This window comes from Canis lupus, chromosome 1 (genome assembly GCF_003254725.2).
Source record: "Canis lupus dingo isolate Sandy chromosome 1, ASM325472v2, whole genome shotgun sequence".
Lineage (NCBI taxonomy): Eukaryota > Metazoa > Chordata > Mammalia > Carnivora > Canidae > Canis > Canis lupus.
The window spans coordinates 55228036-55300124 of NC_064243.1; the positions used below are offsets into that span (position 1 = coordinate 55228036).

The following is a 72089-nucleotide window of genomic DNA, read 5'->3' on the forward strand; positions in this document are numbered from 1 at the left end:
AGAATGAGAAAACAAGCCACAGACTGGGGGAAAATATTTGTAAAAGACACATCTGACAAAGGACTGCTATCCAAAATATATGAAGAACTCTTAAAATTCAACAATAAGAAAACAACCCAATTGAAAAATGGACCCAAGGCATTTCACTAAAGGTAATACAGATAGAAAATACACATATGAGCAGATGCTCCATATCATGCGCCATTAGGGAAATGTAAGTTAAAAACAAAAGTGAGGAACACCTGGGTGGCTCACTGGTTGAGCGTCTGTCTTCAGCTCAGGGCGTGATCCTGGAGTCCCGGGGTCGAGTCCTGCATCAGGCTCCCTGCGGGAAGCCTGCTTCTCTCTCTGCCTGTGTCTCTGCCTCTCTCTGTGTGTCTCTCATGAATAAATAAATAAAATCTTTAAGAAATATAAATCAATCAATGAATCTATCAATAAATCAAAAGTGACATACCACTACACACCTATTAAAATAGCCAAAATCTAGAATACTCACAACACCAAGTGCTGATGAGGATACACAGCAGCAGGAAGTCTCACTCATTGTTGGTGGGAATGCAAAAAGGTGCAGCCCCTTTGAAGACAGTTTGGTTATCTCTTACAAAACGAAACATACTCTTACCATACCATCTACCATTTTACTTTTTGGTGTTTACCCAAAGGAATTGAAAACTTATGACTACACAAAAACTTGCACGTAGATGTTTATAGCAGCTTTATTTCAACATTACCCAAACTTGGAAGCAATCAAGATATTCTTGATAGAGTAGATGAATGGATAAATAAATCAATACATTCAGAGACTGGAATATTATTCAGTGCTGAAAAGAAATGAGCTATCAAGTCATGAAAAGGCAGGGACGAACATTAAATACATCTTATGAAGTGAAAGAAACCAATCTGAAAAGTCTACATACTGTATGATTCCAACTGGGTGACATTCCAGAAAAGACAAAACTATATAGAGGCCACAAAAAGATCAGTGGTTACTTCGAGTTAGGTGGGAGGAATGAATGAGCAGAGTACGGAGGATTTTTAGGGCAGTGAGACCACTCTGTAAATGCTATGATGGTGGATAAATATCATCATACATTTGTCCAAATCCACAAAATGTACAAAAATGTACCCCAAGGTCAACTATGGACTTCGTTTGGGTGGTTGAGATGTGTCCGTGGTGGTTCATCAATTGCAATAAATGCACCACCCTAGTGGGAGTTGTTGCTGGTGGGGGAGGCTGTGCCCGTGGGGGGTAGGCAGTGTATGGGAAATCACAGCACTTTCCTCTCAACTTTGCTATGAATTTAAAACTGCTCTGAAAAAAAAAATAGTCTTAATTTATTTAATGTGATCTATTTTTTACTATCTTGCAGGTATTCAATAAACATCTTTTCTTGATTAACTATGTGATGGTCATTTGAAGGCACTGATCTTTCAAATTAGTCTACTGTGCATGTTTCTTACTTTACCTTCCTCTGTGCAACAATCTTTCTGCAGAGAACTAAAAAATCGAACTTTTGTCCGTGGCTCTTACTACCTGAGCCTCCTGAGGTAGTGTCCCCTTGGAATGAAAGCTGGGAATAAGAAGGAGCCTTTAATCACTTAGAAACTGTGTTTCTAGAAATCCTAGTCCTGAATATATTCACTGCCATTGGCTTCAGTGTGAAGTCAGGCTCGAGTAAGGATAAAAAGGAATCCTGTGGGTCACCCTGGAAGTTGTAGTTGCTAAGAGACCCGTATCTGGGTATCCGGTGCTACAGAAGCTGTCAATCACCTCAGGTGATACCTGATAGCATGCAGATGCCTTCACTCTCACCTGGGATATTCCCTTTTCCCTTCACCTGTCCTTCCTCAAATGACTTATCTACAGAAAAACTCTACTAACTCAAAGAGATAAACAAATAGAAGGAACTTAAGGAAGCAAGAAGCATCTGTTTTACACATATCAGCTATTCCAAGGTCAAACTTGATGGTCTGGCTTGTATGCTTTTAGAGAGAGAGAGAGAGAGAGACAGTTTTTAAATGTCATCTGAGTTCCCAGACTCACAGATAAGCAGAGGTCTCAAAAAGTCCCTAAAGAAAGGTCAGTGCCTGCCACTTTCAGATAAAAAGTAAGGTACTGCCAAAATGCATTGTGTGGTTTAAAGAGATAATTTCTGAGAGAAGGCAATCATTCAGGATCACATAGGGTATTCCTTATTTCCCCCTTCAAACCAGAAGATTTTGGTATAACTAATAACTCCTGACTAGAGCAGACACGATCTTCTTCATACAGGGCCCGCCAGCTGCATATCTTGTCTACCTCAATTCACAATATCATTTTCAAAGAAGAAGAAAAAAAAAAAAAGTCCCAGACAGACCACAGAAGAAGTCAGTTCAATTTCAATCTCTATTTTCTTTGGACTGCAAAATCCATGATTCTAAAATCAACCCGATATTGTAGACAAGTGCTTTTAGCTAATTCTAGGCAATTTTCTGCTCATACAAAGCAAAAAAAAAAAAAAAAGGGCGGCGGGGGGGGGGGTGCCTGGGTGGCTCAGTGGTTCAGCGTCAGCCTTCAGCTTGGGGTGTGATTCTGGAGTCCTGGGATGGAGTCCTGCATCGGGCTCCCTGCATGGAGCCTGCTTCTCCTCTGCCTGTGTCTCTGCCTCTCTCTGTCTCTGTCTCTCATGAGTAAATAAATAAGATCCTAAAAAAAAAAAAAAAAAAAAAAAAAGGAAGGCAAGCCTTATAGATTGACTGTGGCTGCATATACACTCTCCTAGGTCAGTGAGTGCATCCCAGAACTCAGGCAACAGTTACTCCCAATCTCCTCAATCCACAGTCTTCCTCACAACGACTGGCTCCCAGGAAACCAATGCTTTGTGGCCCTTGAAGTCAGAGAGGGATGTAGCACTCACGAGTCATGGACTGCCAGCAGGAGCACACTGCCCTGAGGAGGTAAGTGCTCCAGACCAAAGTCCAGTCCCCCACGCACCGCAGTGTGTTTTCCACTGAATGGTAGGTTTGCAACATGAGGCCGTGGAAATTGCTGTGCATCAGCTGTCTGGCCGCAGGTAACAGTGAGTCTCTGTGCTCAGCCTCCTCATCACAAAATAGGAGGCATCTGTCTATCCCACAGAGTTTGTACAAGAGGGTTCAATGAAATAGGGCATAGAGCCTGTGATACATACATGTTGAATGGATTATAGTTGAGTATAGATCAAACACCAATCACATTCGTATTTATATATGAGACTCTTGCTGTAGCAGATTCAAATAAAGCTTTTGTGATTCCACAGACCTGGCCACCAGCCCAGTAGTGATATTCATTACATGAGCATTCTCGGAAAAGCAAACTAACCTTTGTGTGTCTTATTTCTCCTTTTATAAAATGAGAATAATGACACCCACCATACTGGGGTTGGGAAAATTAAGTTTGATAATGAATGTAAAGCTTCAACATGGTACCTAGCAAAGAGTAAAGGCTCTATGAATATGTGCTAGGATTAGAGGAGGACTGAGTTCTATCTGTAAGTACAGGTGTAGATACCCGTACATAATCATAGTAACAGAATGAGCCCCCAAAGTGGTGCTATTATGGGGCAGGACTCCATCTCTCAGGGAAGGTGGGAGAATCTGGGTCACCTGCCCGCTGGGCTGGTCGGTCCTCCAAGAGAGGCAGTTTACCCAGTACATTTCAAAGACAGAGAAAAATCTCTGAAAAATCTGAGCCATGACTTTCATCTCCAACAATATTGTGGATAAAATAAGCTGAACATACTACATAGTGACATCTAGAAATGCTGAATAAAGTATGTTAATCATCCTCTTAAATATGTAAGAAGCAAATTCCACAGAGGTGGGAAGGAAGGCGCCTGGAGACCAGAGGGAGGTCTTGCGGCAGCCCTGGGGGTTGCTGTGCCAGGGAACCGTGCTCTTGGAGTCAGAGGCATCTGGGAGGGTGGGAATTAAAACCAAAACCCTAACAGAAGTGTGGGACCCTCAAAGAGTTCCCCTCAGTAAAAGCAGACATAGAAAAATTCCTTTTTGCAAAAGGAGATGGCAAACGAGTTTATCTCTTTCCATGGGTTCTGATACAGGGACAAAAAGGTTCCCCTGAAAGTTCCTTACCACAGGCCTGTTCTCACCTGGGGCTGGGGCTCAGATTTTGACTGTTTGACATGAATAACCAGCAGCCACACTTAATGAGGGACGTTCTTTATAAAAGAAATGCCAGCCGGTAATGAGAAGGAAGCGTGGAATGAGAAAGCCAGCTTTCTATAACACTACGGGAATTACTGATTCAAGCAAGGGCTACCGATTGTTAATAAAACCATTAGGTATAAGACCGAAGGAACCAGGAATCCACAGAGCCATCGTCCTCTCTAGTCAGATGGGGTGAGGAGGGTGTCGGGGAATAATGCCCAGCACCTGGACAGGGGCAGAGCACAACCACGAGTCCTGTGGACCATGCTGAGCACGGAGTCTCGTCCCCACCTCCAGGGATCTAATCCCCTGGGATGGGGGTAGGTGTATCTTTGTTGCTTCACAATTTGCTATTGATTAGGATATTTTCTAACTCTGTAAGGACAGATGTTAAGCTATAGAAATCGATTCAATGCAGATGATTCTTTTCTCATAGCAATGCAAATGAATTTTTTTTTTTTTCTGGTAGAGATGCAAAAGAAGCCTCTCTGGTAAAAAAGATACCCCTCACTTTACAGTTCCATCATCCTACAGGACGTCCACCGGGGCTGTACCTTACTTAGCAATCTTACTATAACGTTATTTCTTTCAAAGACTATAAATACTTCTGTCTTTTCTATAGTCCTTTGAACAAAGATTATCAGACTCCTTGTTTCCTTATTAATGAGTTAAACAAATCTTTGTCACTTACTTTATATTTGTAAGAGTCATGTGTTTGGTTTTTGGAAAATTATATTTGACAAAGTGTAATTTTACGATGGAAACATCAAACAATCATCATCTTAATCCATCTTAAGTCATTCTTAGCATCCTGAATGATCCAGACATTATGTGTACCTGGATTTGACATATCCTCAACAAATACGTATGCATTTTTGATGTGCCCTAAACAGATTTTGGAAGTAAACTCCAGTTTGAAGATAAAATGGGGACTATGTCAGATTAATTGGGTTTTAAGGACATAATAATCAGATGCAATTACTGGTTCTGGATGAGATCCTGGTTTAAAGACACCAACTGCAAATAACATTTTGGAACAGTGGAGAAAATTTGAGATGGACAGTGCATGTGAAAAGATGCAAATGTCATTTTGTGGAAAGGTAGAGACAATTAAGCAAGAAAAGTTGTGTACATAATAAACCTATTACATTTATTATATTACATTATTTCATTATTTTATTATCTATCATTATATTATATCATCATAATTATATTACACATCATAATAAAGTATTAAATAATATTATATAATTATATAATAATACAGTTAACATAATATAATTATTATATTATAGTGTAATCATAATAGCAAAAATATAATTCATGGCATAATAATTATCAATAAATGTTATTATGATCTTAATTTAATACAAAAAAGACAGAGAGAATGCACACCAGGAATACAGGTTGAGAGATAAAAAGGACAATAGAAGGGGCTCAGTCGTTAAGTATTTGACTCTTCATTTCAGCTCAGGTTGTGATCTCAGGGTCTGTGCTCAGCATGGCATCTGCTTGAGGTTCTCTCTCTCTCTCTCTCCCTCTGCCCATCCCCCGACAGGCACACATTCTTTCTCTAAAATAAATAAATAAATCTTTTTTTTTAAAGGATGTTGGAAGAAGACAGATTATATATCCTGAGATAATAGTAATAGTGGTGACCTCAGGACGGTAGAAATACAATATTTTCATTTTCTCATGTCTTATCTCATTTTCTATTTCTAAATAGATTTTTACTGTTGTAATAATAAATGTTTTAAAGATAAATTAAGAAACACAAAAACATTGATACTGAAAACTTTCAAGCTGAAAATTTTGTAAGATTATCTAAGGATAATAAGATGATCTAAAATATCTAAGGATGATACCTCTGGGTCTTGTGGCAAAAGCAGTCACAGGATTTTCTGGGTGGACACATCCTCACCAAACCTGCACAGACTTTCCTCAGATACATCCTCACAGGAGAGGGGCTCACAATCCAAAGTCATAAACAGACAGAGTTTTTAAAAGACAAAAAAAAAAAAAAAAATCTTAAAGCTTGAGAGAGTAATATACCCACATCAATCAATAAAATAGTGATTGTCTCATTTACAATGATGGTTGTCAGAATAATTGATGAAAAGAACTGAAAATACATAAGTGTCATCATAGAATTCTAGGTCCTACCAAGCATCTTACAAGAGTGATAACAAAGTAAAGACATGCTCAAAAAAATAAAGACGAGCATTTGGGGCTATGAAAAGTGGGTGGAGAGTAGTCTGCAGGTGTGAGAGGTGGCTGGGGGGAAATGAAAAGGGTTTTTCGATGGCACTTAGCTTTGCTAACTTCAAAATGCACATTAATATTTCAAGAGTAAAAAGTTTTTTATTTTTATGGAAAATACATCTCCAGAGCAGTGCAAAAATTAAAAAGAAATACAGAAAACTCAATCAAGAAAATTAGAAAAGAGAGAAAAAAACATGGGATCAGGGGTAGATGAAAAGCAAATAAGGAATAAATATAAACCCAAAATAAGATGATAGAAATAAAGCCAAGTTTTTAGGAATTAAAAACGTGAATGTTCTACACTCATCAGTTGAAAGAGACTCTCATAACGGATTTTTGTTAAAAAAAGAACAACAAACATAGCTATAGACTACAATAAATGCTCAAAAACATGAAAACACAGGTTGGAAATAAAATGCTAAGGGCGCCTGGTTGACTCATGTGGTTAAGCATCTCCCTTTGGCTCAGGTCAAGATCTCAGGGTCCTTGGATGGAGCCCCGCGTCGAGCTCCCTGCTTGGTGGAGAGTCTGCTTCTCCCTCTCCCTCTCCCCTCCCTCTCACACATGCTCTCTCTCTCTTAAATATAAAATATTTTTTTAAAAACTTAAAAAATTCATATCAGTTAAATAATAAATAAGAAAGCCAGTCTAGCTATATTATCATGAAAAAAAAAACATAGAAAATGCAGAATTTAAAGCAGTAGACGTTATTAAGGATAAATAGGGCATTATTACATCCATAATAATAAATATGTAAAACCTAAAATTATTTGTACATAATAATTTAGCATGAGAATTTTTAAAGCAGAAATTTGAAGAATTCAAGCAGAAATGGAACCATTCTAGAATCCTACTTGTTCATATTATGATATATTATATAATTAGTATATATTCTATTATGTATTAGTTACATTATTTTCTATACTTTTCTATGGGCCTGAAATAATCACAACAAAGCAATCGTGATTTTGGAAAGCGAGTGAGCGGTGCATTCTACTCAGAATCACGCGTGGCCCACATGGGGTGCCTCCAGGATGCCTCAGCGCAACCAAGCAGCTCCTTTAGGGGGCCGACAGGGTGGGGCAACTTCACCCCTCAGTGGGATCATTTATAGAGATGCCCCCAGGTCAGGGTTGCATTTGATTCCCTAATGGGCATCTGCCCTTAAGAATCCTCCCTTCTGGGATCCCTGGGTGGCTCAGCGGTTTAGCGCCTGCCTTTGGTCCAGAGCGTGATCCTGGAGTCCTGGGATCGAGTCCTGCATCGAGCTCCCTGCATGGAGCCTGCTTCTCCCTCTGCCTGCGTCTCTGCCTCTCTTTCTCTCTCTGTGTGTGTCTATCATGAACAAATAAATAAATAAATCTTTAAAAAAAAAATCCTCCCTTCCGGCCTTTGTACTGAGCCAGGCTTTCAAAACACCTTCTGATCACCTTGAAGCTATGACCCTCAAGAAGGAAAAAAAGTAAGAACACAACCAAGGAAAAAGCCAAGTTTAGACTTAGCAACTGGGATCTTCAGACCACTTCCCAAAGGAATTCTGGGCTTGCGGGTCATGCCCCTGGAGATGGACGGTGCCTCGGAGCCCCCACCTAGCAGAGCCAACCAGCCCGCCCCATCCATACTTCAGCACTGGTCTTCCTGCAGCTGAAAGCTGCTTTTTATTCCTTTCTTTTCATGGCAAAGCTGCCTTGAGATACAAGCAAAAGCCTTTGTTAATAATCTCCCCACTCCCCAGTCTCCATCAGGGATTACTTCCACCCTGGGGTCCAACGGAGGGACTTAACTGGGCCTCCTGGGGGCTGCGGAGCAGGACCATCCAATGATTTCCTCTGTTCCCAACAAGAGAAAAAAAGAAATATAACAAAATCACACTTTTCTTTTTTTTTGCCTGACAGAAAACATAGGTTTTAGATGGCCTAGTTTCAATTACTCATGCATCCTTGAAATCCGCGTAGACACTGTTCAATCCTCACTCCCGACTTCCCGGAGTTAAAACAAAAACAAAACGCTTTTAAATGAGTTCTTTCTTATTGTAGTATTATTTTGTAATAAACTGCATGATTGCACGATTGCAGGCATTAAGCAGAGGCTCGCCATGCACACGCCTGGAAGAGCCCAGGCCGCACGGTTGAGTCAGCCCCAGCATCTGGCCAGGTGACTGTGGGGCCTTCGCGGGGGACACAGTGGTCCTGAGGGGAGGCTCATCCTGATGTTACTGTAATATCTACAGTTACCTTAGATGTTCTTCATTATAAACCCTGCTGGCAACTACACGAATTTCCTCTCTATGACACTCTTTGGGCTCTTGAGAAAAACAAATTCAATTTAAATTATAAATTAATGTTTATTATAAATACACATAAAGTATAGAAAATTTAAAAGAATATGGGAACCCCCACAATAACATGTACTCTTAGAGGCAGTTGTGATAGATGTATTTCTTAGATATATTTATCTATTTCTTAAAACATCTTCAAGCCTGTTTTCCCCTTCACGAAGCTGGGACGCTGTTCACTGGGGCTATTTCTGTGTGTCGAGTGTCACATCCTCTGGTGACAGGGAGACTGCACTGCCTGCTGTTAGTGAAGAGGGTCAAGGCCAGTGGCCAGCCCTCAGTCAGCGAGTTCCAGAGCAAGGGATGCCTGTCACTTCCAGATCGAAACCTTTACAACCTTAGTGCCATGACAGCATTCCCGCCCTTCTGCAGGGGAGACTAGGGGAGTTAAAAAGCTTAATTTTTAAAAATGGGGCAGAGGGAAGACTGTGAATTCCTAAGGTCACCTGGATCTCCAACGGGACCTACTGATACCCTAAGTAAAGTGTCAAGGGGGAGCTGCTATCAGCGGGTACCTGTGGACAGTCACTGGACAGACATATGATATACAGAAAAGCCTGCGGAAAGTTCCACTGCTCTAAACACTAAGCTTTGGAGCATGTTTGTTACCACAGCACATCTAACCCACCCTGACTACAGCAACTGGAAATACATGATGTGTCTGGATGGTCAAACATACTTTAACAAAATATATGCATCCTGCTGTATTTGAAGTCCCATAAGACCACTCACGTTTCCTCCTATCTTTTCTAGTAGTGGCTCAGGAGAAGCACCTGGAGACCAGGTAACCATTTCTCCTGTAGGCAGACGGCAGTGTGCGCGCTTTGATCACTTCTCTAAAGCCAATTCACCTTTCCACTATACCCACTGTTGCTAACTGTGGTCCCCTCTGACCCACAACTCCTTTTCCTGTAAGGCTGGGCTAGGGGCTAGGATCTAAGGATGGAAGCCGAGAATGGTGGAGCCCGACCTAAGCTCTGCTGCCAGTCAAGTGACCACACCCCCGGCAGGCGGGCCCCATGACTGTCCATCTTTTGCAGGAACATGAGCAGTCCCCTTGCATGAGTCCTCAGATTAGAAGGGCATTCGGGGCCAGCATGTTAGGAGGATCTGCCAGGAGACCAGTGCACTCTGCACCCCAGGTACCAGCATGATCGTCATGTGGGGGTGTCCATGCCTACGGGACCGATGCCTAGAGTTGGGGCAGAAGAAGAAAAGCCCTGGCTGCCAAGGATTGCTGTGCACCTACTTTGTTCTCTCAAATCACTTCATAAGTCCCCCGCTGGGCCTCAGAGCAGTTTTAATGTCTGATAATTGAGAAAACACAGTGACAAAGTGATGGTGAGCTCGTGTGCTCACTTACATGAAATGTACCCCCACAGGGCTTTGGGGGAGCTCGTGGGGAGGTGCATCCCTGGTTGACCAGTGTCAGGGTCGGGCCCAGGAAAACAGCTGAGGGTCACCAGGGCATCCATCCTAGAGGTCAGCATGGTCATTTCATAGGTGCTTTGCCTCCAGCCCATGCTCACGGCCCTCCACTGGAGGGGGCGCTTGGGTCCAGCCCAGGAGGTGGTACAACATCTAGGGGACAATCAAGGTCTGAGCGAGTCTGCATTTTCCTACTCAAGACAGGTGTTGGTTAAGCGTGAACCGCCCCCAGGCCCTAATGTCCACCTAACCTGGGACATAAATTGAGACTTAATTGATCCCCAAGCCTGAGAGCAGCCCTGGTGTCATGATGGACAGGACTCTGCTTGCTTCCTGTAGGTTCTCAGGCCATGCTGGCCAGCATCAGGGCTGGGTCAAAGGTGAGCTCAGGGTCAGGGTCACAGCTAGTGTCAGAGCCAGGTGAGGGCTGGGATCAGGGTCAGGGTCAGGGCTATGGTCAGAGCCAGGGCAGAGGTCAGGGACAGGGCTAGGATCAGGGCTGAGAGCAGGGCTGGGATCAGGGTCAGGGCCAGGGTCAGGTCAGGTCAAAGCTAGGATCAAGGTCAGGCCTGGGGTCAGGGATAGGGCTAGAGTCAGGGCCAGGTCAAGGCTGGGATCAGGGTCAGGGCCAGGGTCAGGGACAGGGCTAGGGTCAGGGCCAGGTTAGGCCTGAAATCAGGGTCAGAGCTAGGATCAGAGACAAGGCAGGGGTAAGTGCCAGACTGAGGGCCAAGGTCAGGGTCAGGGTCTGGGTCATGGTCAATTTTAGGACCAGGTTTAGGGTTGGAATGGAGGAAAAGAGAGTGCAGAGCCTGGTGTATTTGGGGTTCATGGGGCACCCTTGTCAGGTCAGGTACTCAGCCAGGCAGGCCAACCAGCTGAGCCAAGAGAAAGCGCTGGATGCCCTCAGTCCTTGTGGCCACCTGGGTGACTCAGGCACCCGCTGAACCACTGACAGGGCGGGCTCTCCAGAGCAAACATCACCAATGGGAGGAGGAAGTGTCGTTCAGCAGTGTCTGCTTGTCCTTTCAGAAGGTGGAGAAAGAAGTGCTGTAGTTGGCCAGAAACAAGAACCCTATTATACACCACTCGTATTCCTTCCTTGATGATCCTGCAAATGTAGGGAAGGAAGGTGGCACTGCTCCGTGCCCACGGGGGCCTGAGAGGTGGGGAGCGGTGCTCGGGCCCGTCCTCCCCTCCTGCCACCCCGACAGAGCCGCCGGCACCCTGGGGGGCCGTGGGAGTGCCACACCAGTGGGACCCTACCCACCTGGTCCCCCACAGGACAATGGGGCCGTTCTGCAATCCATGGGCCCCTCATCCGTCCAGGGGCCTTTCTACCCAGCAGATGACAGTCCTGGTTTCCTTTCAGGTTTGTGTTTGGGGTTTTTCCCACACTGCTGTGGCCACAGGTGCTCTGAGCCAGTCCACGGGCACCCTAACTGGGACACCCACTGCCGTGGCCCTCGTCTGGGACGGAAGCTCCATCCAGGGGCACTGTCCTCCCTCACGCCCAGCCTCACCGAGTGGAGAGACAGGAAAGGCCCCGTGGGTAATTTAAGAAGGAGAAATGTTCACTTTAGATAAAACACGGCAAACCTTTCTCAGCCGAGTGAGAGTGAAAATACACCCTACCCTAAATCAAATATAAACACAGCAGCCAGGCGTGAGGCTTGTGGGGTGCACTAGAGCCCAGATGGGGCATTCCCGTGGGGTGGCTTTCCATCCTCACCCAGGCCGACCTTGAACCCGGGCCTATAGGGCCCAATGACCCTGGCCTCGAGGTCCCACTTGCAGCTGCCCGGGCATGAGCAGGTGCACTGTCAGCCATGCTCTGAGTCACACCGAGGGCTGCGCCCATGGGTGTCCGCCACAGGGAGCCGCAGGGAGCCACAGGGAGCAGGGCCCGGGCAGCGACACCCGAGATGCCCGGCCAACCTCCTCCCACGCCCTGCCCAGCTCCTCCTGTCCTGCTCACACAGCCTCACGCCAGGCATCCTGCGGTTCAGCTTTTGAACTATTTTTCAGAACAGAGCTACATTCTGAATAAATTTTATCAACAATTAGAGAAAGTTCAAGCAAAATGAATATACTTTCAAGTTGCCGGCAGCTTTGAAAATTTCAAGCAAATGATCATATTTTTTCCCTGAAGAATGTGCCCCGGGAACCCAAGCAAACAGGGTGGCGGTGGCGACCCCAGGGTGCTTACTAAGTCTTACACCAGATCCTCGGTGGGCGATGCCTGACTTGCTGTGACCGGACAGCGGGGTCATGGGCTGCCCACTGCTCTTCTCGGTTCGATCACGTTTTCCCTATAATGGGCACCATAGAGATTATTGAGATTGTGCAAATTTTCCTCAAAGTGATATTTGTGCAAAATACACAGTCTGAACAAAAGAATGACTTTTCCATGCTCCCTTTTCAGAGACATGGGGTCGAATGAAGTCAGGTCAGAGGGCCCATTAGAGGAAGTGTCACATCTCCAATCCCTCGTATTCCAGTTGGGAAAAGTGGGTGGTCCCCAGGCCTTGTGTCCACGGCCATGTGGGTGGGGGCCTAGGCCACGCTGCAGCTCGGCCACCCCGCCCCTGCCCCTCCTCCGCCCCCTGCTCCCCCGACGTGCAGGCGTGGCACGGGGGGCCCTCCTGGGTTTCCCCGTACAATGTGCTGGTTTGAAGGCACAGCACCATCCAAGTCCTGGCTGGTGGAAATGGAGTTAACATCAGCCAGAAGCCACTCACACTGGTTCAAAGCCGTTGACCCGGGGCCGTGCCGTTCCTCCCACTCCCAGGCAGGTGGGGAGGGACCTCTGGGCTTCGACCCCTTGCACCGTGCCAGCGTGTCCGGCTTTGGATGCACAGTGTGGGCGGAAAGCGGTGGGAGATGGACAACCTAGAGCTGATGTGATGTCCCTGGAGGATGCAGGCAGGGCCTCTGAAGCTACTGGTCTCCCCAGGTCACACCCGTCGGCTGGGGTCCCCGGAGGAGGGGCTATTCCACCCCGGAGCTAAGTGGAGGACCTGGGACAGGGGTTGGCAACCATGGCCCCAGACTCTGCAGGTCCAGTCTCCAGTAAAAAATAAGTTTTATATTTCTTTAGGTTTCTGTGGAATGACAAGGAAGGAGGTGCAGGGCGCAGACTGCACAAAACTCAGCATTCTGGGCCGTGGGAGGCACCTGTTTTCTTTCATTGAACCTGGTCTTCCTGTTTCCTCCATCCACGTGGGGATGAGCAGGCTGCGTCTCTCTAAAGTTGAACGTGCTGATCCCGCTTGATTTCCTAGCAGGTGGCCTGGAAGGTCTTAGACTTTTAAGAGATTGAAAAATCAAAAGAAGAGTATTTCTTGATACATAAAACTTGTAAAAAAAATACAAATTTCAGTGTCCAGAAATAAAGTTTTATTGGAACTCAGCTTCACCCCTTTGGCGTGGATTGTGTTTATGTGTTCGTGGGCACGTGGCAGCGGTGGAGCTGCAAACAGCAGGCTGGAAGGGGTGCAGCGGGGACCCCGAGGCCCAGCCAGCCCCATGGTTTGCTTGGTGCCAGGATGGGAGTCTGCAGCCCCCTGCTCTGCTGAAGCACCTCTGCTCGGGTTGTCAGTGTGTCTTTGATCTTGTTACAGTTGTGACTGACTTCTGCTAAATAATTTGATTTTTTCTTTTCTTTTTTCATTTTATTTTTTTAAAAGATTTTATTTATTTATTCATGAGAGACACACAGAGAAGGGCAGAGGCAGAGACACAGGCAGAGGGAGAAGCAGGCTCCATGCAGGGAGCCCCATGTGGGACTCGATCCCGGGACTCCAGGATCACGCCCTGGGCCGAAAGCAGGCGCCAAACCACTGAGCCACTCAGGCATCCCCACTTTTTTCATTTTAAAAGTAATTCATCTTTGGGGCACCTGGGTGGCTGAGTCAGTTAAGCATCCGACTCTTGGTTTTGGCTCAGGTCTGTGATCTCAGGGTCATGGGATCGAGTTCCGTGTCAGGCTCCATGCTTATTGGGGAGTCTGCCTGAGATTCTCTCTCTGCCCCCCCAACCTCTCTCTATCCCAAATAAATGAATAAACCTTTTTAAAAATAAAATAATTTTTTTAAATAAAATAAAATTTAAAAATAAAATAAAATTCAGCAGCTGTTTAAAAAACAATAATAATAATTTAACAGAATTCCTCCACTAAACCTCAAATGTTTAACTAGCCCAGCCTCACATTCTTGGGAAGGGCGGGAATAATAATAGTTGTATTTATTTTCTTTTTTTATAAAAAAGTAAAACTACAAAAACCTTAAGTGATCTTATTTCTCTTCAAAGAGCAAAACAGCTTTGCAGGCAGACTTTGGGGCCAGCTCTAAAGGAAGTCATAAAAAGCATTTATTTATTCCCCAAACATATCCCATACCTCTGGGCCTTTGCTCCTGCTGTAACCCAACCTGGAGGGCCCTCCCTCCCAGCCTGCTCTGTGCTGGCCTGGCTCACGGGGTGTCTGCACCAGCGAGCTGCCCGGGCTTCCCCACACCCAGCTGGAGTCCCTGAGTCACAGGGTGCTGCTCCACTTTGTCCCCTTTCATTTCTTAAATCTTACTGTGCAAGGAATGCTTGGTAATTAAACAAAAGGCTGCCTGGCTTCAAGTAGAATTGTCTTTCAAATTTATCTTTTCCTCAGATTTCTAGTGAAGGAAACCAGAAGCGGCACTGATGAGGCTGTGCCAGATGATGGGGCGAGGGACGGAGAGCCAGGGCTTTTGCAGCGTGTTCCTGTGTGCTAGTGCACGTACATATGTACATGCACACGTGTGCACTCCAGTCTGACTTCCTACGGGGGGACCAAAGGGCCGCAGGTGGCCAGCCTGCCCTGGGCTCGGGTTCCTGGAGCAGGGTCGTGGGAGAGTTGGAGTCAGGTGGTGGCCAGCACAGAAGCAGCCACGTCCTGTGTGTACACATGCCACCTTCCAAGCACGTAACACAGCAGCAAGGCCATCGTTACACGCCCCATGGGAGGGGGCAGGCGGGAATCCCTTCCCAAGCCACAGAAACAGGCAGAGGAGAATTAAGAGGAAACCTGGCACTTGGGTGTTAGGGACGGTTCCCACAATCCATGGGTTCTCTTGTGATGCATGGGGGTGGCACACAAGAGCCTGCGCACACATGGAGAGCTCCCCCTTCCATGCCGGGCGCTGCGGGTGTGCCGAGTGGCAGGCACAGCCTTTCCAGGTGCTGTGGTGGGGCGGCCAAGTCCCTCCTGGGGATGACAAGGCCAGGTGTTCCTACACGCAAGGCACCCCCCATTTCCAAGCTATCAGAGCTTTTCAAACTTTGTTTCAAATCCTTTGTCAAATGTGGTGAAGGATGAACTTCCCAGGTCATGAGCCCCCCACCCCGCCCCCGAGGAACCAAGGAGCAAGCGAGAAGGGATTTTCCAACACACCTTTCACTCTTCTTAAAATTAAAGTACATTCTAAAAAATAAAAGACATTGAGGTCACAAATTAAGAAAAATGTAACTGTCTGTGGTCAACACCAAATTGCAGACTTGGCGCTGTTTAGGGGACATGCTCTTACGACGTACATACGGTGTTTTCTGAGAAAGCCCCTGACCCCAGCCTGACCTATGAACTTGCTGTGTTTCATTTTGTTTCATGACACACACACTTGTTAGTGGCTTTGCAGTTGCGGATCAACAAATGGGAGCGGACAAAACTGCTCTGACCATTTGAGGTGGACAAACGTGACGATGGTCAGCCTTCTCTCTCTGGCTCTCGTGAGTGTCAGCTGTAGGTCGCTGCTGACACACTGATAACAAAGGTCACTGGTCTTCTCTGTATAAAGAACATATGTCTGCATTTTATTTAACAACCTGAAAAATAGGGACAAACATGGCCACTATTCTTAAAGTTATCTAGAGCATCTCCCTGGAAGATGACCTTTCTGTACAGTCCAGAGACCGGACAACAGAATGGTGCCTGCCAATTTGCCAGCAGGTTCCACCAACTCAAGAGAATCTAATGATACTCCGTACCTTTACTTTTTCTGGTCAACGTTATCAACTTTATAATTTTCATGCAACAAAATGCATTCTTGTGTAAGTGTGGAGTTTGATAGGTTTGGGCAAAGTCTTCACCCGGGTAACCACCACGATCAAGATATTCTGGAAAGTTCCTTGTTCCTCTTTGCCATGGGGTCCACACGTCACCACTGGTCTCATTTCTCTCACTGTAAGTTGGTTTTGCCTGCTCTGGAATCACATCACTGGAATCACACAGCAAACACTCTTCTGCGTCTGGCTTGTTTTGTGCAGCAAAACGTTTCTGAAATTGACTCATGTTGTATCTGTTAATGGCTACCTTCTCCTTATTGATGAACAAGCTCTCATTGTAAAGGTACACAATAAACTGTTTGTGTGTTCCTCTCTTCTCGGACCATTGGGTTGTTTCCAGTTGGGAACTATCATAAAGTTGCTGTTAACATTTGTTTACAGAGTTTGTGTGGACGTATGTTTTCGTTTCTCTTGAGCAACCCACTAGGGGTAGGATTGTTGAATGTTTAATCTCATGAGAAGTAGGTAAGCCCTTCCCCAAAGTGGTTGTGATGTTTTATATGCTCAGTAGTAGCATGTGAGTCCCACCTCTTCACCAATGTTTGGAACTGCCTGCCTTTTTTTTTTTTTTTTTTTTAATTTTTATTTTAGTTCTAGTGGGTGCGAGGTGGTATTTCACTGTGGTTTTAATTTTCATTTCCCTGATAGCCAGTGATGTCAAGTACCTTTCATGTGCTTACGGACCATTCATAGACCTTCTTGTGAAGTTTCTGCTCAGATCATTCGTCTGCTTATTATAGGGTTATTCGTCTTATTTTATTATTGATTTATTGGAGTTTTGATATATTTTGGTTACAAATCCTTTTGTTGGATAAATGTATTACCAATATTTCTTCAAATCTGTGACTTGACTTTTCATCTAAATAGTGCCTTTTGAAGAGTAAGTTTTTAATTTAAATGAAATCAAATTCACCAATTCTTTTCTTTTAGGTTTAGTGAATTTTGTGTCCTACGGAAGTGTCAACCTCTTCAATCTTGTAAAAAAAAATGTTTTCTTTAAACATTTTATGTAATTAGCTTTATATTTAGGTTTTTGACTCTTTTCAAGTTAATCTTTGTGTTTGGCATGAGGTGATGGCCAAGAAGACATGTGGAGATCTGGTTGTTCCAACAAGAGTGGTTGAAAAGAAACTATCCATCTCCATTGAAGTACCAGGACATCTTTATTGAAAATATGTTAACCATACACATATTTATTCTCTTCTATTAATTTATATTAATATCTCTGTTCACTAACAATATATGATTTGACTACAGCCGATTTGTAGTCAATCTTGAAATCAGGTAATGTGAGTCCTCCAACTTTGTTCTTTATCAAATTTGCTTTGGATAGTCTAAGTCCTTTGTGAGATTTTTTTAATAATATAGATCCAACTTTTCAATTTCCACCAAAAATGCTTGATATTGTTTTGATTAGGATTGCATTGGTTATACAGATAAATCTGGGTAGAATTAACATCATAACATTATTGATTCCTTCAATCCATGAATATTATATATTTCTATTTATTGAGGCTTTCTTTAATTTCTGTTAACAATGTTTTATAGTTTTCAGGGTGCAAGTTTTGTATACCTTTCATTACATTTATTCAAAACTACTTTATGGTTTTTTTATAAATTTATTTTTTATTGGTGTTCAATTTGCCAACATATAGAATAACACCCAGTGCTCATCCCATCAAGTGCCCCCCTCAGTGCCTGTTACCTCATCACCCCCACCCCCCGCCCACCTCCCTTTCTACCACCCCTAGTTCGTTTCCCAGAGTTAGGAGTCTCATGTTCTGTCTCCCTTTCTGATATTTCCCACTCATTTTTTCTGCTTTCCCCTTTTGATACTATTATAAAATAGAAATATTTTTGTTTTATTTTCCAACCATTTATTTTAAGTGTATAGAAATAAATTAAATTTTTATATCTTCGTCTTGTGTCCTATGACATTATTAATTTCATTTATTGATTCCAATAGATTTTTGTGTGTATGGATTCATTAGGCTTTTTTATATACAGGATCATCTCATCTGAGAAAAAAAAGACAGTTTTGTTTATTCTATGTATGCCTTCCTTTTCTTGATTTTGCATTGACTAATATTTCCAGAATAATGTTCAATAGAAGTGGTAGGGACAAACATTCTTGCCTTGCTCCAGTCTTAGTGAAAAAGAATTAAATCTTTTACCATTAAATAGGATGTTCAGTACGAATACCCTTTAATAGGTTAGAGATGTTTCATTTATTTTTAGCTCAGAATTTTTGTCATGAATGGATGTTGAAGGGTTACAAACATCTTTTTTGCATCTATTGAGATAATTATATGATTTTTCTCCTTTATCTTACGAAATAGTGAATTACATCGTTTAAATTTTTTATCAAAGTGTAATTTACATACAATAAAACTCACTCTGTTTTTGGTGTAAAGTTCTGTGATTTTGACAGACATACAGATGTGTAACTACTACCACAATCCAGAGAGAACCAAAAGAAATGCCCTCCTACTCCTTTTGTAATCAGCACCTTTCCCCCACTGGTTCCTCCAGCAACCCCTCAACCATGTGCTCTTCTCTAGCTTTTCCATTTCCCACCTATCCATATCCTATGCATAGAATCACACAGTGCACAGAGTTTGGCTACATTGACCTACCACAATGCATATGAAATGTATATTGTTGTGTACATTCCTGTCATTGCTGAGTAGTGTTCCATTTTATGGAGATACCAAATTTATCATTAACTAGTTGGGATCATTTTGTTTGTTTCCAGTTCACTGATTGATTTTTGAATGTTAGATCAGTCTTGAATTCCTGAGGTTGTCTCCATTTAGCATTATCCTTTCTATATACTGCTAAATTTTATTATCCAATATTTTCTAAATATTTTTACAAATATATTCATGAGGAATATATTCTTGTAGCTTTCTCATATGGTTATCAGTGATATGCTGACCTCATTAAAACAAATTGTAAAATGCTTCTTCCTCTTTAATTTTCTTAAACTGATTGTGGAATTGATTTTACTTTTACTCAGAAATCTGATGGAATTTTGAGGACTAACATGAAGTCACCTGGGCCTGGAGTTTTCTTTGTGAAAAGGTTTATCGTTAAGGGTTTTATTTATTTAATAGATTTTAGATTTTAGTTCTTCGGGGTTTTTAAATCTTTTCTTGACTTAGCTTTGAAAATTGTGTCTTTTAAGGGATTTATCCATTTTTATATTGTTATCATGGTAAAAAAAAAGACAGGAAATTTACCATATTAACCATTTTTAAACACACAGTTCAATGATGTTCAGTATATTCATATTGTTGTACAGCAGATCTCTAGAACTTTTTCATCTTGTAACACTGAAACTTTCTTCCAGTTAAACACTAATTTGCCTTTTTTCTCCTGACCCCCAGCCCCTCGTGACCAGCTTTCTTCTTTCAGTTTCTCTGATCTTGACTCCTTTAGATATTCCATGTGCATGGAACCATACGGTATTTGTCCCTTCTTAACTGGCTTATTTGGCTCAGTATAATGTCCTTCAGGTTCGTCTGTGTTATAATGGGTGGGATTATATACATCACATTTGGTTTCTCCACTTATCAGTTGGTGAATACCTGGGTCGCTTCTGCTTCTTGGTTATTGTGAATAATGCTGTGACCACACGGGTGTGTAAATCTCCCTCCAAGATCCTGCTTCAAATCCTTTTGAATTAGAGACCCAGAAATTGGATTTCCATAATAGCAATTTGATTTTAATCTTTTAGGAAACTTCAAAACTGTTTTCCATAAAGTCTGTCCCATTTTCCGTGTTACTGTGCCAGGCTTCCAACTTCTCCGCATCCTCTTCAACACTTACTACTCTATGTCCTCTGCCAGTAGCTAGCATTGTAGGTGTGAGGTACCATTTCACTGTGGTGTGGATTTGCATTTCCCTGGTGATCAGTGATGTTGAGCATCTTAGCATGTGCTTATTGGGTATTTGTAGATCTTCTTTGGAGAAATGTCTACTCAAGTGTTTTGCTCATTTTGTAATTGGGTTATTTTGTTGTTAAATTGTAGACATGGATGGTGGCAAATGAGACTTATGAATGAAATGTTTGAATATATTTTCAGTTTCGTAGTTCATATTCAGTTTCATATTTCACAGTTTCATAAATGATAAAAGACCAAGAATATAGCATTCACTCATTCTTTGTTTCATTTATCACTCTTATTCATTAAATTATTCAGTGATTTTGTAATAATCATGTATTTACTGAGACTCTTCTATGAGCAGGAGTTGTTGTAGATAATATGGATGTTTTTGTAAACAAGACTGATGTGATCCTTCAAACAACATATTTAGAGTCAAGAAAGAAAAAAAAGAGAACAAAAAGGAAGTTGCTCTTTTCATATCCCAGACCCCAGATCTTAATGTTGGATTCCTTCTTGCTGGAGCACCTAAGGCCAATCCCCTTCCCTCTCTCTCCCTTCTCCCACCCCTCCCTCCCTCTCCCTCTTTGCATCCCTTCCCCACTATAGAAAGGACACAGCAAACAGATGACCATCTGCAAACCATGAAGCGGGCCCTTACCAGACACCAACTCTGCTGGCACCCAAGCCTGGACTTCTGGCCGCCAGAACTTGGATCACCTGAGACACCTAATGAACTGGAAACACCTCACTACCTTATTAAGCAAAGCCACAAAGATATGAGTTTTCATACGGCTTAGGTTGAAATTAAATTTTTCAGCACCAAATCCCTACCCTGTGGCCAGCAATTAAATGGATCAAAGTAACACAGCCTGGTCTCTCGCCAGCCGCCCAGGCTTCCCTCCCTCCCAGCCTCTGTTCCCCCTGAGCAAGCACTGAGCATCATCCTGGAAACTATGCAGGACTCCTTCCCTTCTTCCCTCCTCAGTCACCAGGCCCCGCGAGGGTGGCTGTTCACCTCCTGTCTCCAGCTGTCAAGAGCTGAAGTGCCAGGCCCTGGGCCATGTGATTATGAAGCAAGTGACCAGGGTGTGAGCACGGTCACAGGTGTGCATACTCTCAAACCTTGGCCTCCCAGGTGCGGGGTGCGCAGTAGGGCTGTCAAAGTGCTAACCACATCCCAAGCATCCTGACCTAGATCACCCCACAGGTGTTTACATGCAGGACAGATGAGGGGCTTGTATCTATGACGTCAGGATTTGGGAAGACTGGAAGACCGCCTGGCTGGGGTCCCGGCGCCACCGCTTCCTACCCCAGGGAAGGCTGGCAAGTCCCCTCACCTTTTCCTTTTCTTTTCCCTGCCTCTGTTCTCTCTGCCGAGGAGTGCGGTCCGCGTTCTTTCCGTCAGCCTGCCGTGGGCACGACACAGGGAACACGCCTTGGCTTGGCACAGCGCTGCCACAATCATTCCCCGCACGCGCACGCGTCAGCTCTGCCTTCCCTGTCACCTCCGCGGTGCTCCGGGTCCTCGGACCTGCCTCTCTGGGGCACAATGGGGATGTGATCGCAATGGTCAAAGCCCTGGTCGAAGACAAGAAACAAGCGGCAGTGCTGTTTTCTCTGGAGTCTGGAAGCGACACAAGGCGGGAAGAAGAGAGTGGAAGGGAAATGCAGAGGTCAGGGCCTGCCAACAGCCACCCAGGAAAGTGGGGTGTCCCCCTGCCCCCGTGTGCACCTGCCTTCCCATGGCCGTGCCCACCCATCCAGGGAACCTCGTCTCCCTGCAAGTCCATCCACCTGCAACATGAACGGTGACTAAGGCTTTGGGCGGGATGACAGCAGCCCGACGGCAGCAAGCACACCGTCCATGCCAGCGGCCTCGCAGAAAAACCCGTGCGGGAGAGTCAGGAGGGGCATCTGCAGATGGTGGCACGTCGGAAGTGCTCAGTGTTCCCTGGGCCTTGTGGGCCTGTGGTGGACATATGGACATACAGACCGTAGCTAGGGACCCACAGCTCGCCATCTCCAACTGGACAGAGGCCACCAGGTCATGGTCATCGCCCACACCCTGCTCCGACCAGCTCTCTGTGGCTCGCTTTTTCTTTCTCTTTCCTTCCTTCCTCCCTCCCTCCCTCCCTACCCCTGCTTCCCCCTTCCCGGCCCTTCCTCCTCCCCTCCCTCTCGCCCCCTCTCCCTTCCCCCATTCTTCCTTCATCTTCATCTTCCCCACCAGGTTCTGAACATCACACCAGCACCACCCCATCCCTCTTGGGAGCTTCAGTGTCTGACTCTGGTCAGATCTAACTGCTCAGAATCACCGGGACTCCTTTGATGTTTGAAAGAAACACCAAAAACCCAATTAAGAGAAAGCTGAATGTCACCGTTTCCGTGTGGTTTGTGAGAGCGAGGTGTGTGGAACGGACAAGAGCAGAGGAGAGATTTCTAGGAAGGAGAATGATCTTTGGCTGAGGAAACACTAACAGACCTTCAGTCACAGGAAAGAAAAGTCTCAGACGAGTTTGGAAAACAGAGGGTTAAATAATGAATGTACACAATTTATGTATTTGTGTGCCTTATGTGCACACAGGTGTTAGTAAATATGTAATGTCCACCGATAGAGCGTGGAGGCAAGAAGTCCCAGAGTGGGGACAGACCGCGAGGCCTCGGGCAGTGAGGGTGGCATCTGACCTCAGGGTCCCCCACCTGTTCCCTCCTCCATCTGCCTCAGGGCCACAGGATGGGCCCGTGGAGACAGTGACTGGTCCCAAAGGCCACTGGGGGTGACGCGCAGCCAGGAAGGAGAGGCCAGCACATCTCAGCTACCTGCAGAGATGCAGGAGAGGGCTGCCCGCAGCCTCACGAGTGGGTCCTGAGCGGGATGGTGATGTCAGAGGACGGTGTGCATGGGGACAGAGTGGTCTGACTCTGATCTGCTCCCAGGGGCATGGACCACCAGACTCCCACCTCAGGAGCGGCACCGGCCCCTCTGCCCACACAGGTGTCAGCCAGTGGCACTGAGTGCCTCTGTGGGTGTCCAGGGCCGCAGACGGTAGGTGCTCCACCAGGCCGGGCTTCAGAGCTGCCTCAGAGAAGGGCCCGAGGCCTCGATGGATGGATGAAAGCTCCGCAGCACATGCACCAGGGGAGAAATCTGGCGTCCCACCAGGCTCACGTCTGGCAGGTGTGCGCACTCTCAGCCTTCCTGTCTGAGCTTGAAGGGCTCCGAGGAGGAAGAGGTGGGTCTGGCCAGCACCCCTGAGCCCCCCACCAGTGAGGCACCTCATCGTCCCTGTTCCCAGCCAGAGGGCTGTGCAGCTCTTCCCCAGGCTCCGGGCAGGCAGGCGGCCAGGCCCCGCCAGTGGGCATGCATCTCTTCTGGTTCAAAAGTACAGAGGTGACTGGAGTGGCCAGAGGGGAGCACTAACCATCTCTGCTGGAGCTGGACTTGCAAACTGGGGAGACGTGAGCCGGGGCTGCCAGGAAGACCCTCGGGGTGCAGAGAGCCTATCCCTGGGGACACAGAGCCATGGGGCCTGTGAGAGGATGAGAGGACAGAGGGCATCCCGGAGGCCCGAGAGGCCCTCCCCTGCAACGATGCTCTCATGCCGGCCTCCCTTTGCTTCCCTGGGACCAGGCTGAGCTGGGTGTCGTTCTGTGCGACCCAAAGCATCCCACGCAGGATGGGAGGCTCAGGAAGCCAAGTAAACGAAGAGCAGTTTGGTTTTCTGAGAGCAAGTATGTGTGACAAGGGCCTTAGGGGAAGCGCGCTGCCCACTGTGGTTAACGCCCCGTGGGCCCTGCGAGGAGTTGGGGTAACACTGAGAGCCCCAGGCCCCTCCCAGCCCTTCCCCACTCTGGTGGCCCCGATCCACTGCTGACAACCACTGAGGGACATGATGCCTTTGATGTCCCCTCACGGCCAGACCCCGAGGGGCAGCAAAGGGCCCGCGTCGAGCAGAAGTGAGCCCGACGGGGTGTCCACCAGCCCTGGGCGGGGGGTCTCTCCAGGATGGCTTCGTCTAAAGATTTGCTTGACAGTGTTGAGACCAAGGGACACCTGCAGCCACCTAGGAGTACGAGCCCTCCCACTTTGCCCATGGATCCTGTCAGGGCAGGAAGGTGGCATCTACAGGAGAGCTCTGGGGCAGCGAGCTGGGGTTGGGCAGTGAGACCCGGAAAGCAGGGGCCTGGCGGTGCTCAGGGGCAGCTTCCTGGACATCTTGCCCCTGAAGGAAAGACAGACAGCCTCCCTGCCGCTGTTCTGATGGGTCAGACCACTCACCGATGTCAGTGGTTGGATGGTGGGGGGCCCTTCCCTGTGACTTTGGAGCCGCCCGAGCTGTTGGTGGGAGGATGGAAGGCACCTTCTGGAAACAGCGGCTCAGGTGCTGTTGTTTGCCGGGGACCATCGCAGGACAGGCCGAGAAGAGGAGGCAGCAGGACAGTGAGCCGTGAGCTGTCAGCGCAGGTGGGTGTCTTGAGCACCAGCTCTGTGCCAGGTGAGCCCTGTGGATCCCCACAGCAGCCCTGCACGACCGGAAGATTGGCCGCATTTCACTGGTCAGGAAGCTGGTGCTTCATGAAGACTGTTGTTCTCACTCATGACCCCGGAGGGTGGGTTCACACAACGTGGGACATGGAGTCTGGGCCCCGTCCCCACCCACCCTGGGCCACCCTGGCCTTCAGTGTTGTTGGGCCAGTCGTGGCTGTGGAAAAGACCTCATGAGGTCGGAGCCTTGGCCCCAGCCAGACAAGCTCCCAGCGCATCCAAGGCACCTCGCTGCAGGCCGGCGGCTCGCTCTCTCTCCAGCCCCATCCCTTCTTACAGAGCATCAGGCAGAGACATTGGACCGAAATCAGGGGCTCCTCCAAACGAGTTACAAGTGATGCCAAATAAGCACTAGGCAATGCTCACGTTAGCCAGTGAACAGGCTCCCTGGCCCGTCCCCCACCTGAGTCCCGGGGTGCCCTCACCCCAGGTGCTGAGCTTCGAAGGCCTCTCCCACCTGCACTGACCGAGGCGCAGCAATGCCAGGCTCCCTGAGCACCTGCTCTGTGACCCCGGGCAGCACGAACCCACGTCTACTCCATTCATCTATGGGCACCCGAAGCTCTGGGCCTTCGCGGGGTGTGTGTACGCAGTGCACGCTCCCTAGGGATGCACACACGGGGATGCTGCTTTCCTGGAGGGGTGGGAGCCCCTGCCACAGCCCTGAGGTCAGAGCGAGGCTGCACCCGGCCGTGGCGGATACGATTACCTTTTGTCCTGATGCACAGAACGATTGAATGAATGAGCCCGAGGACTTGCTCCAAAACACGCACATGCCAGGACGCCCCATCCAAAAGGCCTGCCCCAGTCACCTCTTGATGGCTGGATTCTTTCTGAGACCCTCAGTAAGAACTGAAACGGGCCCAGGTGCCATAATATCCCCTGTGCCCTGAGGCAGGCATCCTTTCTCAAGGTGACAGAGAGATGGCCCTGCAGGGGTTCCTGCTCCACACTGAGCCACCGTGGACATGAGACACCCTCTCTGAGCCTCATCTGTGACGGCGACAGCAGCCTCCTCTGTGCAGTGGGACGTGTGGACCTGAGGAAGAGACAAAGAAGGGCTGAGATGTGCCGGCAGTCACATCGGCTGTCCCGCCTCCAGAAGAGCACCCTGTGAGCCGGGCTCTGCTGGGTGCTGGGGTCGAGAGACCGAGCAGACTCTGCAGCTCCCCTCCCTGCACACGGGCGCTGGGTGCAGTCCAGAGCACCTGCTCTCAGGGTGCAGACGGAGGGCTGCAGAGAGGGTGAGGAAACACCACCACTGGGGCGACACGGGACTCATGTCTTGAGAGGCCTTGGTGCCCCAAGGGTCACCTGGAAAAAAAGGGGAGGATTCATGGGAAAAACCAATAGAAAAGACAAAGGGCAGGGGTTGGAAAGTACAAGAATGTTCTAGAAACTGCATAGTCTAGCTGGACACGGTGTGGACACCGCTGTTATCTCCGGGAACGTGGCACGAGGGTGGCCTGAGGAACGCCAGGAGGGACCAGGGGTGCTCCAGGAGGACATGGTGGCAAAGGCCAAACAGCACAGGGCGTCCGGGAGTCCAGAAAGGGAAGGACTACAGTCCTGGCCATTGATCCTGGTGGGACCTGAGAAAAGCCCGGGTCCCATGTGGTTCAATCTTTTTTTTTTTTTTTTTTGTATATTTTTTATTGGAGTTCGATTTGCCAACATATAGCATAACACCGAGTGCTCATCCCAGTCAAGTGCCCCCCTCAGTGCCCATCACCCAGTCACCCCAACCCCCTGCCCACCTCCCTTTCCACTACCCCTTGTTGGTTTCCCAGAGTTAGGAGTCTTTGTTTAAAGTCACATTCAAGTTACAAAGGCTGGCTGCTGCGAAAGTTTTCAAGTGCATGAGCGGTGGATTTTTGTCTTTCTCGGCCTCCTGCCTCCTCCTGCTCCCGCCAACACACACAACACACCCGGGCGGAAATACAAGCCAGATTCCCACCAGCACTCCTTAAAATTCTTGGTTGACATCTCTGCCACTCCCCAAAATTCCACACTCACAGCAACTGCTAAAAAACCTTTATTTTTCTTTCTGCTCTTGGAACTCCTCACGGGTCATGTTGTGGCCACGACGCCCCCCACGTCACGCTCTGCTTGCCCCTCTGGTGGCTGCAGGGCCGGGGCCGACAGGCTGCCCCAAGCACGTTGCCCTGTGTTGCAGGATCTGAAGGCCCTAAAGCTAGCACAGCGTGGGGACTCCCTTCAAGAAAAAGAATAAAAATACGGACCCAGAGGAAAGTACGGATGAGAAAAAAATGTTTAGAATAGAAAAGAAATCACAACACATTATAACTATTCAAAAGCTGGCAAATGCAATAAGCATAACGAGAGAAAAACGCACCCTTTTTGCTAATTAAGTGCCTAATGATGACTAGGGTTTTGAAGAACTTCCTGCAGAGAGAGCACAGAGATCATCAAGCCTTTCCTCCGCCCAGCTCTGAATTGGCTTCTTCTCTGTCTTAGAGAGCTTGTCACCTGACCGCATCCTGCGCCAGCAGGCTGTGGACACGTCCCCGTGGGGGGCTCTGCACGGCGCTGGCCCGGGTCCACCTGGGGTCCCTCAGCCAGGCCTGCCCCGGGAGCCTGCAGCCGTGGCTCCAACCCTCACAATGGCCTGGAAGCTTTTCCAGATGCCCAAGCCTGGTCCCCCCCATGGAGGTGGCTTCCAGGATTTGAACGTCCATGGCTTAAACCATGAACCTTGGGAGCCAAGGGTCCACCAAGGCCAACCTGCTTCCCAGCAGCCAAGAGGAGCATATGAGCTTAGAGACACATCAGCCCTCCGCAGTGTTCATTCACCCCTGCGCGCCCAGGCTGCCAGGGCGGTTTCTCTTGCGTGGCACTGTGGGCCTCGGGGTAGGCATCCATTCTCATGACCATGGCTCCTGGTGGCCATGGGCTCCCCATGGCCGTGGCTCTAGAGCCTCTACTCCGAAGGGCTTAGGCTGGGGGCAGCCCTCCGACCGGAAGACAGATGAAGGGGCCTGTCTTAAAACTGAATTTTCACAGCAGATACGTGATCATTTAGAGTGGATGATAAACATTAATTTAGGTGACAATTTTCCTAAATGTACTTTTATTCCCTGCTACAGACGCCCCCCCCGCCCCATCTCACAACGGTTCGCCTTAACGATTTTGAACTTCACAGTGGTGCAAAATCAATACATTTCACTGCACATCGTACTTGGACTTTTGCGTTTGGATCTTGTCCAGGCTAGAGACGTGTGGTTTGACTCTCACTTGGAACGCGTGTCCACGGCAGGTCCGTGGCAGCCGCGTGGTCACGGGGGTTAAGGGCCAACACATGTTGGTCGGGAGGTAACCCCCTGGTCCCTCAGAGAAGATGTACAAGTCGGTTTCCCAAGGCAGCCGTGACACTTGCTGCAGACTGGGCTTAGATGGTAGGACAGTGTTCCAGGTTCTGGAGGCCAGGAGTCCAAGGCCCGGGGGTCGGCAGGGACAAACGTGTTGGCCTTGCTGGGACCCACCGCAGGGTGCCAGGGGAAATGGGAGCTCGAGGGTTGTGCTATAGTCCCTCTAAAACAGACAAGTGGGGCAGCCTGGGTGGCTCAGCGATTTAGCGCCGCCTTCAGCCCAGGGCGTGATCCTGGAGACCCGGGATCGAGTCCCACGTCGGGCTCCCTGCATGGAGCCTGCTTCTCCCTCTGCCTGTGTCTGTCTCTCTCTCTGTGTTTCTCTCATGAATAAATAAATAAAATCTTTGGGAAAAAAAAAAAAAACAGACAAGTGAAGTCAAGCACACATACCCTTAGACCTTCTTTCCAGGGAGCATGGGAAGGGCAGACGGGAAGGTCACGGCCACCTTGCTGTTCCTGCACCTACCCCACTTGCAAGCCCAGCCCGAGTCCAGGCCCCACAGAGGGGCCCGTGGAGGTGGAGGTGCTGGGTGTCCTCGCTGGGGAAGCATCTCGTGACGGCTGGGGTGCAGCTCCTCGATGCCTGAGGGGTGAGATCTCTGCGGAGAAGCTTCGAAGCAGGTAAATATGCTTTCTCAGACAGGTTCCAGGCTCGCCCCCAGGGATCAGGGTGATAGAGACACACTGGCCTGACCTCCGTGGCCTAAGACAGGTCCTCACGGGTGTTCTGGGAGGGCTCTCTGCGAAGTGCACCTGGTGGGCATCAAAGAGCCTGCCTGCAAGGGCCGAGCGCTCGGCAGGGAGGATCTGCTGGCACACGGAGCAATGGGGGATGTGGGCGGAGAAGGCCCTCGCACAGACCCACCCTCTCGGCCCTGCACCCGCCAGGGCGCCATCACCTCTCCCCTGCGCTGTCTCTGTGTCTGTGTCTCTCTCTGTCTCTGTCTCTGTCTCCCCTCCCTCCCGGTGAGGCCCTCCATCCTCTCGGTAGCTGGTCCTACCACCTGCCACATCATTCCTCCCCTTTCTGAGTCTATCTTTTCATCTGTGAAAATGATGGTAACAAAACCCTATCTGATAGAACTTCTGTGAATATAAACGACAAAATGAGAGAAAGGGGGGAGCCCCTGCTGGCGTGCAGCAGCTACCCAGTGAGGTGTCCAGTACTTTAGAAGAGATTGAGTTAATGTTGTCCGATCTGGAGAAATTTCCCCAGGGTGGGAGTGTTATTTAAAAACAAATATTTTTTTTTTCCTTTTCAAATCCTAGCTTCCCAGTGCTTTTCAAGTGAAAAACGAGCAGAAAGGCCAACCTTTTTGTGTCCTTGGTATCTGGTTACAGACCAGGGGTGGGTAAAGGCCAAGAGAAACCCAGTCTTAGAAGAGGACCGTTCTGGACATGCGCCCCGGGCATCAGCAACTGACATTCCCCTGGACCTTCAACAAAGGGGATCGGGTTCCCACCGTCTCCCCAGCCCCGGACGCGGGCACACAGAGTGTGCATTCATCCCGGCAGCCCTGTGGGGCGCACAGCTCAGGATGGGTGGGCCTGGCTCTGGGCTGACATCAACGTCCGCCTGGAAATGCAGGCATACCTGCCTCGAGGTGCATGTAGACCTTTTATCCAAGACCCAGACCTGCAAATTGAGGAACAGAAAGCTGGCATCGAATCACCCAAGTTTGCGTTAATAGGTGGATCTGCCAGAGATGGGCCTCAGGAGGGTCAGAGCTGAGCTCCTGAGGACACAACGGTCTCCCTGCCTCTCCCAGGGGACTCCGCACGTTTGAAAGAAGGTTCTGGCCAGAATGAACTCTGGATGGGCCACGCTTTTCATCAGGAAACTTCTTTCCAGCCAAGATGGTCTGATTCCGAAGCAGAAAAGGTGGTTGAGAAAGAGCAAAGGGGTCACGCACATTGTTCTGCCAACAGCTCATGAAGGCAGCGGGATCCACCCCAAACCCCTTCAGCTTCCCAAGTGGCAGGACAGGGACAGCCCCCCAGGCCCAGGAGTGGTCCACGGCATGGGCCTGGAGAGGTCCGGGTCAGAACTCCTCCAACCTGCCAGGGCCCGGTCGCTGGCTGGCCCGGCATCGGTTAATGAGAGTCCACTGAGAACAAAGAGTTAACTCTGTAGGCCTGTGGTTTTTAAACTGGAGCATCAGCAGGAAGCTCCAAACAAAACAGATTCTAATTCTCTTTAATGTTACATGCACAGGGGCCACGTTAGGCCCTTTTGAGTTTTCTGTATTTCCAAAGCTGCTGATGAAAAACATCTAAAGCTGAGTCACCCTCACACCAGCCACAAGTTCAGGTTCATTTCAGTCCAGGATCTCACTGGCTGTAGGGTGTTGGATCGGTGTCCTGGTGCTGCCCAAACAAAGGACCACAGCCTGGGTGGCTTAAAACAACACAAACCGATCCCCTCCCAGTTCTGGAGGTCAAAGGTCTGGGTGTGGGCCGGGCCGCACTCTCTGGGAGGGGCGCAGGGGAAAGTCCCCTCCCAGCCATCTGCGTTGTTCCTCCATCGCTGGCCTCCTCCTCCGGCTGCCCCACCCCGGGGCCTGCCTGGGTCACCCCGTGGGCGCTCACATGGCATTTCCCCTTCTCATAAGGACTCAGTCACTCTGGATGAGGACCCGCCTAATGGACCTATCCTAACTTGGTTATTCCCGGAAGACCCTAGGAATGAGGCCACTCCCAACATACAGGGCTCAGAACTTGCTCTGCCCCTAGAAATGACAAGCTTGAAGTTTGAGGTATTTTTAACAATAGATGCGCCCTGTGCCTCTTCCTTTGAGGACCACCATCTCCTCAAACTTGCGTGTTCTCTGTTTATTATCTGACTCCTGGTGAATTCAAGTCCCTGGTAAGCACTGAGCAGGCATTTAACAAACAACAGTGGATCACCTTCTGCTTCCCACTGAGCTCAGGGTGCCTTAGCTTGATACTGAGAGCACTCGCTGGAGGTCCAGTCCATTGCCCCAAGCCCCCCGTTCAGCGTCTTTCTCTGGCTCATTCTCTCCCGGAGGACTCTTAGAAGCCAGCGGGAAGCTCTCAGGGCCTTGTGAGCACGCATGGCTCAGGGTTGAGCTGCCTCCCAGGAGCTGGGGAGGTGAGGACACAGGCTGGGTTTAGGACCAGGGGACTGTGTGCAGACGGACAGCTGGGCATCGGGGGCCTGCTTGGGAAGGACAAAGAGTCTGAAAACCCAGTGTTTGCTTTTTGGGGTTGGAAGACCCCGGCCACTGACCACCCTGTTGTCAGATCTGACCACAAAAGGGCCATCATTGGCCACCCTACAGGCTGAGAATTAGTGGGAGGGAGGAAGCCTGGCTTCTGCTCGACCTCAGCACTGAGCAAGAGGAGAAGCCAATAAATATTCATGTGTTCTAATACTGACACAACCTTCATTTGCATGTCACTCATTAGAAATGCTGGTAAAAAACGCTCACCATGTAAAAAAAAAAAAAGGAAAGGAAAGATTGCTTTAGTTGAAAATAAAGGGATTTGTCTCTGTGGGAGATGAAATATTCACATTAATTTCCAGGATTTTCCTGTGATCCTGTCGAGGTCTCAGATGCTTGCGGCAGAACGAGGCACACATTGCCATTTCAAACAAAGTCAATGTCAAAAATGACACTCTGCATTTTTTCTCTTGAAAGCGAGAGATACAAGAGAGATTAATCTGCAAAAACATTGAATGCAAAAAAAAAAATGCAAGCAGTCAATAGATGCAGATGAGAGAATTAAGAGTCATTTTCTCAGGTTGCTATTAAAATAAGCAGAGGGACCCACAGACTGGACACAGTAGGGGTGACCACCTCCCCAGAGTGACAGGAGTGGAAAAGCAGAGACAAAGTTAGGGAGAAGGTAAGTAATCTCATGAATGACTATAGAAAATACTCCCCCCCACCAAGATTGCTGAATATATTCTTCTATTCAAAATAGTGATAAAGACAGAAATAGCCAATCAGATACAGCTGAGAAAATACCCATTTTCCATAGAGCAGCACACATGCAGACGACCTCCCACCAGGCTGTCCTCTGCAGAGGTCCTGCCCTGGGGACGTCCACCCTGAGGCTGGGTGCCCAGCAAACCCCCTCCTTTGGGGTCTCTGAGTGCAATGCTCCGTCAGTGCCTCGTGACTCTCCCTGGTTTATGGATTGGGAGTGGTTTGCTCACAGGTTTCTATTGAAGACGGGTATGTGTGGACATGGCCTAGAAGGCTGGTGGACAGGATGACAGAGATGAGGACAGTGTGGGAAAAGAGGTTGTTATAGATCCAACACGGACGATGGAGAACCCCTGCTTAAAGCACGTTTACGTAGCACCGTCCACAAGTTCTCCGAAGCAATAAAGCCCAGATGGGGGGTCCCTGGGTGGCGCAGCAGTTTGGTGCCTGCCTTTGGCCCAGGGCGCCATCCTGGAGACCCGGGATCGAATCCCACGTCGGGCTCCCGGTGCATGGAGCCTGCTTCTCCCTCTGCCTGTGTCTCTGCCTCTCTCTCTCTCTCTCTGTGACTATCATAAATAAATAAAAATTAAAAAAAAAAAAAAAGCCCAGATGGGACCTACGAAGGAGCAAGCTGTATTGTTTGGGAATTTTCATCATTTTAAAAATAACTTAAAAAAAAACCCTGTAAGATTATTTTTTTAATAAAGTATATATGTTTAGATTTGAAAGGGTTCAAGGTTGGTTTTTAAATGAGGTAAGTTTTTTTTTTTTTTAAGGTTTTATTTATTTATTCACGAGAGACACACACAGAGAGATAGAGGCAGAGATGTAGGCAGAGGCAGAAGCAGGCTCCATGCAGGGAGCCCGACATGGGACTCGATCCTGGGTCTCCAGGATCACGCCCTGGGCTGAAAGCAGTACTAAACCACTGAGCCACGAGGGCTGCCCTAAACGAGGTAGTTTTAAAGGTTATTTGTAGATCTAAAACTTTGTTTGCATTTAGCACAGACTGTGATTTTACCTACTTCTGACACTGGGTTTTGACAGTATATAATAGATTCTCTGTTCAAAGACACCCCTTGACAGAGTTTGATGAGTGAGGCATTAGTGTTTCAGATCATTTGTCTGAAAGGAGGGGAAAATGTGATTTTGTACATTTGTCTGTTTGGTTTTTGAAGAATGGTTTTCTTGAGGGAGCACAAACCCTGTTACAAGTCTTTGCTTCCTAAGTCAAGACCAAGGGACTGGATTCTTGGAGCTCATCTTAGACTTCACTTCCGTTTCCCTGGGCTCTGCCGACAGGTGAGCGCTGGCACAGACCACAGTCATTGCAGCAGCACAGCCCCTGGCTCTGACCACAGCTGGAACAAGGTTCATCCTGCAGCCTGAAGCCCTCCCCTCAGCTCCCCGGGGTGGGAAAGCATCACTGACAGGTGCCTTCAAACTCGGTCTCTTGCACATCACTCAGGGTTTCTTTCTCCAGATCCCAGGACACTCCAGGTGGTGGTGGGCAGGGCACAAAATGCCCCAAACACCACTCACAATGCGTGTCTCTCTCTGGAATTTGATTTCAGACAAATAGTCTGAAAGCATTAATGTCTCACTCATCAACTTCTGCCAATGTGTGGCTCAGAATGGAGAATGCATTACATGCTGTCAAAAAGGCAGTGTTGGAAGCAGATGAAAATCACCCCTATGCTAATGCAAATCAAGTTTTAAATCTACAAATGGGCCCTGCCATGGGGCACTCCCTCCCACCCAGGGCTAGTGCCCTCTGGAAGCACCATTGCCCTCCAGCAAAGTTGAGCAGCAGAGGCCCAGCTACCCAGGGGTTCGTGAGTGTCCAAATCCCCAGGTGAGTCCAGTACAACAGTGGTCCCATGTTACACATGACGCTAAACTGAGGTCACCAGAGTCAGAAACAGTCAAGGCCTCCCCCTGCCAACCTGAGGCGCTGCTCCTGCAGGGGACTGGCAGCCTTGGGCTTAGGCGGTGAGCCGTGTCTCTATGGAATCCATTGTAGCTGGGACGGGAGGCTAGAGTTAAGGGACCCCAGGGCTCCGACACTATGACCTATGAATGGAGATGGAGTCTTAGTCAACGGGCTCATATGCCCAGAGGTCGGGAGGTTGTCTAACTGCTTATCCAGCAAGGGGTCACTAAATCTGAATGAGATCATCACCATCAGAGTCTCCTTAGACCCTCCCCTTCACAAATGGTTACTGAGAGTTCTTTCACATTTTCCTTAAGAATCAAGGTGTCTTAAAGCATTAATTCATAGTTTAAAGGATCGTTCAGCCAACTCAGCACTTCCATCCAGAGGCATATGACCACGAATTCCAGGCGCCACCCTGGCGATGGAATTTAGCAGCATGGAGCTCCTGAGCCCCAATCCCCTGATGAGTTTCTAATGGGTCGTGGAGCTGAGAGCCTGGGAAGGGTGCAACATTAGGCTGCTTCTGCCTCTAATATGGTGAAGAGAGGGCTCCATTGAAATTCCGACGATTATCCTCTCTTCCTCTAGTGTGTAATCATCTGACGCTTTCAAAGAGTGTCATTACAGGCAATCACTTTCCATTAGTTATTGTTCCCAGTGTCCCTGCAGTACGGCATTACCGCCAGCCCACTTGCTCAGCTCAGCAAGGCAGTGCAAGAAAAGACTCCCTGACTTTCAAGAAAAACTGACAGAAATTGGAGTAAAAGAAAAAAATTCTCTTTCCACATTCCCAAAGCCGAACAGAACCCAGAGTTTAAAACTAATAGACCTTCCTGTGCTGCAAACAAACCACACTGTACCCTCCCTAATGGGGTCTCCCAGAAGATCTCCATGGTGTGTGCATGTGCGCGCACACACATATACACACATGCACATGCAAACACCATACTACTACTACCACCCCTCTCTACTCAGAGAACACACACACATATACAGTAACACCACCGTCACCATCATCACCATCACCATCATCACCACCATCACCATCATCACCACCATCACCATCACCATCATCACTATGACCACTGCCTTGGTTTATTTTTTCATTCGTTCATTCATTCAGCACGGATTAAATACTTGCTTACGTGCACTGGCCTTCTCCATTCATTCATTCAGCACTAATTAAGTGCTTCCTGCATATATTCGTCATTTTGCCAGGCCTTAGAGAGACAGAAATAAACCATCCATAATCCCTGTTCTTAGGATCTCATAGGCTATAAGAGACACAGAAAATAAACTTTACCTTGCTGTATAAATGCCATCTCTTATGTAAGTTGGACTCTAAAAAGCAGGGTAGGTAACGGAGGTCTAAAAAAAGCTTCGGTGTTTAGATAAGGAATGGTACTGCCTAAGGAAACCAAACCCAGCAAGCTGAGAAACATCCCTCATCACCACCCACCCTCCTCCATGGGTTTTGATGCCTCCACAGAACAGTTGTGGGGGGTGAGGTCTTATCACAGGGAAGGTGCACACGTTGGGATCGGGGCTGGTCCACACGTGTTCCTCAGACGAAGGTGTTTGTAAAGGTGCTACTCTACCGGGGCTGGTCACCAGGTCCCAGGAAGCTTACAGAATCTCCAAGAATAAACAGAATGTAGCTTATGACACATTCCCCCAGGAGCTAATGAGATACTCTAGTCTCACCACATCGTCATGAAATACCAGCCTCCCAACCACACTCAGCCTCCCTGCACAAGCGGTCATGCCTGTAGGAAAGGAAGTTCTGTGGGTTCATTAATCAGACTGTCCCAGAGACAGGTTGGAAATCGATCCGCAGACCAGTCTTCAGTGTTATGAACTTATATGCAGAGTATGTGTTACTCATGCAAACTTTTTAAAAAAAATAGTGTGCCCTTTTTGGTAGTTGGCCAATAACGTTTCACCTCTTATTGAAAACACAGCACACCCCATGCTCGGCTGTCCTCCTTCAGTCGCATGGGGTCACTGCAAAGTGAAAACCATTGTAAAACTTTCACAGCTGACAGAGAACAGTTTCAAAATACTGTGATGCTTCCAAGTAATGGTCAAGACACAGCAGATGCCAGGAAATTAGAGCTCATCTCTCTAGGTGATTAAACCAAACTCCTGAGATGTTTCCCACACTAAACCCTCAGCACTACGGTGCAAAACCGACATGTTCACATCTTCGTGATATGTGGTTGAATGAGAAAAACCAGTTGTAGAGCGACATGAACTGTCTAAACCTACTGTATAAAACCGTGTGTGTGTGTGTGTGTGTGCGTGCGTGCACGCACAGAGGAAGAAACCAGAGTCCCACTCCAGTGCCGGCTGTGTCCCCCACAGGCTGCCCCAGGGTCACGTCACTGCTGACAGCACCCTGGCCGCTACCCTAGGGAGCAGGGCCTGTGGCTCGGACTCACCTCTGCCATCCTTCTTTCCCTGCCTCCTTCTCAGACCCTGGAACGTGTCCTTAGCGTCACCTACGCTGGGACTGGGCTCCATCATGGCTTACAAACCTCACACTTCAAGTTATTTATAGCTTTTCTATCACAGCCCTAAATAACACAGAAAATTATCACACATCACAGTTATTTGAAGCCACAAAAACGTTCTCTCAGCAGTTTTTATTTGCAGCGAGGCCTTCAGACTCGAAAGCCCATGTCCCGTGTGGGTGCGTCCCTCTGGGGGAGGGCTGGCTTCCTCAGGTCTATTCTCTCTCTCCCTGGTCCCCAGGCATCCCACACTATCGCCCCTCCTGAGGCAGCCTCACAGGTCCCCAAACAAAGAAAATCCCAGGTGCTCAAATCAGAATTACCTCTGGTCACGTAGTATAATTCTATTTCTTCCCAAGTAAACTGCGGGATTCTTCTGACTATAGATACCCCATGCTAACAGTGCCTAAAGCACAAGCATTGCTCCTGTGCTGACAATTATTTTTATTTGAATCGTTTTTCTTTGAGTACTATTAGTGTGTGTTTCCAAATTTAGAGCTACAAAGGGGTCACAGGGGAAAGTCTTCTCCCACCACCATCCCCAGCCACCTAATTTCCTTCTCAGGATGCAACCAGTGGAACCAGCTTCTTCTGTATCTTTCAAGAGATATTTTGGCATAAACAGGTATATTCACATAAATTTGGAAGAACGAGCTGGAAAGTACCCACAGCCTCAAGGTCTGGGAATGACTTTAGTGTGGCATGATCACCGCTGGGCTCACCTGAAGGAGGAAGGGTTAGATCACAGGGACTCAGCTTCTTTGGAAACATGTTGGCAAATTTGAATGAGATATCTTGACAAGGAGCTATGCCTTGGGTGTTTATCTCGTCATGGATAGCAGGGGCACACGGGCCAAACCAAACACACAGCACATTTAGAACTTATGAGGACGTCACAACCACTCCCATTCCATTGGCCAGAACAAGTCACAGGACCAAAGTCTGTAGGGAGACTTATATGTTGCCCCCAGGAGGGGCGGGTGTCTGCTGAACACCACTCCATCTACCACAGGAGGGCTGTCACAGAAGCGCTTCACTCATCATTGAATGTTGGACATTTCAACACAATGCAAAATGATTACACAATAAAATTACAAATTTTGCAGGAGGCATTATCCCACGGAATCAATGAAAATAATGGGTGAGAGCTATTCATCTCTCCACAAACACACAAGTACATGAAGATTGTCTTCAGCTGGTAGTTGACGAGAAAAGCACATAGATCATGGAACAAGTAGGTGCAAATTCAAAAGGAAATTTTTGAATCAGAGAGGCCTTTGCGAAACCGAGCTACACATTTGCAAAATTTACCTTCTCTATGATCCTGCTTCCAAATGTGGAAGGAGAGGTCATGCTACATGGCATTCCACTGAGAGAAATTACACTAGAAATCCCCACAGAACATTTGATTCTTTCCTTGTTTGTAATAAGGATTAGTCACAATTGCAGTGAAAACCTAAATCTTGCAAAATATGGGAGAGAATAGCTATATTATTAGCCCACCTCCTGGCTTTATCTTTCAAGTTAATGTCCCAACCCAAAACTGTTTACACTATTTATTTTGAATTTTTGGTGCCCACTTGAAGCAAATTCACTTTGAGTAGATAACGAGGACCCTCCGAACAGAGGCTCAGGGTTTACGCTCTGAGACCAGGAGATTTAGGCTCGAGCATCAGTGTGTCTGTGGCAGCCTTGTGACTTTTGGCATGTGAGTTAGCCTCCCTGAGGCTGAGTTCCCTCACCTACCCCTCACTGACACTAGCAAGTGAGGTAGTATATCCAGAGCAAACATAATACCTGGCGTGTAGTAGCTCTCAGTAAATGACAGGTATCACTATCAAGGTTTCCAGACTGCCCTATCCCTGTGTTCAAAATTGTACTTCTCTTTATAATTTTATGGATAATTTTAGGTTGTCTAACTGTAGCAAAGTTCATATAAGTAAATTAAGCAAATGTGTTGAACTAAAACAGCCTACACATTTTAGATGATATTTCCACCTGTTCTGGAATCTATTATATATTACATAAGAAAAGGAGGATAAAAACTCAGAAGAATATAATATTTATGCAAAAAATTAACATGCACTGAAGGGATATAATTAACCTACTCAAATAATTCCTAAGCAGCAGGGCATAAACTCATGTGCTCAGTGATAGTTCAAGAAGTATCAGGGGCTCTAGAGCTAAAATGAGATGCTGGCGATCACATCTATACACACACGTAGTAAAGTGTTTCTCCCAGCCTGCTCTGAACTGCATTCACCTTCCTGTCACCTCTGTCTGTGTGGAGAGGAGGAAGAGTCGTGGGTGAACAGATGTTGTTGTAAAAAAAAAAAAAAGAGAGAGAAAGGGAGAGAAGGAAGAAGGGAGAAAAGGAGGGAAGGGGGGAGGCAAGGAGGGGGGAAGGGGAAAAGAGGGAGGGACAGAGGGAGGGAAGGAGGGAATGAAGGAAGGAAGAGCTCACTGCTTCTTAAAATTTGTTATTGCAAAGATATTATGATATATTTGGTATTTTTCATTATTTGAAATCAAATAAATTAGTCAAAGTGTGAAGGCTATTTATTACAGCAGGTGACTGTCAACACTTCTCAGAGAGAGAAAATGTGTTTATAAGTCAAGCCAGCGGGTACAGCCAGGAAAGCACTGAGAAGATGTTCTGTATCTGAATTGAGAAACCAGCACGGGCAATAAAATATATAGACAATCCCCGTGTCAGGAAAGAAAACCAGGTCTGGGTAGAGGAAGCAGTCTGAACAAAGCCATGGAGACATGGCGGAGCACAGTGTGTGTGTGTGTGTGTGTGTGTGTGTGTGTGTGTGTGTACACGAATGCGCATGCATGTGGGCATGCATGTACGTAGGTGGAGTTGCAAGTGATGGGTGTTGCCAGCATGCATAATACTAGATGGAAAGGCGTAGAAAATGAAATGGAGAACAGGGCAAAGTTCAAGCCACAGGAACTTTGCACATCATTCTAACGGATTGCAGAGATACCATCGAGGTATTAAAATAGTGTTAAAATATGGGGTGAGGACTGGCTCTTTCTGAATTGGATGAGAGCTGTGCACCCCTCCCCTGGAAAGTGCCCATATGCATGCTCACACAGATGCACAATGCCCAGCACGCAAATGTGGATACTCCTATGTCCACAAGTTGACACACAGCTTAAGAGTTGCACTAAGGTGGAGGGCTGTGGGGAAAACAGCTCTATGAACCTCTCACTCGAGTGGGAGAGCCGAAGTGGAGTTGGGAGGGGAAAATTGGGAGGAAGACTTCATGATGGCCAAGAGATAACACACACACACACACACACACACACACACACAACTACCGCCAGGACAGTGGAATCCGCCCTTCATCCCCTGCCACCATACACTCCAGGACTTCAGACTACATAAAAGAGGAAAAACAGGAAACCCCAGTGCTTAAGCTGTAGCTCAAAGGAAACCTGAGCCATCTTAAGTAGAATGAAAGCAAAAGAAGTGCCATCTACCCTGTGTCAGAACAACCAGAAGGGCTGGACAGAGCAGATAAGAAATAATGTGGAGTCTGGTAAAACCAGACCCACAAATGGGAAAGAAGGAAGCATGGCACAGAAAGCCAGACTAAGACCAAGTCTGGGAAGAAGCAACTCTAAAGGAACAGAAGGAAATGCCCCCCCAGGATTTCTCATTCAAGGAGGCTGGTTGCCCCGAGCAGGACAGAGCCGCGAGGAAGAGCCATGGCCGGCAGCGGGGAGGCACTGAATAATAGCAGTAGACGAGACATCCTTGCACAGAGGGCAATGGTATTGCCATGGTGGGAGACGGCACAGGCAGTGACGGGCTGTGGTCATGCAGAAGGGTGGCCCTGGCCAGCCGGTGACTCTGAGCAAAGATGCATTTATGAAATAGGAAGGGGATATATGCTGTACACGGGACAAAGACCTGTCATCCCTCCTCGCTCTCTGACCTCAGGGATATCTCTGGCCTCTACTGTTTGCTTCCTTTCTGATTCATCTTCCTTGTCTGTTCAGTGCTAGAATTCCTGAATCTTGTCCCTACTCATCCTCCTCTTCATCCTCTACTCCTTCCCTGAGAAATCTCATCTATGACCATGCCTCCAGTTAGCCTTTAAATGAAGATGACTTTCAAATTCTTATTTCTAGCCATACTTCCTCGATGTGCTCAGGATCTATACATAGATGTATATGCTGCTCAGCATTTCCACATGAACGTCATAACGTAAATTCGATATACTCAAGACAAAAGTAAAAAACTTCACCCTCACCATGGTCATCTTCTGGGCCCTCCATGCTGGTCCATGGCACCACACCTGGTGGTCCAGTGCAATCCTGCCAACCACACCAGGCCAACTCCAGCAACCTCATATCCAATCCATGCTCCAATCCAACCTCATAACTTAGTCATGCCTAAGTGCCCCTGGAATTCACCCATTTCTCTCCATCTGCATTGCCGTCCCTCTTATCCAAACTCCCTTTGCCCATCAGTCCTCCTCAAGGACACTGACCACCCTCCTGACTCCACACGGCTCTGCTCCCCTCTGAACCATGCATGGTGCTGCAGCCAGAATGACGATGGGGACTCCCTTCCTAACTTCAGCCCAGATGCCCAGCCGCACTTTTGGATGCAATGGCCCCATAGAGTAACTTGCATAGCCCACAGGGATTCTTTCAAGGCAGGAACACATTCCAAGACAATCTGATCAAGATTATTTAAAGTAAATTCTAAGACTTTAAAAAACCTCTCAAGGAAGCAGACTTTTCTTCCCCACTGGCCAAGAAAATAGAGCCTGTACCCAGATGGCCATTTTGGAACAAGCCTCCCCACCTCCTGTCTCCATCAGGAAGGGAGAGCCTGCCTGATAACAGAAACCATTCCAAGAACCGGAGCCCAAAGTTAGAGACACAAACCAGGTCACAGTGTTTCCCTGGATCAAGCATCCCTGAAATTTATTTAGTGACATGGGCCAATAATCTCACCCACTTTGTTTTCCTAAACAAACTCCAATTCAAATCTATGCAAAATAAAGCAAAAGCATTCTAAATGTCACAGTTAACAACAGTTAACACGTGGATGATCTTATATCATTACCCTCCTATCAAAAATTCTCCGGGAGTGTCTGTTACTCATTGTTCTTAAGATAAAACCCAAAACTTTTTAATAGAGTCTCCATGGCCCTGATCTCACCCATTTACCTTTCCAATCACACCTCAAACTGCTCTGCACCTTGTTCTCCACATTCCAAATGCACAAAATTTATTTCAAGTCCCTCACCACACTGGTTTATGCTGTTACATCTATATCCTTAATTTCTTGTCTGGAACACTGTCACTTACCCATCACCCTCAAGGCAACTGATCTTTTCCCCCAGGGAGCTCAGCAAAGTTAGATTTCTATTACATGCTTTACAGAGTTGTTTTCCTAACCTCCAAAATACCTTCCACTGCTGATAATTAAATATTGCTTTAGTGTGACTGTTTCATTGTCTGCCTCCTGCACTAGACTGCAAGCTGTGTGAGTCATCGGGGGTATCTACTGCTCACAGTTGCAGTCTGAACACTTACCACAGTAGCACACAGTAGGTGCTGAAAAGTGCCTGTTGGTGGATAGATGGATGGATGGATGGATGGATGGATGGATGGATGGATGGGCAAGTTGATGGACGGGTGGGTAAATGGATGGGTGGATGGATGGATGGATGGATGGGCAAGTTGATGGACGGGTGGGTAAATGGATGGGTGGATGGATGGATGGATGGATGGATGGATGGATGGATGGATGGATGGTTAAATGGATGGATGGATGGATGGATGGATGGATGGATGGATGGATGGATGGGCAAGTTGATGGACGGGTGGGTAAATGGATGGGTGGATGGATGGATGGATGGATGGGCAAGTTGATGGACGGGTGGGTAAATGGATGGGTGGATGGATGGATGGATGGATGGATGGATGGATGGATGGGCAAGTTGATGGACGGGTGGGTATATGGATGGGTGGATGGATGGATGGATGGATGGGCAAGTTGATGGACGGGTGGGTAAATGGATGGGTGGATGGATGGATGGATGGATGGATGGGCAAGTTGATGGACGGGTGGGTAAATGGATGGGTGGATGGATGGATGGATGGATGGATGGATGGATGGATGGATGGTTAAATGGATGGATGGATGGATGGATGGATGGATGGATGGATGGATGGGCAAGTTGATGGACGGGTGGGTAAATGGATGGGTGGATGGATGGATGGATGGATGGATGGATGGGCAAGTTGATGGACGGGTGGGTAAATGGATGGGTGGATGGATGGATGGATGGATGGATGGATGGATGGATGGATGGGCAAGTTGATGGACGGGTGGGTATATGGATGGGTGGATGGATGGATGGATGGATGGGCAAGTTGATGGACGGGTGGGTAAATGGATGGGTGGATGGATGGATGGATGGATGGATGGATGGGCAAGTTGATGGACGGGTGGGTAAATGGATGGGTGGATGGATGGATGGATGGATGGATGGATGGATGGATGGTTAAATGGATGGATGGATGGATGGATGGATGGATGGATGGATGGATGGATGGGCAAGTTGATGGACGGGTGGGTAAATGGATGGGTGGATGGATGGATGGATGGATGGATGGATGGATGGATGGTTAAATGGACGGATGGATGGATGGATGGATGGATGGATGGATGGATGGATGGGCAAGTTGATGGACGGGTGGGTAAATGGATGGGTGGATGGATGGATGGATGGATGGATGGATGGATGACTGAATGGATGGACAAGTTGATGGACGGGTGGGTAAATGGATGGATGGATGGATGGATGGATGGATGGATGGATGGATGGATGGGTGAATTGTCATTTAACTCTGGAGGTTGGAGACAAAGACAATGAGAGGTAAACATGATACCTTTAACTGAGCTAGAGGAGGAGAAACTGGGCAAGGACTTGGCGTTTGCATGTTACCATTTAAATAGTGGGAGGGAGGAACTAGTGAAATTAAGTTTGCAAATACAGCCCATGTTCCCTACAACTACTGACTGAGTGAAATGTGTTGTATCCATCACAGTCAGGTAAGAAACATTCAGACAATTTCCACCAGCCACTGTCTTTGTTCCACAAACTGTAGATACCGTCCATATGTGTATCTTAACCAGGTTCCTAAACGTGCCTCGTCCCAGGTGCATAGCCCGCCTCCTGTCACTGTGTCTTCCTTTCTGAACACTCACTTAGCTTCAAAACACTTCGTTCAGTTCTGACCATCATGGGTGACACTTTTCTGCACTAAGAACAATACTTCTATATAATAAAGGTAGTGTGAATATCTAGCATGTTTCCCAGTGAGTAACTAAAAAGAGTGTTTTTGCTCAAGACTGAAAAGGACAAATTGTAAAGCTTTGGCACCCTTAAAACTGAGTGGGATCCCACGGAACTTGAGATGGTATATATTGCAGAGTGAAGGTGTAATTCAAAAATAAAATATCAAGGCTTAATTATAGTCAGTGGTGTTTACACTGTAACCTTAATTCAGATGGTTTAGTTTCCCTTAGCAATATCTCTGCAACTTATTGTTTCTGGTTATTCAGATATAAATGATTATAAAAACAGATTATTTCAAGTATTTCATATAATGAGAAAAATGTGTGAATTTTTCCATTTTTGAGATTTTTTTTTTCTAGTGGGATTTTCATCTTGGTTATGGCTGGGTGTTTTTTTTTTTTAGCTTTATTTATTGATTTTGAGAGAGAGGTAGAGTGTGTGCACACAAGTGGGGAGAAAGGAGAGAGCAGATCCTGCAGTAGACTCCCCACTGAGCGTGGAGCTCGACGCCTCATGACCTGAGCCGAAACCAAGAGTCAGATGCTTAACTGACTGTACCACTCACGTACCCTGGTTATGTTTGTTTTAAAACATAAAATACAAAATATTATGTGAAGCACCATTATTCTTAAATATAGGTCACATGTTTGTTGAACACGGACAGAGAAAATAGAAGTCCTTGACACATTAAAAAAATGGATACAGGAAAATAAAAAAAATAGCTCTTCAGAATCATTCAGTCACCTGTAATTAATTGTAATCAGCATAATGCATCAGGGTCTTGAACACTGGACCTCCAATCCATCTCAATGAGTTCCCCTTAACAGTCACACATCTAAACCAAGGGGGAAACTCCAATAGGTGAAATTCTATATGGGAGAGTATTTTGCACACTTACTTTTAGTTGGAGCCTAGGGAATAGAAATGGCTAAATAACTGAGTGAACCAGCAAGCTGCTCCATTTGGCTGCAGAGGGGGAGGGAAATCAGGACCATGTACAGAGGCCCCAGGGGAGGGAGGCTGAGAGGGGAGCACAGCCGTGGGCCACAGCATGGGGATGACCGATGGCCGGGATTGCGAGTTCAAGTGGAGCCCTGCAGGAGCCCCCCCCCCGCTCCCTTCTCTCTCAGTAACGATGATCCAGTGACGGCATTTCAGCTGAGCACAGGGCATCCTGGACCAGAAGACTACGTTCCCAGCCTCCCTTGCAGCTCGGGGTGGTGATGCAGAATGTAAAATGATGAGAGACAACCTCAGGGGCCTCCTTGCAAGGGGGCATACAACTCCCCCTGCCCTTCCTTCCTTCTTTCCTTCCTTCCTTCCTTCCTTCCTTCCTTCCTTCCTTCCGCTGGAATGCTGGAATGTTGGCAGCTTGAGCACTCCCATAGGACAGGGGGAGAAGCTATGCACTGAGGTTGTCTGGGCAGCGGGAGAGAAGAATCCTACTGCCAGCACGGCAGCTCTGGGCTGCTGGTCTGTGATTATGTTTAAGAACCGTGGTGTGTGTGTGGGTGTGTGTGTGTGTACATGCGCCAGCTATAGTCAGACCCAACCCTAGTAACACATGACCTAAACACTGGAGCACACCTGATTCCTGATGAGCTCAGCCCTCTAGGGTTTATCTGGGAAAGGGGCCCAGGATTCCATGCAGGTGAGCCCTCTCCTCGCTCCAATGTACTGGGATTTCCAGGATAACAGAGTGGCTGGGTGAATGGGCTGAGATGCACACATGCCTGTGAGCACAGACACACAATACATATGTGTGGACACACAACATATGTGAACACAGTGCACGCAATACACACGAACACACAACACATGTGAATACACGACACATACATGAGCATATGTACATACATATGAGCGCACATGCAAGCATGTGCATATGCGATCACACAAACACATATGGCTACGCATGAACACATGCTTTTGAACATACATGTACGTGTGTGTGCGTGTGTTGTTCCTTATACCAAGTCATCGTGAGTCTTAAGCACAAAGGTGACAAATGCCTACTCATTCCAAGGAACCAGATTTCGTAACCAAAGGCTTCTTACTCAGAGTCAGAAGCAAGTTGTGGAAACTCGGACTTCCAGTCATAAGAGGACGACGTGTTTACAGAGGAGGAAAAGACAGAAGCTTAAAATAGCCGCGTGCGCTCCACGCATATTCTAAACTCATGCAACAGTCGGCGCGTCAGATGAATTCGGCTTGTGCGGAAAGAGAAATATTTAAATTCCTTTCTTATTCTGAGTGCTGTAGAGTTTCCTTTAATACAGAAAGATTAAAGCAAGTGAGAGAGCAGCTGGTTCTAACAGGAGTATTTATTGAGCGGGAGAAGGACTTGCCCTGGATCCAAGGGCCCCAGAGAGTTCTCTCTTCTCCGCTCACTGCAAGAACGCCCGTCTCTCAGTGAATTATTAAGTCAAATGAGACCAAGAGCAACAAGGTGAATCTCTTTCTGACTGTCCCAAATTTGTCCCTGCGCTTCACAGGCCACCCACAGGTGCGTCCTGCACCTCCCTAGGCTAGGGGCAGGATGCGCTCAACATGCTGGATGCAGCCCAAGGTTTCCACAGGCCTCCAAAATTCTGACATCAGTGATGTGAGAGCTGAGAGAGGTTCCGCTTTAGTGAACCTCTCTCAGCTTTAGCCAACATAGTTTGTGCAAGGCGAGAGTGAGAAACAATTTAAGAGTAGATGATGTGACAGGTGTAATAGTGACGCATTTACTGAGAAAAGTGGGCAAGGGAGGCAGCTCCATTTGTCACATACTGGTTGAGCTGCACCCACAGGCTACCTGCAGACACAGGAGCATCAGGGTGGGCGGGCGGGCCGGGGGAGTGAGCACACTGGAAAGAGTACTGGATGTTCACACGTGTGATTGTGTGCCTCACATCTCTTCTGCCAGAAAGATTTTTTTTCATATATACATAGGCGTACATATGTATGTACCCAGAGGTACACAGGCACATACACAGGCACACACATACACATGCACAGACACACAGGCACACATGCACACACATGCACACATGGCCAGACGCACAGTCATATGCACACACTTGCACAGAGACACACATACACAGGCACACACATGCATAGACACACACGCACAGACAGGCACACATACACAGGCATGCAGACACGCATGCAAACACACGAACAGACACACAAGGCACACACACAGGCGCACACATACACACATAGACACACACATACACATGCAACACATATGCACATGCACATGCACAGACACATGCACACACATGCACAGAGACACACATACACAAGCACACACAGGCACACACATATGTAGATGCGCATGCACAGACACACAGACACACACACACACACATACACACACGCACACGCCCAGGCATTTATTGAGAGCCACTTGTTAATGATTTGCCAGCCGACTCCACCCACCCGCCCGCCCTCCCTCCATGTCTCCCACACACTTTTCCCTGCTCTAAAAATACATTTCCTGGTATCAGAGCAGGGAGTAATCCTATCCAAGTTTCGAGGATCTCGAGTGAAGGAGCCATTGTCTTGCCTGGGAAATCTTCCAGAGACAGAGCCATACCTATTCACTCTTTTCAGAACGTGCCTTGGGGCTGGGAGGCCCGTTGGCTGGGGCTGCGGCTCTGTCTCAGGATTTCAGAGAGCAGTGATATTTCTGCATTCGTGGGTGCACGGGCGTGTCCAGGGACTATGGCAGCATCGCACCGTCTCCCCAATCGGCTCTCGTGACTTCACATCCAGCAAAGGCCTTCCTTGCAAACACTTGCTCTGGAAGCCACTCATGGATGCCCAAGCGTGAAACGTCTGGACCTGCCCTCAGATACTGCGTAAGGCAGTCTTACTTCCATGTTTCCCCCCAGACTGTATTCACTCTATTTACCCAAAACCTTCCCAACGAGTTCTGACTGTGCGTAGAAGGAAAATCCAATTTCAGAGCTAACGTGCGCCACTGCGGACCAGGGCAGCATGGAATAAGGAGACAGAGGCCTTGTATGAAGGACGCAGCGCCCCGGCCACACAGCTGAGATAAAACATTCTGGAGGAAATCTCAAAAAGACTTGCAAGCACCGTGGTGCAGAGCCTGAGTCCCCCGGATGAGCGTGGCCTCGCACGCTGACTGGGCGGTCTGGGAGGCGCTGCCAGGGCACGTCGGAGCGCACGGCACCCGCAGCTCTCCCTCACCAGGGCTTCCCAGCTGGGGCCCAGATGAGGCCCCACCAGCCTTCGGGCTCCATCCTGCAAGGCAGGGCCAGGTCCAGCGGCTCCGCACCCTCGGCCCTCCACTCTCCAGCTCGATGGCCTCCCCTTCATCACGGCACCTCCCATATGCCTCCAGTTGCCGCTGTTTTCCGAGCCAAGGGCCGCATCTCCACTGCGCCTTCTGCACGATGCCCCACACGGGCTGCCCGGGGCTGGGGTGAGACTGCAGCGAGGAGCCCGGCAGCAGGGCAGCCCCTGTCTGAGCGCCAGTGGGGGTGCCAGGCGGTGGGGGGACCAGCAAGCCACGGACAGGAGACGGTGACCCCTGGCCTGGCCACACTCCTCCTCCTTGCCTCCGCAGGGCCCCCTTCCTGTAGCACCCCGGCCACCGTGTGACAGGTGCAGAGGTGGTCAGCAAAGTGCTGTCTTCCCAGACGCCAGCAGCGCCCACTGTGCCCTTGGACCCCGCCATGGACTCGGCAGGTGCTGGGCCCTACAGGGGAGGGAGGGCAGGCCCTCAGCCCTGGGCTCCTCGGGACCTGGAGGGCCGCACTTACGTCATGAGAGCCCACGTCCTCCTCCTGCTTCCAGAATCCATACCCAGAATCTTTCTCTGTGTGTAGGTACTGTGTGTAGAAGGAAAATCCAATTGGAAATTTGGAAAATCCAAAATCCAATCTAATCCAATTCAGAGAAAGTTAAGAACGCGCTCATGGGGTGTGGTGGGTGTTGGTTCCTCCACCCATGGCCACATGTCCCCACGGGGCGGCCAGCCGTGACCTTTTGTCTTCTCTTCACCTTCACGAAGGGATGTCACTCTAAGGTGTTACCTGTCGGGGAACCACACCGCAGAGGCTCCATCGTGAGATTTTCTTGCAGGAACATCCTCTCCCTTGCTCGGCAAAGGTGTTCAGACACATGCTTCTGTGCTCATCCGGGGAGAGGTGAACGAGGCACTCAGCCCACCCCCCCAGTTTGGCAGCTTCTCAGATCTGGGAGGCAGAACAGTGTCGTGTCCTCGGGGGCCCGCCACCTCTGCGCCCCTGCTCACCACGGGCAAGGGGAGGCCCCAGAGCCGTCATTCCACTCAGTGTCTTTGCTCAGCACAGTGGAAGGAATGGGAAATTCGATGATGCCAAACACAAAGTCATTTTAAATTCAAAAGTAGGTCACGGCGGTGCTAGCCCAGCTTGTTTTCTCCATTTGCACGCCTCACACTTGCCAGCCCGACAATGCTCAGGACACACCTGAAGCCGCTCTCCAAGACTTCTCGGTCTGGCACATGGGGATGAGGGCATTTCTTCTGCATTCAGAGTTTGTTTTTTTTCCCCCATCCTGCTTGATTCCTCTCATGGGTCCCAGGAGCGAGTTTAAGCCCTAGAATGGTTGGCTGTTTGGGGCATGGAGACGGTTCACCCCGATACCAGAGGAAAAGAAAGGCTTGCAAGGTGTGGACGTCAACCCCACGAGCCGACCGATTGCTCCAGCCCAGCCTGAGTTCACAGAAACTCTGAATAACCTTGCCCCGAAGCGAAAAGAGACTTCAAAGTACCATCATGAAAAAATGCCCAAGTGAAATTCAGAGCTGAGAAAAAGTTTTAGGGAAAGATACCATCTGTACTAGAGGAAAATTCATAAAATGAAGGCAGTATTTCAAATTATTACCTGGATGTTGGTCGGTCTAATGGGAATTTATAATTTAATTCAGCAATGCCAACCTTGAGGCGAGGACAACACAGCATCTGTGGTTTTGAAAGGAAATCCCACTAGAATAATGGAGCAGGGACCAGAAAGCCAGTGTCTGTAGCACCTGCTGTGTGTCAGGAGCGCGTGAAATCCTACAGAGTTGGAAACAACACGATGCCATCAATGCCCGGCGGGGAGAACAGCCTGGTTGGAAACCGGGTGTGGAGGTCGCAGTAACATGACCTGCATCTGCTCGATGGTGGCAGGTGTGCATGCCCTGTGCTGGCTTCACCGACCGGGACTGGACGTGCAGTGGTGTTGGTGCTGGTGCGGGGTCAGTGCTGGTGTAGGGTCATGTGCTGGTGCAGGATCGGTGCTGGTGTGGGGTCGGTGCTGGTGTAGGGTCATGTGTTGGTGCAGTGTCATGTGCTGGTGCAGGATCAGTGCTGGTGTGGGGTCGGTGCTGGTGTAGGGTCATGTGCTAGTGTAAGATCATGTGTTGGTGCAGGGTCATGTGCTGATGCGGGATTGGTACTGCTACAGGGTCATGTGCTGGTGTAAGATCATGTGCTGGCACAGGGTCAGTGCTGGCGTGGGGTCGGTGCTGGTGTAGGGTCATGTGCTCATGTAGCGTCATGTGCTAGTGCGATGCAGAGCACTGTGTGCGGTCTTCACTTGGTCACTGGGAGTTCATCCTGAATCATTGCTGAATGGTCTCACGTAGACTTGTATTTTCTTTTTTTCTTTTCTTTCTTTCTTCATTTATTTGACAGAGAGAGAGAGAGAGAGAGAGAGAGCACAAGTAGGGGGAGCAACAGGCAGAGGGAGAAGCAGACATCCTCCTGAGCAGGGAGCCTGACACGAGCTCCATCCCAGGACCCTGAGATCATGACCTGAGCTGAAGGCAGACGTTTCACCGACTGAGCCACCCATATTTTCAAGCTGGGTTTTTTTCTTCTCTTTCTGTGACTTATTATTTATAAAATGCTTGTCATATTAGTCAGCTTGAACCACCACCACAAAATACCACAGACCGGGCACCGAACTAGCAGTGCCGATTCTCACATCCTGGAGGCTGCAAGTCCCCAACAGAGGTGCCCACGGATTCGGTTCCTGGCGAGGGCACGCTGATGGCGGTCCCATCCCGAGGCACCCAGGGACATGGGGACAGAGCTGCCCCTTGGGGCCTCCCTCTGTGAGGACAGTGGTGCTGCCGTGCCGGGCCCACCAGAGGCCTCATCTGCTTTTCATAACTTTGCCCCCGCCAAAATCCAGCCACTATGGAGGCCGGGGCTTCAACGTATGAATGTGGGGGGACTCAGCTTTCGTCCATAAGACTGTGCAGAGCAAGTCACTTTTCTAAAGTCCTGAGTTGAAGAAGCCCTCCTAAGGCGCGAGAGCACGGGGTTCCGACGACGGGCATGGCCAATGCCCACCCCGTGCTTCTCCTTGTAAACTTGCCCTACAACATTAATTTTTAATATTTGCATCTGGGCGTATCACGTATTACAATAAAAGTCGCAGTTGTATGATGGTTCATGGTTTTACGGGGGGATATGTTTATATATTTTGACTCTCGTAAAGCCTAGAACAGTCCTGGGTGCTCCTTCTTGCCCTATCCCAGAAGGGAACTGAGGTGGAAAGCATATTTCTGAGAAAGCGAGTGCTTCAGCCCCGGGGTTGGCACCCAAATCCAGACCCCAAACCCATGCTGGTTGTGCTCTGAGGTCTGGTGGCGTCGCAGGGGCGGGGGCCGAGAGGCTGCATCAGGGCCTGTGGGGCGCCTGTTCGGGGCCGATGCTCCATCCCAGCAAATAAATGACCTCGTGTGCCCTAATCTGAGAGCCACCTGGAGTTGGGAGGCGCCCACCATCCCACCTACCCTGCTCTTCCTCCTCCCACCTGCATGGCTGGGTGCCACCCCAGCCCCCGCCTTCCCGGCTGGACGTGTACCAACTTCCCTGTTAACAAAGGGCCTTTCTTTGAGGATGGCTTGAAGACCCTGGATTCCTACCACATTCCCAAAGGATGAGACAACGCAGCTCCAAGACAGGCTGGAAAGGCTCATGTGAGAACGGCTCACTTAGAGCCCAGGTCCCCAGGTTTGTCCTTGGTGGCTCTGGCCCGGCCACCTGAGCTGGGCCACGGGTCCCCCGGACTGCTCGGGGGCCTCTGCTGTGTCCAGGTTGTACAGCAGCCCGATCACACACCCGGTCCTCCCGTGTCCCACATGCTCCACCTCCAGGGTCTTCCTGGGGGCCGGCCGTGTCACAGCTTCCCTACCTTCTTCAAGCTGCTTTGGTCCCAAACCACACCCTCGATCCACACCTTTCTCGTACCCACCACGCTGCCTCCTGGAAGCGTCCGCTGAAGTTGGATTCCTTACCCCGCCCAGGAGGCACGCTCCACCAGCAGCCCACCTGTCTCGTCCTCTTCCTTGGCTCAAGAGCCTGGAGGCTTCGTGCGTCCCCTTCTCTTACATCCTCCAGACCTGACCTCCAGCCCTGGGTGCCCACTGCCCACCACCCCTTCCTCTGCCCACACCACCGCCGCACCCTGAGCTCCATCACCTTGTGCTGGATGACCGCACTGCCTGCCACTGCTCTGCATGCAGAGTATCCACCCCATGGTGGCCCTGAGATGGGACACTTAGGTCAGACGCTGTCACCGCCCTGCTTGACAGGGAGGATTTCCTCTCCCCCATGGGATATGCCCCTGCCCACCCTGCTGGCTCCACCAGCCAGGAGTGTGATCCTGCCCCATGTGGCACGCCCACACCCGGTGTCCGTGGATGAGCCACACAAGCTGTTCCTGCCCTGCTGCTGTTGCTATGATTCGTTCCTGACATGCTTGTCCCACACATTCTCCCACCGGGGGCTCCTTGTCACCATGCACGTCTCAGCTCGAAGGGCTCCTCCTCTCTGTGTCACCCTGTCCCCATCGTGCGCTGCTCTTAGAGCTCACAGGTCAGTGAGACAGCAGAGTCGGGGGTGTGGAGGACCCAGGCTGGTATCAAAATACCACCCCGTGTCCATCTGCACCCTGCATAGTGCTCAACCTTGGAAGGGGCGGAGATTCCATCACAGGCCATGCCAAGGATGCACCTGGAGGACAGTGTGCCAACAGAAACATGCCAGACACAAAAAGACAAACACTGTATGGCTCCAGTCCTATGAAGGACCTAGAGGAGTCAGGTCTGGAGACACAGGAGAACGGGGAGCGCCAGGGGCTGGGGGATGAGGAAGAAGGGGACTTGGTGTCTCACGGTGACAGAGTTCCAATTCGGGAGGGTGAAGAGGTTCTGGAGATAGACAGTGGGGTGGCTGTGTGACAACGTGAATGCGCTTAGGACCACCCACCTGTGCACCTGAAAATGGGTATGTGGCAAAGTCGGTGTTGGGTGTACTTGACCACGACACAATGGATACATGCACACGTGTGCACACACACACACACACACACGCATGCCCTGGGCAGCCACCGGGCTGGCCCACCCCTGTCCACTCCAGCACGGTCCTGCCATCCCTGGCTTGTTGGGGCTCCGCATTGCAGAACCCCATTGCTTCCCCCAAGGTCGGCCTCCGGCGATTCAAGTGAAGGCTTTGCTGAGCTGGTTGCCGTTCAGCGGGAGCAACATCTCCAGGTGACCGAGGCCTCTCCCGAAGCAGGAGCCCGCGTTCACGCTCCTGTTTCCATGGCACCCTGGCGGTGGCACTTCTGCACATGCACTGGCTGCAGCACCGAGACACGGAAACTGCAGCCGCCATCGTCCCCCAGGTCCCTGTCGACGCCTCCCCAGACCCCTGAGGCCGACAACAGGCCGGGGTGTCCGCTCCAGGACTTAACATGCAAACATCTGCTCAGTGGCTGCAAAGGGCGCTTGTGGGGGTTGTTTAAGCAGAAGGAGACTTAAGTGTATCTGCTTGTTTATTTTGGAAACAATTGTTTATCTCATCCACTGAGGGTGAAATTGGTATTTTGCCTCCGCAGATCTTGTCAAAGAGCAGCGAGCTTTGGCCCCCGTTCCCTGAGCCAAGCTTCCAAGTAGCTCTGAATGATATTTTCTTTCACTGAATTTTTAGGCCAAGCCAGTTTATTACTTCTGCGTAGAGGAACCAGACAGCGGCATGCCACGGCCTTCTGGGGACAGGGCCTCCTTTGTCATCGTCACTTGTACTTGGCCTTTCTTGCTGCTTCCAGAGATGCAGCTTTTCCCAGAAGACTGTGTTTCTATTTGCTGCCTCTTGTGTGGCCCTTCCCACCCCTCACGCCTCTTGCTGTGGAAAGCTGGAATGGGAAAAAGAAAGAAAAACCAAACATACGAGTCCCATGCTTTTCGCCCATGTCCCGCATGGCAGCCCGTGCGGCGCGGTGGAGGTCGCCGACCCAGAGACAAGCAGGGTCCTGACCTCGGGGTTCGCAGGCAGCGGGGGCGGTGGGGAGCGGGGAGATCCAGGAGCAAACGCAAGTCAAGGGCAGCAGGGACGCTGCTCTGAGGCCCCAGGAGACCTGAAGCCCCCGGGGAAATACAGACGCGCTGTCCGGTGGGGAGAGGCCGAGGGCCTGTCCAGGGGGGCACGTGCCAAGTCGAATTTCCAAACACAAGTGGACGACTGTCTGGCTGACCTGAAGCCGTGACAAGGCCAGGGATGGCAAACATCCCTGCTGTCCTCAGGCCACGGCTCCCCTCCCCAGTCCCCTCGCTGGGCCAGAGTGGAAAGGACTGAGCTTGGTCACATGAGAAGTTGCTCTCCTGGGCACATTTTTCAAAAACGACATGTTTTCCAGAAAACACTTTCACGGGAATGTGTTGTCATGACAACCGTGAAGGCCACAAGAGGAGGGGCTGAAAGAGGCAGAGCGAGGGCCACTGTAGGGTCGTGGACACTACAGAGGCACCCCTTTGGACCAGCTGGATAGCTCATAGGTTGCTGCCCTGCAGGCGGACCCCCCAGGGCCCTGGGGTCAGCAGGAAGGGGACAGCACTGTCCTCCCTCCGTCTCCACAGAGAAAAGGCTGGCAGCAAATGACAGAACCAGAGAACCGCTTCCATCAAGCTCAGGCCTGATGATACAATAAACCCTGGGAAGCCAGGAGGCCCCCACCTGCCTCTGAAGGAGCCAGGACCAGGACTGCCATGAGCACATGCTGAGCCCCCTTGCCAGTGTCAGCGGGGAGTCCAGAACCTTCCAGCGTTCCCTGAGCTGTGTGGGTCTCCTCAACCTAGGACATGTGCACACTCAGGACTGACACCTGAGGGCTGCCTGGCTGGGAAGTCCCAAGCATTCTCTGCATCTCGTCTGCCCAGGGATGTAGCCCTCTCCCATGGACATGGAAAGGAGGAGATGCAGCAACCACAGCCCAAGGTGCAAGAAACTGCCCTCGACCCTCTCCTGAGAGATGGGGTGAAAAGCACCAGCCTCGGACACCTTGGTGCTTAAGATCCTCGGGTCCTGGGCCTGCCTCTGGGATGCCCGAACACCCAGACCCACTCCACAGGGCTGTGACCACGCGTGTCTTATTCCCATGCCCTGGGATGAGCAGCCAGTCCTCCTGCACCAATGAGATTCTAATCACACAACTGAAAGGCCTTGTTTTAGAGGCCACACTCCTTATGGTGTCCACCCCTCACGACCCCAACGTAAGAGAGACAGAGCACTCAGAGCCACTGCCCTGTCCTCAATGTTCAAAGTCAATGACAAAGCCCCGGGGCACATGGAGGCCATTACAGATGGACAGTGTCTTCAGTACAGGATGATCAGCATTTAGAACATCAAGTTGATCAGCCCAGTTAACTGTTGTTCTTCAGAATTAAACAAATGACAACATGCAAGTTGCTGCTCAAATTGGTAGAAAGCCCAGATGTTGAGGTTTATGGCAGTGATGAGTCTGCTCGGAAGTCACAGTTCATGTCAGAATAACCTCATAGATACAGGGCCAGAGTTTTAGAGGTTTTCCATCTTTATTCAGTCACGAAGTCTAACGTACAGTTCATCTCATTCTCTGTTTAGTGTAGGGATGTGAAGTCCTACTCAAATTTAAGGCACTGTAATCTCTTTACTATCATTATCACCATCATCATCATCATCACCATCACCTTCACCACCTTCATCACCACCAGCACCATCACCATCACCACCATCATCATCACCATCATCATCACCTTCACCACCTTCATCACCACCAGCATCATCCTCATTACCACCAGCATCATCATCACCATTACCATCATCATCACCACTATCACCAACATCATCACCTTCACCACCTTCATCACCATCATCATCACCTCACCATCATCATCATCATCATCATCACCATTACCACCATCACCAACACTGTCATCATTATCACTGTCACCATCATCCTCACCACCATCATCATGTCATCACTTGAGCAGAGACTGCAAGACCTTCCAATGTCCTCCCATTTACCATATCTCATATTTCTTTTATGCCAAGCTGCCTTCCTGCATTAATGAGGTTCTCACATTATATCTCTACTTTGAAAAAATAGAAGAAAAACCAGCCTTAGCAGATACAATGTACTGACTCTCACTTCTGAGCAGCTCAAAGCACTCAGTATCCAAACAGAAGCCCATTCAACAGCTAACACTGAACCCTGACCATTTTTCTGACATGATCCTACCTCTGGGGGTTAGGGTTGAGATCAGAGTCTGTTTATACAGCTCTCTGGGGGTCCGTGGCATTGTGGCATGTTCTGGGGTCACAGACCTAGATCCCAAGGGTAAAGGTACACTACGGTGAATGTTACTTCTAGCCTATACCACAAGTAGGAGAATAAAATTAACAATGAAAATAAGTGAATCTGCACAGTCTTGGATTTTTAGGGAGAAAAAAATGAAAGAATCCCAGACGCTGAGTTTCCAACTTGATTGGAAAAGAATTTGGAAAACAGCAAGGCAGTTCCTCTTCTTTTCGTCCATCCATTCATCCATCCATGCATGCACTCGATAAGCCCTTGCTCAACACCTTCCATGCACCAGAACTATGGAAACAGAGGAATAGGACAGAGGGCGTGCTCTCCCTAGGGACGGTCTGAGAGCTGGGGAGACAGGGATAAGCACGAAGACATTTCCAATATTAAACAAGATAGTAATGAATGCTCATTGAGCTTTAGAGTTTGCTCCCAGCTCTGTCCTAAGGACTTGACTTAGAATGTCCCATTTAATCCCCACAGCGTTAAAAGTATTACTAGACCCCACTGTACAGTGAGGAGCAAGGCACAGCCAGATGCGGTAACTGGACCTACACTGCATGTCTAGGAGCCCGAAGGGCTGAATCCAGTCCCCGGTGGCCTGGATCCAGTACCCATGTTCTTCCCCTATACCATCTTGTCTATATAACAGGTGTTTCTCAATTTGATAATTTTCGGGTGATTTATTGAGCTCTGGTTGTATAGGAATTGTAAAAGGGCCATGGTCCCTGTCTTTATTTTGCTTATAATTGGTATCTAAAGAGAGCCCCTGGAGATAAGGGCATGCACCCTAAAAGAAGACCCAGGCCTGCTGCCTCCCACATCTTGCACCAAGCCTCCACTGGACGCTGATCAGATTTAGAAGATTTGGGGTTTAGGAGACCTCCTATCACTCGTAAATAGAGTTATCCATTACGAGGTAAATCTGATTTTGGAAAAATTTGTCTTTTTTGGTGAAAGTGAAATTTCCCTGTAATTTCTCCTTTGTGTTCTTGCTAGCTCTGCCTCCAGGCCACCATAGACTCTATCTGTTCCTTCTTTCATATGATAACTGTGGAAATCTTTGGAAACTATTCTGAATTTATTACCCACCTGTTCTCTTTCCTCTCTGTGATAAACACCAGAAATGCCCTCCCCGTTTCCTTTAAGAAGTGGTGTCAGGATCTTTATCAGCTGAGCCAGTCTCTGAGGATGAGCTTGAGGCCGGTGATGTTCCCATAAAGTGCGGTTATGAACTTGGTTTGTGACTGCTTTGGGGAGGAAGTGAAACAACCACATGTCAAATATTGCGTGTATTTGCTTATGGACAATTTCCGGGGAGGCTTATTTAACGGGGTCCATGGTCAATGAGAATTACTCCTCCAAAAAGGAGATGAGGGTTCCATATAATACTCCAGATATTGCCTGATTACTGTGCAAGGTTTGACCTTATGCTTACTCTAGAGAAAGCTAAGCATTAGTATTAAGCAATATTTTTAAATGACTCAGGGCAGGCTGTGGAATCAGATTGCCTGAGTTCCAAGCCCAGTGTATGATCTGCAGCAGATGACTTCATCTCTCCAAGCCTGAGCCGCCTCCTTCAGAAGAATTAAGTGAAACATGTGTGTGTGTGTGTGTTCAATGTATATGCTTTTTATTGCACATACACACCCATACACATATATAATGCTTGCACACGTGCTTCACTAATAGTAAACACCCCACAAATTTTAGCCATTATTATGAGAGCACAAAGTCACTCTGAATTACAGTCACTTAAGAGCCCCAGATCTTGCTGCTTCACTGTGTTGTGTTTTATGCATTTTATTTTCTGAACTCCACTGCTCAGGTTCGAATTTAATGTATCTTATTGGAATCAGCTCATGGTTCCAGTCTTTTAAATTATGCTCAATCTTTTTTTTTTAAAAAAAGATTTTATTTACTTATTCATGAGAGACACAGAGAGAGAGGCAGAGACACAGGCAGAGGGAGAAGCAGGCTCCCTGCGAGGAGCCTGATGGAAGACTCGATCCCAGGACCTCAGGATCAGACCCTAAACTGAAGCTAGACACTCAACTGCTGAGCCACACAGGTGCCCCTGTGCTCAATCTTAGTTTGTCATTCAAGTATTGAATCTGCCTTGAAGATACTCCTAATTTTGGAGAGGATGTATTATTCATCTTTATTTAAATATTCTATTTCCTTGATGCTTACACATACTTTTCCAGATTATAGTATTTCAGGGAAAGGGTGCATCTCATGTGCAACATGGGTAGTCTGTTCCCCTGAAAACTGCGTGGTACGTCAATGCTACAGTTGACATCTAATGATATCTTAGCATATGAAAAAATGCAGTGAGTTACGCATTGGACACGAAAGCTGAAGCTTCAATCAGATGGCATTTCTCCAGAACAATAGTTCTCAAGGGTGGCTACCCATTGGAGCCACCTGGTGATTGTCAACAAAAGAACCCTGGTGCTCGGGGCCCACTCCAGGGAGATTCTGATTCACGGGCACTGGATGCTCATAAAACTCCCCGGGTGGTGCTGACTCTTGGTCAGAGCTGGGGCCCTCTACTGCTGACTGAGCCAGCGCCCCAGCCCCAGCCCCACTCGCTTCCTCCAGAGCATTTACCATTGCCACGGGCACCTGCTGCCGGGATTTGCTGTGAGCCCATGTCCCTTGTACATCGAGGACACAGACGTGTTGCCAGCTGCACGCTTTCTTTGTCCATGGAAAGCACCCAGTGCATGCTGCCTGGATGAGCCCATGTCGCTATCAACCCACCGAGCAGCACCCTCGGGCTAGGGTTTGCTCACACAGATCTGTGTCCCTCGTGTTCCAGCCGTAGCGATGGCGGTACGACTTCAGGCTTTGCTCGAGTTTTCACTTTATCTCAGTGGAAATGAGCAGAAGAGGCAGCCCAGAGACTGCCTGGGAGGGAACTCAGAGCTGGAGGGGAGGTGGTGGTCTGAGTCTGGTGCTGCTGCCAGGTGAGGACCTTAGGATGTCACCTACCCTGCGGACCTCATTTGCAAGTGTGTAAGGTTATATTAACCAGGCAACAATTAAAGACCCTGTGATTCCCAATCTTTTCCTCACACAAATCCAGGGCCGTGGAGTTACCATCCCCTTACAGCTTTCCAACGTGCTCAGTTTCGTTGCTCTGTGGCAACATCGACACAAAGGAAATCATTTAAAATGTGGCACAGTGCCCCAGATGAAGCCCCGTGTCATTTCCCTACAGCAGGCACAGCCCCGGGAAAGCCCTGAGCACGTCAGCCCCGCAGGGAAGCCGGTCTGGTGTGGAACAAAAGACAGGCTCCCTTGATCCCAGAGCCCTAGTGGCAAGTGAGGCCCTGGTCCCCGCTGGTTCCCTCCCCCGCCCCACCAGCAGCTCCCGCACAGCCACCAAACCCCTCCTGCTTCACAGCAGCAGCAAGGCGACAAAGAGTGGCCTGCTCACCAGGGCGGAAACACAAAGGCTTGCCCCTACGTCATCACAGAAGCACCAGCTCTGCCCAGAACGGCGTGCAAATAAATTCACGGCACGGACGTGCCGCATGGAGGCCTGCTGGACCGCACCTGCTGTCCCCATAACCCAGCGGCTTGAAAATCATTACCACCTGCGTGCAGGCACACGCAACCGTAAGGTGTTTTGCTATATTCCTGCCAGCTCTGTGTCCTGGGGCTGCTCTCGTGAAGCCTCGATTTTTATGACAAGCAAGCATCTAGCATGTAAGATTCTGTGACGAGGATATAAAGGGGCAACCAGGGCCAGCGATGGCGGAGCCTCACCCGACCAGCGTGCAGGAAGGCAAAGCCATGCACCTACCACTTCCTCCGCTAACGGGGACTGCTGTGGTCACGTTGCATTTAGATGTCGTTTGTCACATTGGTAGCAACGTAGCTCGATAAACAAAGAGAATTTTTCTGAGTATTTAAGCTGTGTAAATGTGCACAGCAAGGCACGTAGCTGGCGATGAAGCTGTGCACCTGCTCCGGCCTCCCCCACCACCCAAGTTCCACCTGTGGGCCACCAGCCTCACCTCTTAGAAAGGTTTCACCAATTCCCCTTTAAGGAATTCCTACCAGGTATGACTTTTTTGCTATAGAATTCACGGACCTTTCTTCAGAACAAAAACTGCAGAGAAATTCTAATCTGAGCCAGAAAAACAGCTTATTACAGGTTTGATAAACCAGATTATGTCACCTGTTTGTGAACATAATTTCCGTTACTTAGACTTATGCAGAAAGGATGCATGGCCGACCCTGGGGGGACTCTCTGCAAGTCTCCCAGCACCCAGGGGCCCCTCACTTTCCACCTACAGAGATAGTATGTTAAGTTCACCTGGCCTGGTCTGTGCCCGGGCTCTGCTTGGACTGGAAGCCGGGCCGAGGGCCCTCCCATTCCTTCCTCTGGCGGCTCTAGCAGAAAAGTGGCAAGTTACCCTACAGCTGGCATCTCCCACCCCCAACCCCCCAACCCCGCACGCTCCACTTCCTCAGGCAGGGAGCCAGCTGAGCCCAGATGCAAAGGGGAAGCAGGGGAGGGAGCATCTTGCCACCCGCCCTGCCTTTCAGGTCCCACTCAGGTCCCACAGGCCCTTTCCTCCACTTCCTTCTCCCTGGAAGGAGAGAAGTGTCGTGATAACAGGTGCCTTCACACATATCCACTCACACTCACTATGGGGTGAGGGCTGTCTTATTCTTGTGACACAGAGGAGGACACTGAGGCTCTGGTGGTGGCAGGTTGGGGAGTCAGGATTTTGCCCAGACTGATGGACTCCTTACCTCATACTCTCCCTGTAACCCCACACCTCGTACCTGCAGCTCCCCACCGGCCTCTGGGCCCCTGCAGGCTGCATCTCCTCACACCTGCTCCTCCCAGGTTCCTGGGACCAGGACAGAGGCCACTAGCCTGCTAGCCTGCGGGGATCAGCCCGGCTACTGTCCAGGCTCGCTCTCCTGCAGCAGGCCAGGCCTCCGTCTCCTCTCACACATTAAAGCCTGATTTCATGCCCTTAGCATATGAAGCAAGTTTCCACTCAGAATAGTGACTTAGAGGCTGGCCTGAGCAGCCCTTCTGTGGGGCCCTGGCCTCCCCTCTCCCCCAGAGCCCTGAGGCCAGGCTGCAGGGACTACCCCTTTGCCTGCCAGCCTGGGCACTGTGTCCTCCTTCATCCAGCAACCTTTGCCAGTCAGTGTCCATGGAGGCTTGCAGCTCTGCATGATCCCAATGTGTCTCAGATCCACACCCACCCAGGGAAAGGTGCCTTTGCTGGCATATCCAAAAAATGCAGGGGTTTAACCCATCATCCCTGGCACCCTTTGATTCAAAACTAAACGGGATGTGGGAAAAGATTTGCAAATTCATGTGGGTTGTGAGGCTGGAGAAACTTCTCTATTAAATGCAGTGCCCCTTGGGTTTCCCTTTCTTGCTAAAAAACCCCATCACTGATGCTTCTTCATGTCATTACTTTGGGAGATTAAAAAACGCTCATCTTTTGCTGTTGCTCCATGAATACAGATGCTGTGGATTATTTTTTATAAAATGACTGAATATGTTCTGAAGGGAAGCAAGGCGGTACCCGCAGGGCAAGAAAACCTCACACTCCTTGGCAAGGAGCCTGGGCCCTTCTGATGGTCAGTCAATGTGGAAAGATGTACGTTAGAGGCCGCGCTCGCCAAGGCTAGTCGGGTGTCCTACAAACTCAGCTTCCTGTGAGCTAACCCTTGACGGAAATCCTTGATTACCCCCCTTTCAGAAACACAGGGCAGGGAGGACCGAGGGTCTCTGGGCCCAGAGGGATTCAGAATGAACCGCCACCCCCACCACCGGGCAGGGCCTGTGTGCCGCGGGCATGAACAGTCCCCACCTGCCAGGGACCCTAGGGAGCGAGTCGCAGCATCTGCCGGATAAGCCAGCGATCCGCTGTGCTGACCGCTCTGGTGACAGAGCCTGTCTGCCGCGGACAGCAGACCCCGCGTCAGGGATGCTTCTGCTGACGGCCGGCACCTTCTGCGAGAGGAGGGTGAAGTCGGCCGCTGGAGCTGGCCCGCCGGGTCCACTCTGCAGGTGGGGGGGCGCTCCGCTCTAGGACGCCAGCAGTGCCGCCGCACACTGACCCCCGACACACCTCAAACTCCACAGCTGGCAATTCCAGATGTGTCCACACAACCTGAAGAAGCCCAAGTAGATCAGCGTGGCCACGGCCATGAGCCCCACCAGCATCGCCCTGGACACCGTGTCTGCCACAGAGGCAGAGAGTCCCCAGCAGCAGCAGAGACATCAGCACCCACGGCCCGGGACCCCGGCTGGACGATTCGGGCAAGGCTCCCATGGGATGAGAAGCCCGACGGCGGGGATCCGGCCGGTGCTCCCTCCACACAGCGCCCGAGAGGGGAGTCCGCTCTGCCAGACGTGCAGGGCCCCTGGCTGCCTTTCCCCCCCACCCTAGCAGGCGGGCACCAGTTAGTAACTTTGTAAGGAATGGATGGGCCTTGGACCCCGGTGGTAAAGTCCTAGTGTGATAGGGGCCTGGGCGGCTCAGTCGGCTGAGTCTTGGTTTTGGCTCAGGTCGTGATCTCAGGGTCGTGGGATCGAGCCCCCTGGGCTCTGCCCTCAGAGGGAATCTGCTGGATGCTCTCGCCCTCTGCCCTCCCTCTCTTCTCTCTTTCTCTAAAATAAATAAATAAACCCTACAAAAAAGAAATGTCCTAATGTGATAAAGCGGGTTGGGAATATGACAACCAGCTCGGCAGCCAGGCCAGGCTGTACTGGAGGGGCCTTGGGGGCCCACGGGGTGAGCTCTCAAGGGCAAGGTCAGGTCACGGTCGGGGTTACGGTCTCAGGTGGGAGAGAGACGGGCCTGCCTGTTGGTTTGACAGCACAGCAGCTGAAGCCTACATGACGGGAGGGGCAGGGAGAGATCACTGTGCGTTCCGGGCTTGTTCAGAGCTCCGTGGGGTGAGCCTCAGGACCAGAGAGGGTGCTGAGGCAAAGCTGGGAGTTCAGGGTTCAGCCATCTCCGTGCTTCTGGCGGTGCGGCTCAGGGAACATGGCCCCTTCATGGGGGCACTTCTGGGGTTTACAAACCAATGGGCAGGCCCGTCTGGGAAGAGCCTCCTTGAGAGAAGCAAAGGAGTCTGCTCTGTGCAGGAATGCAGGACCAAGTGCCCCAGTGGCTGCAGGGGAGACTGAGTCAGCAGCCGGAAGTGACGGCCGGGAGGTGGGCCAAGGCCTGGAGAGAGGGGGTGAGCTCCAGGGAAGGGGGTAGGGACCTCAGGGCCAGAACGGCGGGGAGCAGGGCAGCGTACGGAAAGTGAGGTAAACCGAGGACCCGAGGTGGTTCTGGCATCCTGGCACCTGCTGCAGACCCGGCCCTGTGTGGGGGAGGGGGGTTCCCTGCAGGGAGAAGGGGGCAGAGCAACACCCACCTGTGACGCAGAAGGACGTGACACCTGTGGGCCCAGGCTCCGGGACCCAAAAGCCACCAAAGCTGGAGGTCAGATTAGGAACACAAGCCTCCTGTTCCCAACAACCCCCCTGAGTCCCTTAAAACACATAAATCCTCAGGAGCACTTGGAAGGGCACTGGTGTCCCCACAGTACGGAAGCCGGGGCTCAGGCTCAAGTACTGGCTCTTGAGCCACAGGGAGCCCACGGGCCTGGGGAGGCCGGGGTGGGTTTGGGGGGCCTGTGCTGTGCACACGGGTTCAGCCAGAGACGGGCAAGGCACAGACGTGGCCCCGAGGGGCTCCTTGCCCCACGCCCTCGGGCTGCCAGGCCGAGCTGAGCAGCCCATTCAGCCTGCGGGGCTCCCAGAGGCTGGGAGGGGGGACCACAGGGGCGCCCACAGCTCCAGCTCAGAGAGGGCAAACGCCTCCTCCCTGCGCGGTCCTGTCAGCACCCCGAGGGAGACCCAACGCCCCACCATTTCCCGGCCGTCCTGTTGTTTCTGGATGACGGCGTGAGCCACACGCTTAAGATGCTCCGTGATCATTCTCCTTCAATGACAAATGTAAGCCAAAATCTGCCAAGCGCCTCCAGAGCTGTTCGGGACAAAGATGATGCCTAACGATTTCGTGTTATAAGTACATGGGAAATACGGACTTGATTCACAAAATACTTAGTGATCATTCCATGAAGTGCTTCTGACTGGTACTGAGCTCAGCACCCTTGGAGCTACTGTCTGAGGAGCTGCCCCAGGTCGGGGTGAGGGGACTCGGGGTGCGGTCCAGTCTGTGCGCTGGCGGGGCCGCTCGAGGTCCATCACTCCCACGTGCAACGGCCAAACCGAAGGCCCTGTCTTCGGCTGCTGCAGTCTGGAGCCAGCAGTGATTTGCATCGGTCAGCAGCAACCTCACAATCGGGGTGTGTTCGCGGGGCCGCTTCTTGGAGAGTGAGGACAAGAGAGCCTTGTTTCTTGTTTGGCCAGGAGGTCAAGGTCCACCACGGCGGCGTGTGGGTTTTCCCTTCTAGGACAACTCTCCCAGGCAAGTGAGTTCAGCGCCCGGCACTGTGCCCTCCCTCTGGGCATCGTCGTGGGTGGGACGTGTGTCCTGCAGGGACCACGCACACGCCCCGCATCCCACCCGCAGGGAGGAGGGGCTCTGGTACTGGGCACGCTCGCCCGGGCTCAAGAAGCTCCTCCTGCGGCAGGCCCTGCCTTCAGCCCCGGCCAGCGAGCATCTCCTGCTCCGGGACGCTTCTGAGCCTGGGAAACCGGGAGTCGCATGTACAGTGCTCAGCAGACCCCACAGCCACACTTGCCCAAAGTGGAACCCACTGGGTACACACTGGTCGCTCCATCCTGACAGGGTGTCCACTCATGCGAGCTGACTTGAGTTGGAGATATAAATTTGTCCTCTAGTCTTGATGCATTTGAAGCATTCGTGGTTGGCAAGAGAGAATCCATGGGAGAAGCGGTGAATGGTCACCTCGCCGCTGAATGTGTGGGAAACCGGGATCAGAGAGGGCCAGGGGCCACCGAGCTCAGTCCCACCACCACCAGACACCTGTCTTTCTCCGAAAGATCAATTCTCACAGCAGGTGAAGAACAGCCCCAGGTTCTTTTTTTTTTTTTTTTAAGATTTTATTTATTTATTCGTGAGAGATAGAGACAGAGAGAGAGAGACAGAGACACAGGCAGAGGGAGAAGCAGGCTCCATGCAGGGAGCTCGACGTGGGACTCGATCTGGGGTGTCCAGGATCACGCCCTGGGCTGAAGGCGGTGCTAAACCGCTGAGCCACCCGGGCTACCCACAGCCCCAGGTTCTAAAGTGTGTGGAAGCAAATCTGGCTATAAACCCAAATATCTGCTCCTGTTGCGACTAAACCACGCTGTTACTGCAACGGGACAATCGGCAACACTCACGTTTGTGTCTCTGAAATAAGGAAGTCCCATTTGGAAACTGAGAATGCACCTGCCCATGTTCAGGAGAGCTCTGATGGAAACAGACCCACACCCGAAGCTGGAGAAACACCTGGAAATAATACTCTGAAAATCTTACAAAGGAAGCACAAGGCCCTCACCCCACGCTGGGTGGCTAAGCAGGAGCGTGGGGACGGGGTGCGGAGTGGTTCTCACCGAGGTGCAGGCTCGCCACCAGAAGGGGCAGCTGTGATGACCGTGAATGGTGGGCTGCTGGCCTCAGTGGACCTCGAGGGGCCACGCGGACCCCATGAGCCTACAGTGACCAGGCTCCACCAGCCAGGGTGTTCCCGGGCCCTCAGCCGTCCCCCAAGGAGGACGGGAAGGTGTTAGGAGGGGGTGAGCCAGCGCCCTTCCTGCCGACCGTCCACTGACTGTCCCACTGCGCTCACACTGCGGATCTGACAAATTTACTGAACTTTTCATCGTTTTGGCTCTTGTCTGAAACGGGACTCTCGTCCTCCCCGGGAAACGTAGCTTCGTGCTTCGCCTGCCCATCCGCGTGCCAGGCTGCCCCCTGCAGCTTCTTCGTCCTTCCCGGCTTTCTCCAGCCCCCCGGGGTATTCCAGAAGGGTGCACCGCCCGGCATGCGTGGCCCTCGCACGGAGATTCCTCGTCGCCTTCCCCCCCGGCCACAATCCTCCTTCCCCTTCAGCAGGACGAGGTGGGAAAGAACGGGCCGCGGGCTCCGTGGAGGTGCCCGGAGCTTCAGGAAACTCCTTTCCCTGGAAGTCTGTCCAGCTGCCCCTGCTCTGACTCCGAGAGACAGGGACCTCTGTCTGGTCTCTCTGGAAGAATCATGCCTTGCTGAGGGCAGGAGCCACATCTTAGAGGGCCAACGGCCAGTGCGGGGTTTATGGTAGGGAACGTGTGTTACCGTGGTGGGCCAGCCCTCAACACCTGCCCCTCACACCAGAGCCAAGTGTGGCTCTGGGGGAGGGGGGCGCCCAGGAAGCCAGCGGGACCTCCAGCCTTGGTCCCACCCCTGGACCCAGGAGGACAGCAGCCTCACACAGGTGCCGCCCACCCCCTCCCTGCATCAGACCCTTGGGACCTTGGCAGCAGGACAATCAGACACGACATAGAGAGGGGAGGCCCTCTCCACGTAGCTTCATTCCACTTACTTCCAGGAGCAGGAAAGGTCTCAGTCTCTGATCTGGGAAGTAACTTACAGAGTTGTGTATGTGTGTGTGTATGTGTGCACATGAGTGTGCATGCGTTCGAGTGTGTACATGTGTGTGCCTGTGTGCAAGTGTGTTTGTATGTACACATACATGTGAGTGTCAGCGTGTACACGTGAGCTCTGATGGCTCAGCTGTCCGTGTTCCCCAGGACGAGAGCAGGGAGAGGCCGCTAGTCTCCACTGACCCCGGACGAAGAGAAATTAAAACGACACCAACGTCCTGCCTCATTAGCATTTTGCTCCGGTCTGCTGGACTCTCGTGGAGAGCTCTTCTTGTCTTAGTGGCGTGAGATCTGGGTGTCACCATTACATGAGAGGCAGCGAGCATCCTCAGTGAGCAGGACAAATGAGGGTGCGCTGCAGGACCACGGGGACCACGGGCTCTCGGTGGGGAGGCCGCGGCAGGGTGGCGCTCTGCTCCTCTCGGGCCAGCCTGGCCACTGTGAAAGCTGCCGGCTCGGCCAGAGGCCTCCTACGGAGGAGGGGGGCACACACGGCAGGTGCCCCGCAGATGAGAGCATGGTTTCCAGGAGGAGGAAGGGGAGCCGGGAGAAAGCAGCAGATGGGGCATGAGGTCATTGCTGCCGAGCACTCGAAGAACCAGGAAGACATTCAGAAAATCACATCAGCAGTCTGGAGAGCCGGCCTGGAACGAACGGTGTGTCACGTGTGCCCACGTGGCCCAGAGGCCACGCCGCCCCCTGGATTCCCGCTTCCAGCCTTGGGTGATGGCCAGGTAGATGCACACGTGCAGAGACCCTGCTCAGGACGTGGAGACTTTCCAGAAGGAAGAGACCCCCCCACAAGCCCAGCACGTGCCTGCCTCTCCAGTGTCCACATAAAGACCCGGGTCTTCACATCTGAGTGGGGGAGTCTGTGTGTCTCTACGGCACATGCACCCCCGCACGCTCTTTTAACGTCGAAATGGGCAGTTGGTCCCTCACTTGGTGATGTCAGTGGGCAAGTCTTTGCTGTCAGAGGAGGATGGGTCTCCTCTCCTGGCTTCCACAGCCCGTGGTGGAAGGACGGGTTCCACGCCAGGAGTGTGGCCTCCGTGAAACTCTCCTCTCCTACACAGGAGTAGGACTGTGCCCGGCCCGAGCTCCATGCCACCGTGGGCCATCTGCGAGTGACACCCAGCTCCCTCTCTCCCCGGCACTGGGCAGAGTGGTGGCTGAGCTTGGAAATGCACGTCCACTGAACGGTGTCAAATGCAGACGCTCGGACCACGCCACCACTGGGGTCCTACAAAGAACGAAGAGGCTTTGGGTCTTGAGATGCTGCAATCAAGAAGCACTGAGGCTCCAGGTGAGCAGGCGGTGGGCGTCCTGGCAGGTAGTCAGCAACGTAGGGCTCTGTGAGGACGAGGGACGAGTCTCTCCAATCCCCTGAACCTTGTATAAGGTGCTTCCCACAGGGCTGCCTAAAGGAATGATAGAAGGCAAATGGGACTTAGAACAGAGAAGTGGGACTGTCTGTCACTTTCCTGTTGGACACGACCTTCTAGGATTTGTCTCTCATCACTTGATGGGTACCGCTGCCACTACAGGCTACGCACCCACATCTAATTATCCTAATATTTGGCTGAGTTTCCCTGAAAGCTTCCTTTTCCCTTCATTCAGGCTCTGATCCTGGGACCTTCTCCTGAAAAGCAGAAATCAGAATTATGGAGCAATCTCCAGGAAGAGCGTTTCCTCATTGACCCAGAGCTCCAGGGAGCCCCTCTGTCTCCCGAGGGTGGCTGCAGCCCTAGGAACGCTGATGGTCCCCAGTAGAGTGGGGCCATTCTCGTCAGGCACCGGCCTCCATCTCCATGGCAACGGGGGCAGCCTGGGCGTCTCCATGAGGAAGGACACCAGCCATTACCCTAGACACGCTTGTGAAGATTTTACGGGCAAGGAGGCCAGGCCTCTATATCCTGCTTCCACTGGGCTCCAGGAAGACAGTGCTGCGACCAAGCCCAAGCTGACCCGACACCGCACAACAGGTAAGACGGCAAGTCCAGGCGGTATCCCACGGGCTCAGGCCAAGAGTCTGGGAGCAAGGAGCTGCTGCTCCCTCGATGTCTCATCGATCGTGAAAAACAGGTGGTGTTACCTTCTGAGTCTCTGGGCAATGTGCATAGAAACTAAGTCAGTCTCCGGGCCTCACTTCCTGTGGAAGATACCCAAGACCTGGCACCAGACTGCAGAGGCCCCAAGGGTCGAGGCACAGCCCTGGTGCCTGACAACTCCTCAGCCACGTGCAGTCACGTGAGGCCCCAGCTCCTGACCCCACAGGTCAGAAAACAGGAAAAGTCATCATCGGGCACCTGGAGTGTTTTCCCCGTTAGTGGGACAGCTTTGCACAAGCATCTCACGGATGCAGCTACGGACTGTTTGGCATCATCTAGGGACTTCATTGCTGCTGTCACCAGATGAGGACGTTTTTGCAAACCCGACTTTCATTGATCACTAAACCACCCACCAGACTTCCTGGGTCAATAGTGAATAAGAGTTTCAAAGGGGAAATCCCTTGCTATTGACTTTTGAAGGTATTTTGTTCGGCAGAGAGGAGACAGAGGGGGATGCCTCTTCGAGTGCTCTGTTTCCTGGCTCCCCACCCGACACTTCTTGATGTGTCTTGTTAGGTGGTAAATGGCTTGTCTGCTCCGAGTCAGGCTTGCTTCCCAGCCTCTGTTAGCGCCTTGTCTCATCCCAGCGCGCACTCTGGGGCCTCCCCACCGTGCACGGCAGTCTGCAACAGCAGAGGCCATCTGCGCCATCCAGGAATATATTTCAAGACCCAAAATAGACTGTCTGCCGTTTGCAGTGTCACGGTGTGCCCTCGAGACTGCCGTGTGCACTAAGCCGGGCCGTCATCTGAATGAAGTGTCAGATGGGAGCATCTTTATTTTCTTGCATTGGGTTTGCTGCCAAGGTCTCTAAAGGCCAAAGGTCAAGCTTAAAATACCACACGTACACTTGGTGTGAGATCATCTTAACAAAATTAATTCATATTCTTAGCCTTATAAAGACATGAATGCCAAACTATTCTAAATATAAGTCTCAGATACAGAGAGACGACCTCATCCATAGATATGGACTGTCGTCCCCATGTCTGAGCTTGCGTGTTCTCTAGGATCTTACATCTTTGGGATGGCCTTCCAACATCAGGTCATCAAACTGTCTTAAATCGATAAAGCCTTTCCTGAAGCACTATCGCCCTAATCCTTGGAAGCACTGAGAAACAAGGACCTCCAAGTCCACTCGCAGAAACCGGCAAGAATGACCCCCGGGAAGAGACACTAAATACAAACTACCCCGAGAAAGAACTGTGAGCTGTGGGGGTTCGAGGAACTCAGACTTCCAGCACAGAGGGAGACGTCAGCCCAGCGAGGGCCCCCGGCACACTCCCTCCAACAGTGGATTGAGGGGATCCCACAGAAAGCCCTTGGAGAAGGACCACCATGACCCAGCTCCTCACCTCAAGAAACCCCCACAAAGAGTGACACAAAGCACAGCTTACAAATCGGACAATCCAGCCAGGATCCTATAAAATGTCCTGGGGGTCAGGGTGTGGGGCAGAGAGAGAAGAGAGACAGGAGGAAAAACTCATAACAAACCATGAGAAATATGGGGGAATACAACCCAGTCCAGGAAAGAGAAGGTCTTCTTAAATAAAACAGAATCTGGGCACAAAAAAGAGAAAGGAAAGCAAAAAGCCATATGGCTTCAGATTTGTCCCAAAGATGCTCAAAGGTAAAGACACGACTGGCACAGAGGAATGAGGGAAAGACCACGTGAGCTATGTCACCTGCTTGCCTGGGTCCTCGACACGTGGGCAGCAGAGTGGCTCCATCAGACACAGACCCCGGGGATGAGAGCGCTCAACGGCGTCCTTAAACATTGGCACAGTGTTCCCGTAGCCCCGTGAAGCCTGAATGAAAACCCAGAATCCACTTCTCTCCTCTGCTCTTTGATTTTCCTTAAAGATAATCATCCATTGCCTTTCATCCTTTCCTTTTTCTTTCTCAAGATAGGGGACCCCAAGCTGGAACCTGTAGCACCAGCACCAAGAAGGTGATAAGGGCTGACCAGAAGGTTCCAGACACTCACCAGGTCTGTGTGAAAGCCTAGACAACATAAAGGGAGTTCCATTTTAGGAGACGTGAGAGACGGCTGGCAAATCCTTTCCTCCTTCTGCCTCAGTAGGCTCCCCATGGAGCACAAGACCCATGATGCACCTACCGTAGTGGGTCCTGAGAGGGAAGCTCTCTACCTGCACTCGGGCCCTACCCCCGCCCCCAGAAGTCACACGCTGAAGGTGGGGGCGCCCCGTACACCTGCTTGGCTTGCCGACTTCATGGAGCAGAGTTACCTGCAGTTCTGGAGCGCTCACCTGGGACAGCTAACTGAGGTGTGCACGTGCTTGTGGCTGTTGTTCTTTCAGTCCTAATGGTGTTGGATCCTTGGGTGACAGCAACTTAGCCTTTTCATCCTGTACAGATGGAGAGGTTAATGCCATGAACTACCTGACAAGAGATGCTTCTAGTGTTCTTGTCCTTTAGGAATTCACAAGGGTTTCAGGATCCCGGGGTCACAAACCAAGGTCAAAGACCAAATATTAGAACAACAGGAGACATACTACCACCAAAAATTCCACTAATTCAACTGATAGTCGATTGACACCAAATTTCTCAGGAAACTGTGCTGAGAACTACAACTCAACAGCAAGAGAGAGAAAGGCATTTCCAGAGACTGAGAACCCTCCACCTGTCACTGCCTCTAAAATGACCAGAGACCTTCATCCAGGGAGGAGAGAATTAAACCAGAAGGGATAATGGGGTTTGGTAAGAATGATGAACAACGAGATGTGCACAAGCAGCGACTAATGTAGTCGTTGACGGTGAAAATCAAGAAACATAACAACGATATGGAACTAGACCAGCCACGAGGAGGAGGGGCTGCAGAGGCAGATGCACAAGTGCTCCCACGTTCGCCTTCTCC

General features: G+C 50.0%; 2 long non-coding RNA genes across 2 annotated transcripts in view; one reads left to right on the forward strand and one right to left on the reverse strand.

The window, feature by feature from the left end:
* Positions 1–24083: 24083 nt before the first annotated feature.
* Positions 24084–36566, reverse strand: LOC112643802 (uncharacterized). Its single transcript, XR_003125906.3, has 3 exons — positions 36468–36566; positions 25452–25781; positions 24084–24720 (listed from the first exon to the last, which is right to left on the reverse strand). It is a non-coding gene; the product is annotated as an uncharacterized LOC112643802 (long non-coding RNA).
* Positions 36567–69987: 33421 nt separating this feature from the next.
* LOC112644439 (uncharacterized) overlaps positions 69988–72089 on the forward strand; it is a 6736-nt gene continuing 4634 nt past the window's right edge. The window contains exon 1 of the long non-coding RNA XR_003126388.3: positions 69988–72089. This exon is cut by the window's right edge and continues 471 nt beyond it. This is a non-coding gene — a long non-coding RNA (uncharacterized LOC112644439).